This window comes from Carassius gibelio, chromosome B22 (assembly GCF_023724105.1).
Source record: "Carassius gibelio isolate Cgi1373 ecotype wild population from Czech Republic chromosome B22, carGib1.2-hapl.c, whole genome shotgun sequence".
In the NCBI taxonomy this organism is placed as follows: domain Eukaryota; kingdom Metazoa; phylum Chordata; class Actinopteri; order Cypriniformes; family Cyprinidae; genus Carassius; species Carassius gibelio.
Window position 1 is genome coordinate 31,026,530 of NC_068417.1, and position 72,089 is coordinate 31,098,618.

Here is a 72,089-nt window from a genome sequence, read left to right on the forward strand (position 1 = left end):
CATCAGGGCGCCAGGAGCCACCCCTGGAGGAAGGGGTAATGTCAGGAACTCACAGTCACAGCCACCCCGATCATCACCCACACCTGATCCAAATCATGCCCGATCCCAATCGCCCGAGCTCTGATCACCTGCACCTGCAATCACTCACCTGGATAAAGCCACCATCACACCAGTAATCCGGCATCCGGTCTACTGTTCACTACCCTGAACTGGTGTCCGACCAATCTATTCTAACCTATTCTGCCCTTAGATCCCCATGGACAATCTCCCCTGATTCCCCATTGATGTCTCCCTCTAACTCTCCAGAGCTCTGGGATTTATCCATTAATCATATCATTGTCACTCTACTTATTGTAAATAAACTATAAGCTTTTATTATACCCTCTGCCTGCATCATGGTGTGTGACACATAGCGTATGTCATATATTAGATTTCTGTATGGTGAGTTCATTCTGACTTCCTGTGGGTGGTGTGGTTTTGATGTGTGAAGGACAGGACATGAGAATTTCGCAAGTTCATTTCTGTGCAAAATTGTGTTGGACATTTCAGAGGGTTTGCTTGTTTGCGTTCACATAATGTTAATTATTTCCTAAAAGATAATCAACATCAAATCTGTGCATGAAAACCTCCCTTTGCAGAAGTGTTTGCAGTGTGGTTTAGCTGAAGTAAAATGTTAAGTTAAGGTCAGTAGGCTACTTAAACCATTCAGTTAAGTGTAATGAGTTCCTATCTGCTTTAGACCTATCACCATCACATGATTTTCTTAACCTCAATAGGAAAAAGTTTGGCAGTGCAGTCATATATATATCTACAAAACAAAAAGCTTAATACTGTTAGAGGTTAAACTACCTGGCTTTGCAGTTCACTGGTGATCAGGTGACCATGTGTGGAAAACTTTACTGAGCTTATCTGCCAAAGGCCAACCACAATACCTACGTTTGATCTGCAAAGAAGCATTTGGCTTACCATCAAGTAGGTGGATGATTCCATTGTTTATTTAAAAAAATAGAGAAAAGTTCATTTTTGCTGTCTATTTCTGTAATATTTTATTAATTGAGCAAGTAAATATATGTTTTGGAACTTCACATTTAAAACAAAAGTAAAAGCAACCTGCTGATATAAGGTCAAGAACATGCTTTCCTGTTTATGATTTGGGCTGCAGGAGAAAAGCACCGCTTTTGTTCAAACTCTTCACGCATCAAGGAAAAGACCACCTCAGTATACTGAAAGAGCAACAGGGCAATCATCAATATTAATATCTAAACATTTGCATTTGTGTATTTTATGCATCTGTATCTGGTTTGTGATACAAACAGCGATAAAAAGTCAAAGTAATCTTAATTCATAATTAAATAAATAGAAGAAAAAAGAGATGGTTGCATAATTTACCACTGTCTTTGGCTCTTGTTCCAGACGTATAAACTGAGTCTGCTCTATATCTGTTTCTCTAGGTTTTAATTTTTCTCTAGAGTAGCAACATACACCTATAAAAGAAGAGAATAATGGTCATATTTTACAGATGAATTTAAATTTATAATTGAAATATTAAAGAACAGAATTTACCAATGGCTACAAAGACAAGAATACCATGCATCAGCCCAGATAAGATGATAATAATCATCCACAGTTGCTGAATTTGGTCAGTATAATTCACCACTGTATGATTCTGGCACTCGGGTGATTTAACTGGTTCTGTAAAAAACATAAAAAAATAAAATAAAATAAAAAAAATATATATATATGTCCTGATTACTGAATGCTCACTCACCAGTGATGTGAAGTCTGATGCCGTCGCTGAATTTTGGAGGTACTTCTGTAGTCATGCAGTAATAAATGCCTAACTCATCAGCAGTGACATTTTTTATGAATAGACGATTGCTAGGTTGCACTGAATATTTGGGTCTGAATCTTACATCGTAGTAAAAAGGAGTTGGTGAAGTTGAAAATAACCGCAATATCATAACTGGACGATTTGGTAGTTTCAGTAGCATCCAATAAATCTCTTTTTCATCAAGATCACAGTTTATGGACACATTTTGTCCCAGATTTGTTAGTTCTGTTAACGTTTCTACAGCCTGACACCATACTAGTAGATCTGCAAAATAAAAAAAAATTAAAGAAAAAAATTTAAACGTATGAAAACATAGTATACTTGTTTGAGAGTAAATTAATCAAGGTATTCAAAATACTTACAGATAAGATGCTGGATGATCTTTGTGATATTTCCACACCTGAAATACATTGAGATGAAATCTGGTTGCATTCAAAAAGGCTTTAAGGTGGATTTTTAATTAAGAGTTTTGAAATCAACAGAGGTCTATTTTCTACAAGCCACTGAAAGGAAGTGACTCTCACGCCACAACTCTCAGATCTAAAGGAAGAGTTCACCCAGAAATGAAAAAGATGAAGAGGAGTGTAACATCGAGGCTGAGGCGGCATTAGAATCCATTTGCAGAAGTTTATTTAGAGAAGATATCAATGACAGTATCGTTAAGTCAGGCATAGAGTCAGTGCTGTGATAGCAGTCCAATCTTTCAACATACACAATGATAATCCACAGGCAGAGATGAGTAGGCAAGCAAAAGGTCCAAGCACAATCGTCAGTTCAGATCAGGCTATCAATCCAACGGTGCAATCAGTGGTGGAGCTAGAGTTTTATACATGGGGTGGCCAGGGGGTGGCTAAGGCTAATTCAGGAGGTCCATGACAAAAAATCAGTGTATAACTCCAACCTGGTATAAAAAATGGGAATTATATAATTTAATAGTTTTATTTAACAAAGATGTTTTAGATTGATCAAAAGTGATGATACAGACATTTATAATGTTACGAAAGATTTATATTTCAGATAAATGCTGCTCTTCTGAACTTTCTGAACTTTTTTTTTGAAACCTGAAATAATTATACCCAGCTGTTTTCAACATGATAATAATAATTACTTTTTTGAGCAGCAAATCGGAATATTAGCACGATTTCTCAATGATCATGTGATTGGAGTAATGATGCTAAAAATTAAGTTTTAAAAATCGCAGGAATAAATTACATTTAAAAAAATCAAACAGAACAGTTACTTTAAATAGTAAAATATTTCACAATATTACTGTTTTTGCTTTATTTTGGATCGGTGAGCAGAGTTTATATAAGACCATTCTTATAATAACGTTAAATCTATACATTTTTATTAATTATAATAAAAAAGCAATTATGAGTTAATTTATAAATGTAATTTTCGCATTACATTTTTCTCTCTAGTTTGTGGACACTAGTGAGTTGATTTCTGCTGTTAATATCTTCTAGCTGCTGTCTTTCCGCGGTTGAAACACTCGATGAGTGATTACATGATACACTATATATACACATTCAGTAAGTTGTAGTGTAACTTTCAACATGGATCTGATGTTCATTCAGTGTTTACTTCATGCTAATAAGAATGAGAGCGTGCACGAGAGGCTGGAAATAGACGCGATGAAACGTTTCACTAGACCAGACTCGTCGCATCCTTGATTTCACGGCTAAAATAAATGCTTCTTTTAATACGATTAAACAAAAAAAATGAAATAGTAGCATAGTAATTATTGGGGTGGAAGATTAGATGTCAGGGGTGTCCAGTGCCACCCTCGACAACCCTCTGGCTTCGGTGGGGGCAATCCAACAATCACAAACAAGAACTCAGGCAGAATCATACACACAGAAAAGATAAGCAGAATAACAATGGATAACGCTTGATAAGGCAGGTAAACTGGCAATACTTCGCAATGAGCAAACTCACATACTCTTGTTAAATAGCTACTGTTCAAACAGGAAATTAATGTAGAAGCGGTATACAGACAGTACACAGTACCACAGTACTCCGGCGAGTACACATATGGAGAAATGTAGCATTACATCACTAGCTTACAGATGGTCCTCTGAAGTGAATGGGTGCCATTAGAATAAGAGCCAAGTTAAAAATAACTTGATGTCAAACATGCAGCTTTTCACTTCGCTGTTAACTGATGGACTGGAGTGGTGTAGATTACTTGTGGATTATTGTGATGTTTTTATCAGCTGTTTGGAGTCTCATTCTGACGGCACCCATTTGCTGCAGAGGACTGGTGAGCAAGTGATGTAATGCTACATTTCTCCAAATCTGATCAGATGAACCAGCAAACTTATCTACATCTTGGATGGCCTATGGAACAATTATTTTAACAGTACAATTTTTACTTTATTTTTATCAGTGTGTGATGATGGTGTTATTGCTTTAGTGATTGTCTTTTAACTATTCTAAGTTACAATACAAAAGCTTCATGCCAAATATTGCCTGAATCTTAAAGTAAATTGGTCTGCCAACATTAAGCCTGTAGATTTGAACAAAAGCCCAAAGACTGATGTGGAAAAAGCGATAGACATTAAACTATGCTTAATTCATCATGTACTGTTTTCATTTTTCATTACAGCAGGAATTAAGAGTGGCACACTTCTCTCTTTCTGTCTCTCTTCATTAAAATCTTACCTGTATGAAACCTGCCCTTCAACAAAGTAAAAGTCCAGATTTGGGAACATTAAAGTATGTATTTTTTATTAAACCTGTCATTATGTCCTGCCAGTAGAATATGAGACAGATAATCTGTGAAAAAATCAAGCTCCTCTGGCTCCTCCCAGTGTCCTATTGCCATTTGCAGTTACGGACCGCTCCTGGTAAAAAACAACCAATCAGAGCTGCGGTCCGTAACTTTTTTTTGTGTTCAAAGTACAAAATGAACATAATAAGCGAGTACACCATGAATCCATTTTCCAAACCGTGTCTTTAGCTTGTCCTGAATCACTAGAGTGCACCTATAATAAGTGTTTATATTCGGACTATTTTAGATTGCTTCGGGGATACCGTGGCGGAGTAACCCAGTACCTTTGTGATTCTTCATAGACATAAACAGAGAGAAGTAGTTCCGGCTACGATGTTCTTCCGCAAGACGCAAGCAGTTCTGTTTATTAACCGCTAGAGCTTCAAAAGTTACCAACTGCAGCTTTAACATTTTCCACTAGGGGCCGAGGAGTTTTGTCTTGTAAATGACTGACTGACTAAACACAGAAGCAATTTGAAAATCATATCTGGCTCATACTGCATGGTTTCTCTGAATAACAGCACATTTACAGCCAGCTTAAGCTCTGTAAACTGGGTCTGATCAAAAGGTGTTTTATTGCGTATGAACTGAATTTGAGGAATGCATATTTAGCACTGGTCAAAGAGACGCATCATGTGGAGTTGTGTGGAATCAGGACTGTAGCGGGGGTTTACGGGGCCAGCTGTATGTGAACCCTCCTTTGAAATTGTGTAAATAGCACAAATAAATAAATATAACCCTGATACAAATTAAACAATGTTTAAGTTTTTTCAAGTTTGTTGGTGTCCAGGTCCAGAAATCGAAAAATCAAATGTAAAATAGCATTACATAGTCTTCACGGTATAAATTAAATATAGATTAATTCTTGTTAAAACTACAAAGTAATTCAGCCAAGAGCAGTGAGCGATTGTCTCTCATTTATTTTCTTGGTTTAACATTAAAGATTTAGTTCATCCAAAAATGAAAATTAGGCTGCGTTTTACTCCCCCTGAGGCATCCTAGGTGTACATGATTTTCATCTGTCAGTAGAATCTAGTTCTCTTCAATAATAACTTTAATGTAGCTTGCACTCACAGTTGTAAACTAAGCAGTCCTGGGGGAATGACGTATGAGGTCCGTGTTACACATGCGCCGATGAGTATTGTGAAAAATTGACTAAATCAACTTAAAACAGACCAAAACGACTCACTCAGTGTAATTAGTCCATCCATTTCATCCTGTTTGACCCATTCATTTCATCACAATTTTCAGACAAATAAGTGCTAATTAATGGTGATTTATTGCCACCCTACACAAGACTTTACACAAGTATTTTTTATTATTGTTTGCCTCCTGTATTCATTTATTTGTATAACTATGAAACTCATCTTTCAATTGAAAACTTGTGTGACCACTGTTACCAAAAGACTATAGTCAAAAGTCTATATATTTCATTCGCATTAATCATGGCCCAATTTAGCATTAAACAGTGTTTGTAACTGGATGTCAGTATCATGTTTCCTGTTTACAGTCTCATATCAACCATGTTAATAAATGGCTAAATATACATCAAATACATTTTATTGGTGTTGCATTTAATTAGGAACATACTGTGATTAATTTGATTATGGAAATATGTGAATATAGGACCACAAAGTAGGAGTTCATTCTGACTTCCTGTGGGTGGTGTGGTTTTGATGTGTGAAGGACAGGACATGAGAATTTCGCAAGTTCATTTCTGTGCAAAATTGTGTTGGACATTTCAGAGGGTTTGCTTGTTTGCGTTCACATAATGTTAATTATTTTCTAAAAGATAATCAACATCAAATCTGTGCATGCAAACCTCCCTTTGCAGAAGTGTTTGCAGTGTGGTTTAGCTGAAATAAAATGTTAAGTTAAGGTCAGTAGGCTACTTAAACCATTCAGTTAAGTGTAATGAGTTCCTATCTGCTTTAGACCAATCACCATCACATGATTTTCTTAACCTCAATAGGAAAAAGTTTGGCAGTGCAGTCATATATATATCTAGAAAACAAAAAGCTTAATACTGTTAGAGGTTAAACTACCTGGCTTTGCAGTTCACTGGTGATCAGGTGACCATGTGTGGAAAACTTTACTGAGCTTATCTGCCAAAGGCCAACCACAATACCTACGTTTGATCTGCAAAGAAGCATTTGGCTTACCATCAAGTAGGTGGATGATTCCATTGTTTATTTAAAAAAGAGAGAAAGATCATTTTTGCTGTCTATTTCTGTTATTTTTTATTAATTGAGCAAGTAAATATATGTTTTGGAACTTCACATTTAAAACAAAAGTAAAAGCAACCTGCTGATATAAGGTCAAGAACATGCTTTCCTGTTTATGATTTGGGCTGCAGGAGAAAAGCACCGCTTTTGTTCAAACTCTTCACGCATCAAGGAAAAGACCACCCCAGTATACTGAAAGAGCAACAGGGCAATCATCAATATTAATATTTAAACATTCGCAAGTGTATTTTATGCATCTGTATCTGGTTTGTGGATACAAACAGCGATAAAAAGTCAAAGTAATCTTAATTCATAATTAAATAAATAGAAGAAAAAATAGATGGTTTTGCCTAATTATTTACCACTGTCTTTGGCTCTTGTTCCAGACGTATAAACTGAGTCTGCTCTATATCTGTTTCTCTAGGTTTTAATTTTTCTCTAGAGTAGCAACATACACCTATAAGAGAAGAGAATAATGGTCATATTTTACAGATGAATTTAAATTTATAATTGAAATATTAAAGAACAGAATTTACCAATGGCTACAAAGACAAGAATACCATGCATCAGCCCAGATAAGATGATAATAATCATCCACAGTTGCTGAATTTGGTCAGTATAATTCACCACTGTATGATTCTGGCACTCGGGTGATTTAACTGGTTCTGTAAAAAACATAAAAAAAAAATATATATATATATATATATATATATATATATATATATATATATATATATATATATATATATATATATATATATATATATAATAACTTTACATTGAAAGCACTATATACTAATATGTCCTGATTACTGAATGCTCACTCACCAGTGATGTGAAGTCTGATGCCGTCGCTGAATTTTGGAGGTACTTCTGTAGTCATGCAGTAATAAATGCCTAACTCATCAGCAGTGACATTTTTTATGAATAGACGATTGCTAGGTTGCACTGAATATTTGGGTCTGAATCTTACATCAGAGTAAAAAGGAGTTGGTGAAGTTGAAAATAACCTCAATATCATAACTGGACGATTTGGTAGTTTCAGTAGCATCCAATAAATCTCTTTTTCATCAAGATCACAGTTTATGGACACATTTTGTCCCAAATTTGTTAGTTCTGTTAACGTTTCTACAGCCTGACACCATACTAGTAGATCTGCAAAATAAAAAAAAATTAAAGAAAAAAATTTAAACGTATGAAAACATAGTATACTTGTTTGAGAGTAAATTAATCAAGGTATTCAAAATACTTACAGATAAGATGCTGGATGATCTTTGTGATATTTCCACACCTGAAATACATTGAGATGAAATCTGGTTGCATTCAAAAAGGCTTTAAGGTGGATTTTTAATTAAGAGTTTTGAAATCAACAGAGGTCTATTTTCTACAAGCCACTGAAAGGAAGTGACTCTCACGCCACAACTCTCAGATCTAAAGGAAGAGTTCACCCAGAAATGAAAAAGATGAAGAGGAGTGTAACATCGAGGCTGAGGCGGCATTAGAATCCATTTGCAGAAGTTTATTTAGAGAAGATATCAATGACAGTATCGTTAAGTCAGGCATAGAGTCAGTGCCGTGATAACAGTCCAATCTTTCAACATACACAATGAGTAGGCAAGCAAAAGGTCCAAGCACAATCGTTAGTTCAAATCAGGCTATCAATCCAACGGTGCAATCAGTGGCGGAGCTAGAGTTTTATACATGGGGTGGCCAGGGGGTGGCTAAGGCTAATTCAGGAGGTCCATGACAGAATATCAGTTTGTACTGTAACTCCAACCTGGTATAAAAAAATGGGAATTAAAATAATTAATAATTTTATTTAACAAAGATGTTTTGAATTGATCAAAAGTGATGATACAGACATTTATAATGTTACAAAAGATTTATATTTCAGATAAATGCTGCTCTTCTGAACTTTCTATTCATCAATGAAAACCTGAAATAATTATACTCAGCTGGTTTCAACATGATAATAATAATTACTTTTTTGAGCAGCAAATCTGAATATTAGCATGATTTCTCAAGGATCATGTGATTGGAGTAATGATGCTAAAAATTCAGTTTTAAAAATCGTAGGAATAAATTACATTTTAAAATATATTCAAACAGAACAGTTATTTTAAATAGTAAAATATTTCACAATATTACTGCTTTTGCTTTATTTTGGATCGGTGAGCAGAAGAGAATTCTAAATATATATATATATATATATATATATATATGTGTGTGTGTGTGTGTGTGTGTGTGTGTGTATATATATATATATATATATATATATATAATTGTGAAATATTTTTTATAGTTTATATAAGACCATTTGTATAATAACGTTATATCTATACATTTTTCTTAATTATAATAAAAAAGCAATTCTGAGTTAATATATAAATGTAATTTTTGCATTACATTTTTCTCTCTAGTTTATGGACACTCCTTATTCAAAATTATCCTGCACGCCACTAATCCCCAAAAATATTTATAGTTTGAAATTCTTAACAAACTTGAATGAAAATGTTGAATGCTGAGACTTAGTTTCCTTCTGAAATAGACGCGATGAAGCGCGATGCGGAACGCTAGATCAGACGCGTCGCATCCATGATTTCGCGGCTAAAATAAATGCTTCTTTCAGTACGATTAAACAAAGAAAATGAAATAGTAGCATAGCAATTATTGGGGTGGCAGATCAGATGTCAGGGTGTCCGTGTCACCCTCGACACCCCTCTGGCTCCGCCAATGGGGGCAATCCAACAATCATAAACAAGAACTCAGGCAGAATCATACACACAGAAAAGACAGGCAGAATAACAATGGATAACGCTTGTTAAGGCAGGTAAACTGGCAATACTTCGCAATGAGCAAACTCACATACTCTTGTTAAATACTGTTCAAACAGGAAATGAATGTAGAAACAGAGGGAGCGGTACACAGACAGTACTCAGGCGAGTACACATATGGAGAAATGTAGCATCACATCACTAAAGATGGTCGTCTGAAGGGAATGGGTGCCATTAGAATAAGAGTGCAAACAGCTAAGGTAAAAATGACTTGATGTCAAACATGCAGCTTTTCACTTCGCTGTTTACTGATGAACTGCAGTGGTGTACATTACTTGTGGATTATTGTGATGTTTGGAGTCTCATTCTGACGGCACCCATTTGCTGCAGAGGACTGGTGAGCAAGTGATGTAATGCAACATTTCTACAAATCTGATCAGATGAACCAGCAAACTTATCTACATCTTGGATGGCCTATGGAACAATTATTTTAACAGTACAATTTTTACTTTATTTTTTATCACTGTGTGATGATGGTTTTATTGCTTTAGTGATTGTGTTTTAACTATTCTAAGTTACAATACAAAAGCTGCATGCCAAATATTGCCTGAAGCTTAAAGTATATTGGTCTGCCAACATTAAGCCTGTAGATTTAAACAAAAGCCCAAAGACTGATGTGGAAAAAGCGATAGACATTAAGCTATGCTTAATTCATCATGTACTGTTTTCATTTTTTATTACAAACAGGAATTAAGAGTGGCACACTTCTCTCTTTCTGTCTCTCTTCATTAAAATCTTTCCTATATGAAACCTGCCCTTCAACAATGTAGAAGTCCAGATTTGGGAACATTAGCATTTTCCACTAGGGGCCGAGGAGTTTTGTCTAGTAAATGACTGACTGACTAAACACAGAAGCAATTTGAAAATCATTCACTATCATTGATATCTGGCTCATACTGCATGGTTTCTCTGAATATCAGCACATGTACAGCCAGCTTAAGCTCTGTAAACTGGGTCTGTATAAAAGGTGTTTTATTGCGTATGAACTGAATTTGAGGAATGCATATTTAGCACTGGTCAAAGAGACGCATCATGTGGAGTTGTGTGGAATCAGGACTGTAGCAGGGGTTTACGGGGCCAGCTGTATGTGAACCCTCCTTTGAAATTGTGTAAATAGCACAAATAAATAAATATAACCCTGATACAAATGAAACAATGTTGAAGTTTTTTCAAGTTTGTTGGTGTCCAGGTCCAGAAATCGAAAAATCAAATGTAAAATAGCATTACATAGTCTTCACGGTATAAATTAAATATAGATTAATTCTTGTTAAAACTACAAAGTAATTCAGCCAAGAGCAGTGAGCGATTGTCTCTCATTTATTTTCTTGGTTTAACGTTAAAGGGTTAGTTCATCCAAAAATGAAAATTAGGCTGCGTTTTACTCCCCCTGAGGCATCCTAGGTGTACATGATTTTCATCTGTCAGTAGAATCTAGTTCTCTTCAATAATAACTTTAATGTAGCTTGCACTCACAGTTGTAAACTAAGCAGTCCTGGGGGAATGACGTATGAGGTCCGTGTTACACATGCGCCGATGAGTATTGTGAAAAATTGACTAAATCAACTTAAAACAGACCAAAACGACTCACTCAGTGTAATTAGTCCATCCATTGCATCCTGTTTGACCCATTCATTTCATCACAATTTTCAGACAAATAAGTGCTAATTAATGGTGATTTATTGCCACCCTACACAAGACTTTACACAAGTATTTTTTATTATTGTTTGCCTCCTGTATTCATTTATTTGTATAACTATGAAACTCATCTTTCAATTGAAAACTTGTGTGACCACTGTTACCAAAAGACTATAGTCAAAAGTCTATATATTTCATTCGCATTAATCATGGCCCAATTTAGCATTAAACAGTGTTTGTAACTGGATGTCAGTATCATGTTTCCAGTTTACAGTCTCATATCAACCATGTTAATAAATGGCTAAATATACATCAAATACATTTTATTGGTGTTGCATTTAATTAGGAACATACTGTGATTAATTTGATTATGGAAATATGTGAATATAGGACCACAAAGAGCACTACTTTATTAACGGCAGACTCTTCCAGAATTAAAGTTCAGACACAGAAATAAAATTGAATTCTTATATTGTTTTGAAAATCTTTCCATCAGGAGTAGCGTTTTCTCTCTCTTTCTCTCTCTCTCTCTCTGCCTAACTCTTGGATGTCAGTGTCATATTATGAAGTACCCAATGAACTGCTATTTAAAACCCAAGTATACTGTATCATGTACTGTATGTAGAATGGTGACTCAGAATGTCCCGGCTGGATTCTGCTCCACCCGTCAACAAGATCAATTCAGTTTGTTTCCCCAACAGCTGCACAGTCTGTCTAAACTCTGACAGGAACACATGAGAGAAAGAAGCAGGACACTAAAACAGTGAATTAGCTCAAGGTAAGCTATAAATCTCACGTTTCTTATCAGAGTTGTTATTTTGTTTAGTAGGAAGAGAGCAGCAAGTTATTTATCATGTTCTTTTTTGTATTTCTTTTTTTCTGTTGCTGTCATTCATGTTAGCATATTCTTTTTTTTGTATTTCTGTTGCTGTGTTTATGCCGCTAAGAAACATTTTGAAGGCAAATCTAAACTATAAAATAAATAAACAAATAGTATCCAAAGTTCTGTGTAAGTCTTTATTTTATTTCATTTTTCTCTTCAATGTTTTCAGATCACTATGAGGAACTTAAAGAACAAGGCTGAACACTACTATGATGGAATCTTAAAAATGGAATTCATAAGATGCTTTCTTCTTCAAAAAAAAAAACAAAAAAAAAGTGGTAATGCCAGGCAAGGTTTTTCCTGAGGTAAAGGACTACATGAACCGGATTACAATTACACTTGAATGAAGCACAAAACAAACATCATTTCCAGTTCAAAATCAACTGAAGGATCAAGAAGGATGTGTTTCATCTTCACCAGTCGAGCACAGTTCTTCATCAGAGGTGTGTAAACATTAGTTGAACTGTATTTTATTCGTTCAGTCTGTGAGCAGTGATATTAATACTTATTCTGCCCTGTTTGTAACATTTGATTAGACAATGACAATATTGTATAGTAATTAAATAAAATGTCATAAAAAAAGTTGTATAAAAAAAAACACCAACAACAAATGCCTCAAATGCCTTTTGGAAAGCATTGTGCCGATCAAAAAGTACATAATATATATTATTAACAGTAAACCAGATTAAATGATTAACTTCCGTCTCTAAACAGATTAAACTTCCGTCTCTAACTTCCTGTAAAAGATCACATCCATACGCATGCGCTTAAGCATCTAGGCTTCATTCAATACTTCATTCATTCAAATTTTGACAACCATTTTTGGTAACTTAGTCACTGTAAATTGATATATATATATATATATATATAAAAAAAAAATCATTGTTGAAATTATTCAAGTGCCACGTTTAGAAGAATTTGAGTTCTTCGATTGAAAGAAAAAAAATCAACTAAATACCATGGGACAAAGGTATGTTTGAGACAAAAGATTGAGATCATCATCGCCATGCGCTATCGTTAGTGTAGCATGAAGCTAACAGCTACTGTACATTGTTTGTCAAATATTATTTATTGTCTATTAAGAAGCATGCAGTTAAATATATTAATATCCCCATTGTGATAAACTGGTAGATGAGTTTTTAGAAAACTTGATTGGTTAGAAGGCTTGAATGTATTTTGGACGAGCTTTACAGTGCAAGTGGGTGAAAGAAAGAATGGATGAATTAGGTGTGTGGAGTGAATTTGTGCTGTTTTTCCTAGTGCATACTGTTATTAATAATAATTATTCAATAAAATAATAAGTCGTTGTTTATTATTTCTGGACCTTTTAAGTAAAAAGCTCATTTTGGGTCCCATGTTTTATTCAAACTAATTATAGACGAGTGGTAGACTTTCTTTAATGACAAGAAAAACATGATTCACAGTGTCCACTAGACTAGAGAGTAGATTCAGCTCCTTTGGAGAAAGTGTGAATACTAATGAGATATGATGGCTAAATGTAGGTTAGCAAACTATTGATGTCTTTTTATCTTCTCTTTCTACAGTTGGTGCTTCATCATCATCATCATCTCTGTGTTTCTGCTGTATATCTCAGGTGAGAATTCAAACATTTTAAATGAAACTTAACGTCACATGCAGAAAGATGAAAAGTGTGTTTGCTGTTTTTAGGTGCTTTCTCTGATCCTGTGAGGGTAAAAGTTGAGGGTTTTGTTGGAGACTCAGCTATCTTGTCTTGTTCCATCCCTGAAAGTGAGATTCAAGACAAAATAGAAAAATTACACGTAATCTGGAGAGACGATAAAGGCAAGAAAGTGTGTGACATCATTGGAGGCAGCATAGCTGAAGACCAAGAGCCAGAGTACAAGGTCAGAGTCGAAACGTTCCCAGAGGAGTATAAGAAGGGCAACTTCTCCATCAAACTCAGCAGTCTTCAAAAAAATGATGCAAGGAAGTTCCACTGTTACATCACAAGGGACACATTTCAGAAAGAGGTCATCACAGAGCTTCATGTCAGAGGTATGTATAAACTTCAAATTCTGAATAGTCTGCAGTTGTTAGTGACTGATCGAACTAATGTTAAAACTCAAGCAACAGTGTTTGGGCCCTCTGTAGGGAAAGAAAAAAAAAACATCGTTGATGTTGGAATCTGCACTCTTATATCAAACCAACTGTAAAAAGTCTGGGAATAATTCTGAACTCTTCCTTTAAGTTTGATCATCACATCAATAAAGTCAAGCTTTTTTTAATCTGAAACTTTTGTCTAGAATAAAGCCGTTTCTGTCACCCAAAGAATTTGAAAGAGTAACACATGCTTTCACTTTATCTCAATTGAACTGTTGTAATTCTTTATGCTGGAATCTCACAGTCCTCTTTTGCAAGGCTTCAAATGGTGCAAAATGCTGCAGACAGATTTCTAATGGGAGACTCTTTATTGGTAGCCGGTTCTTCATAGACTTGATTTAAAATATTGATGTTTGTTTTTAAATCTCTTAATGGTCTAGCACCATCGTACCTGTCTTAACTTTGAAATCTGAACACATCAGTCAGGTGCCTGTGGTCCGCAAACAAATGTGTGTTTGCCGTTGTTGGACCTAGGCTCTGGAACAGTCTTCCTTTTTATCTGAGATTCCTGTCCTCTGTCCATGAGTTTAAATATAAGTTAAAGTCTTATCTTATTTTATTTTATTTTATTCTATTTTATTCTTTTCTTTCTTATTTGTATCTTAGTTTTATATTCTGTAAAGCACTGTGGTCAACTTCTGTTGTGTTTATTTGTGCTATATAAATAAATGAAATGACAAACTTTGCCATTGTCGTTTTGTCTTACAGATAAACCAGAAGGAAGAGGAAACCATGGAGAACTATCGTTGATTGTGTTGTTGATCAGTTTTCTTTTCACTCACATTTTGCCGTTTATCTGAACAATATTTTATTCAGTTCTGTAAGTGTTGCACGGTTGAGTACAGATCTGATCAATCAGCCAAAGTACAGTATGGTCATTGTGTGTAAATTTCACTCTACATTTCAGAAAATAACATGTTGATCCTTGGTTTTTAAGTCATTACATTACATTACATTACCTACATTATTCCTTTCCATTCATTTTGTTCATCTTAGTCATTGCACAACTTGGCAAACCTTGTATGCATCAGTATTTATACTAAGGATGTTACAGTTTCAGTCATTGTCATTTCTGTCAGTCGTGTGTGCAATTAAAACTATATAACATCAACCCTGTTAATAAACTGAAAAATAAAATATTTTACATATCTGACTAAGCCTCACTTTACTTGTGTTGCATGTAAGTCATGAAACATTTGGATTACAAAAAATAAATTAATAAACGTTAACTGAAATAAAATATAATAATTACAGCTAGTTGCCAGAGCAACATTTCTCATTTGAATTTGTACATACATGAAAGATTAAAAAACCATTAACAATAACAAACACATAGTAATAAAACTTTTAAATTAAATCTAATACAGAAAACATATTTATTAGTATTAAAAATTTTAACTAAATTTATTATTAATAATATACCAGTAAATCTTAAATGACACTGAATGTTTGTCAAAAAATTGCCACATAGCACTTCATCAAATATCAAATACTGATAAATGTTGACTCATATAGAGAAGGTGCACTTAGAAAAGAGTAGTTTTGACAAATATTTTTAAATGTAAAATAATGCATGCTTATTATAAGATGTAAGTGGCTTAGAAAAACTGCTTTACTACAACATGTTGCAAAATGGAGGCTGTCTTGTTGAGATCGTTTGACCAGATGAACTTATTTTTATCTCAGTAACCCCCCAATGACTCTACAGTTTCAGTTGTGGGAGGTAGAATGATAAAATGGAGCAAGGACTACTCTTAACACAAGACATGAATTGTTTTGCTTCTGGTTATTTTGCTTTATAATCTGCTATTTTGTTTGTCCAACTGGTTATTAATAGTATTATTTTATAATCTGGTTGGTTGTCAGACTTTTTCATTATTATTAGTTGTTTAATGTTAGAATTTGTTATTTTGTTTGTCTCTGGGAATCTGCTAATTGGATGTAATAAAGAAGAGCAAGCAAAAAAAAAAAAAAAAAAAAACTCTCAAAATTAAGGAGATAGTAGGGATAGAAAACCATGAATATGGCAAGTGTAAGGAAGGTGTGCAACCAAAATGTTGCAACTGTGGAGAGGCACATAGTGCAGCATTCAGGGGGTGTGAAGTATTGAAAATGGAAATTGATATTCAGAAAAGAAGGGTGGAGAAGAAGCTAACATATGCAGAGGCAGCAAAACAGGTTAAAGGACAAACTAAAGAGCAAAGAGGTGAGTCAGGGGTTGCAATTGAAGTAAACAAAGTTCCAGGAGAATTTATGATGATTGAAAAGAAAAAAATAGTGACATTTATTGTAGGAGTTATAAATAGTACAGCTGGGATTGAATCAAAAACACAGAAGACTCAGTTAATTGTAATAGCAGCAATATGGCATCTTGGAATGACAGGCTTGACCTGGGAAGAAGTCAGAGATGAATTGGAGATAAGATCAAGTCAAGAAACATATGTGTAATGCATATAGATGATTTCAATAATTCAGTGGAATGCAAGATCTCTGATAGCAAATGGACAGGAGTTCAAGCATTTTATTGAAGATTTAATTATAAAACCGTATGTAATATGTGTTCAAGAAACTTGGATGATTGTTTAGATTTTGTTATACAAGGGTATGTAGTATAGTACGGCAAGATAGGGAAGAAAGGATTGGTGGTGGGTGTGCAACATTTATTTAAAAAAGAATTTCATATAGAATACTTGGAAAGGGAAGGGATCAAGAATATAATGTTTTGGGAATATGGGGTAGAGGACAGGAGATAGTTATTATAAATTATTATAACCCATGTAAAAAAATTGGAATAAGATAAATTAAAGGAAGTTCATGGTCAAGATAGATTTAGAGTAGTATGGTGTCAGGATTTAAATGCACATAATACACTATGGGGAGGAAGTTACATAAATGCTAATGGTAAAGTAGTAGAGGAATTAATAGAGGAGAGGGAGCTGGTACGCTTAAATAATGGGAGGGGAACAAGGGTATACGTTCATACAGGAATGGAGTCTGTTTTGGATCTGACACTAGTTTTGAATAATTAAGTGTAATTGGGATGCTTTGGGGGAATCTAGTATTGGGAGTGATCATTACACAAAAGTAATAACATTAGATATAGAGGCAGATAGAACTATAACTCAAAGAGGAGGAAAATTGGTATTTGAAAAAGAAAATTGGGCTAAATTTGAGGAATTGTGCAAGGACAAAATGGCTGCAATTGATTCAAATCAAGATATTGACATCCTTAATGAAAAAGTATGTGCAGTAATACTAGAAGCAGCATCAGTATCGATTCCAAAAAGTAGGGGAAAAATGACACGGAAAGCGGTTCCTTGGTGGACAGATAAGTGTAGTAAAGCTGCGAGAGAATAAAAAAAGATTTTTAAACTTCTTCAGAGAATGCATGATTATAATCATCTATATTTATTCAAGAAAGCTCAAGCAGTTGTGAGAAGAACTAAATATATATATAAACAACACAACATATTTTTCTAAACACAAATTATTTGCATTACAGGTAGCATAGCACTGTTACACAACAGACATAAAACATATTGACAAGGGCTTGAACTAGTTTAATCAATTCAACATATACATATTAAACTAAATTAAATAACTTGAATATTAAATTAAATACAAATATAATTATTTTATATTAAATAAACAAATAAATAAAGCTACTGCATACACTGCATTGAAACAGATCAGCCTGAAGCAGGTGAGGTCTTTATAACTAAATACAATCCAATACAAGTCACGTTTTATCAAACCTTCAGGATTCCTGAAAAACAAAAACAAAACAAAAAACAAACGTTGTCAGGTTAGACGCCATTTTTTATTTAATTTGTTTCATGTGAATAGGAAAGAGTTTGTGTCTTAATCAATGTCATTTATTGGTTTTATCCACTGGAAAGTTTCTGGAAAGACATATTTGCCATGTCTGAATCTTATTTAATAGAGTCCAATGAACAGACTGTGCTTATGGCATCTACTAGGGGTGCACAATAAATATCTGCCGACAATTAATGCACATCTCTTCAGTAAAGCCTGTTATCTAATCAGCGGTAAATTCCATCAGGTGCGTGATTTCACATACAGCAGCTGTTAATACACAGAGCCATTGTTAATTGACAAGTTGCGCAAATCCACATTCATTATCAGTGTGGATTTGCACAGCTTGTCAGTTAACAACGGCTCTGTGTAGTAACTGCTGCTCTATGTGAAATCACGCACCTGATGTAATTATCGGCCGATATTTATCGTGCACCTCTAGCAGTGGTGTAATGTAACGAAGTAAAAAATACTTCATTAAAATACTTGGTACTACATGTACTTTACTCCACCACATTTCCTAATTAAAATGTATACTTTAACTCCGATACATTTCGGAGATATATTCATAGATATATTTAGAAGAGTATATTCGTTACTTACTATAAAATAGTTGGAAGAACATAGACTAGTTTGACGAATCAGTGGTCTGGCGTTTTCAAGTTAGACTCCTAAAAATAGCTTTGCTCATGCACAAACAAGTGCGTGTCGCACAACCGGGGAAGATTTGAGTTGAGGCTGAGGTGTGCATTATATAGCTTCATCTGCAATGATATGGAAAATGTTGTTGTAATGATGTGCAATCTGACGTTATCAAGTAGGCCATATCAGCAAATCACACAAAGAGTGCACGCACTTTAATTTATTAGTCTTTTAAAACTCAAAATGTTTCCAGGCATTTTAAATTGTTTAAATGGCCAAAATGCTTCCGAATGTTTTTTTTCTTCTTTTCTTTCATCTATAAAAAATAGGCCTAGTTAACTTAATCTATATCACACAAAGAGTACGGTTTTTCTGCAGATGCATGAACACATTAAATAATCATTGTATACAAGTTCAGTAAAACAATAAATGACTTTTTAGACATAATATTGCTTGTTTTTGCTTAATTTTGCTAACTGCAATAGTTCTAAACAAAGATCACAGCACTGTTTTGCATCTCTGAGCAATCGACTGTGTTCACTTATTGAACGAATCAGCTTTTTGAATGAATCAGTTGAATAAATGATTCGGTGATTCACTCATTAACACAAGCTGTGTCCAAATTCAGGGTCTGCATCCTCCTTAGGATCCTTCCTACCCGGTTGAAGGAGGATGGGTCCTCCGACGACCGCAAAAACCGGAAGTCGGTGTTTGTGAATTTGGACAGCCTACCCTTCTTTCAGTTCCCTCCCTTAACCGTTGCTCATATCCTGTCGCCTAGCAACCGTGACAGCGCCAAGCAAGACGCCGGTGAAGAGCTCATCGTTCTCTCCCCGGAGCTTTATAAACACTTCTGTCTGCTCTTTCGTTCTTAGAAGCGTTAAAACAGCTTCAATCACTAACAAATAAGCTGTGTGTAAGGGGATATTCACACAGGCAGTAAGGAAGAAGCTAATTTACAAAAGAAAACGTTTTTGTTTTTTTTTACATATACACGTACACATGTAAAAAAAAATGCTTAACGCTAAAACAAAATGCCTAACTAGAAAACCACTGAAAATATATCTTTTTGAAAAGCCAGTTTTTAAAAAACATCGAAAATAATACTCCTCCCCCACTCCGCTACCGCTCGCTTCGTCCTGCCGAAAAGAATTATGGGATAGGTAGGACGCGAAAGGATCCATCACACCCATCCTTCGAATTCGGGGAAAAGGAGGACGCATTTGTGGGCTGCATTTGAAGGATCCTACGAATTTGGACAGCCTTCGTCGCGACGCTGTGACGTAACATCCTTCAAATGCGTCCTCCGAAGGATGTAGACCCTGAATTTGGACACAGCAACAGTCAAATGCTTGGTTTCTGAATAAATCAGCCGTTTAAATGAATCGGTTGAATCTCAATGACTCACGCATTAACATTCACTTTGCTGTCACCTTACTGGCGGTTTTAATTTCTCATTTCGACTATTTATTTTTCCTTCCTGTTTTAAATGATTTCCAATATCAATATTTAGTGTTGTGTGTTAAAAACCAAACATTAGGCTTATTTATACATCTGTATCTGCAGTTTAAATGCATCCATATCCCCTCTGAGATACATGAACTTGCTACTCAAGCCGTGTAAGAACAACCACTGACCCCTATTTTCTACCCTGATTATAACTGGTCTGATATGTGATATTTAATATGTGTTTGGGTGCATTTCTAAATGTTTTCCACAATTATATCTAGATGCTAGAAACAGTGCTGTGGAGAACTAGATGCAATGTAATTCTGTGGTTACTACTCTGGTTCACTAAGTATAGAACAGAAAATAGTAATAATGCAAAGTCAAGCCTCGCTTTAATTGAAGCACACTCTAAGCGGTCACACTCACACTCAGAGCTGAAGAGTAACAGAGAAGAGGGGAATTAACAGAGATACAATCCTCCCTGCTGTGGTTTCAACTCCACCATTAGAGCCTGGCTTTTGGATTCCTATTGGTTTCTCTACAACATAAAAATAATGAAAGATGAATGAAAAAAGTAGCATGTGGGTTAGTACACACTCACTGCACTTCACAGTTGCACATCATCAGGAAATGCACTCAAACACTACAGGTGAAGTGTGTCATTTCTGTGCCACTAATTATATCAAATGGAAGTGCAAGAATAGTTGTTTCCAAATAGGTTTCCCAAACCCTCAAACCGCTCAACTGCTTCTGTCTTCCACCTCCTAGGCAATTGTATTTTCAGTTGTTACTTACTGAATTCACATTTGGATTTCAGATTTAGTTTTGAATGGTTACTGTTATGGGAATTATTTTGTTTTTAAAACATGTTACTTCTTTACCAGATTTATGTTTCATCATACAGCTAATGATGCTTTTGGGAAACACAGCTCTGGTTATTTTGTATTAATATTTATGTTGTTTATTATAATTAGATATTTTGCTCAAATACTTGTGTTACTTTGTTTGTCAGGCTGTTTTTTTTTTTTTTTTTTTTTACAGTTTTGCCAGATTTGCTATTTGGTTTCATAATCTGTGTGTTTGGCAAACTTTTTTTTTTTCATCATTATTATTAGTTTATTTATTTTTGGTTTTGTTTCAGAATTTATTATTTTATTTGTCAAATTATTATAGACGTTTGTTGTGTTTTTTTTTTTTTTTTTTGGTCTCTTTCAGAACCTGCTGTTCTGAATTTCTCCATCACAGTACACTTCTTCAATAAACGGCGTATTACGGGTATCCCTGCCTGATAGTGTCACCGAGCACCAGTAGGGGTGTGCGATATTGACAAAAAATTATCCCCCAGTATTTTCTGGGATTTTATTGATAGCAATAATTGGTTGATATTTTGCTGGTATCTTAAACTTCAAATGCAAAATTAAAACTACAAGTAGGTGGCAACAAGTCACTGTTAACAAGTGAGTCATTTCTATTGAACGAATCATTTAAATGATTCATTCAGGAACGAAACGCTGTCATGTTGCTCAGAGACGCAAAACAGCATTGTGACTGTGTTCGGAATTATTTTTGTTGTAGAAATAGCCAAAAACTGAAAATATGGTTTCTAAAATGTAAGTCTCTTTATCTTACTGGTTTTTTTTAACTGTTGTAAAAAAAATCTATATTACATTTGTAAGCGTGGTAATTTTTGTTTTTTGTGTGACATTGATTAACTATATGCAGTTATATAAATATTTACGTGTTCTGTCCCCATGTCTTGAATTTGTGATCATTCTAATTGTATCAAGAACACGCTCTAAAGAACACACTCTAAATGCATTTCAAGTAATACATGTGTGCACTCTGTAGGGGTGTTTTGAAAGGTCTTTGCAAAATGCTCGATTATGTCAAATCGCACATCCTTAAAACAACAATTATGATATTATCGCAGACGATATATATCGCACACCCCTAAGCACCAGTGTTTAAATTTATAAGGTCATCCTATGAAAAGCTCACTGTGCAGTTGCCTTTAAACATTAAACTGAGCTGATTTTTTTTTTTTTGGTGGTGGGGGGGGGGGTATACACACTTCACCTTACCTCACTACACTTAAATACTATTCATAGATTTTTAATAGCAAATTATAGCATCCATTTCATCACACCTTTGACTTGAAGATTTACGCATTCGTTGAGACCAAGCTCGGGGATGAAGCAGCAGTACGACCCTTCATCACTTTTCTGAAGACTCCCGAGCTTGAGGGAGAAGTTTCCCTTCGAATACTCTGCAGGGAACGTAACAGTTCTGCCCTTGTACTCTGGGTCCTGCTCCTTAGTCATCGCCATGCCATTTAGTATGTCATAAACATTCTTCCTGTCATCATATCTCCAGTGTGCATTGATGCGTGCAAGACTTCTGTTCCCAGGATGGCACGGCAAAACTGCAGAACCTCCGATAAAACCCTGAACTACTACTTCCTGGACAGACGCTGAAACAACAGCAGAGAGAGACCAGGAACACATGAAAGAGAGTTGATATTGACTTTAAATTTTATTTTAAAAAAAATCTGCAATGGTATGTGTTTACCTTCATTCAAAAGTAGAATAAAGAAACAGATGAGCAGCACACTGCGAAAAACAAACATCACACAGATATATATATATGTGTGTGTGTGTGTGTGTGTGTGTGTGTGTGTGTGTGTGTGTATTTGATGGATTCAACTATAATTAACTGCTGCAAGTTTGACATCAGATAATAATATAAACACATAAATATAAATAAGTATATAAGCATTAATATCCGCACTAACACTTTATTCACTTTAATTTGTTTTCATGAATTCTAGTTTTGTTTATGTTCAACAAGCGTTAACTTAGTTCTTCGAATTAACGGCGCAAGCAAACGCATAATTTTAAACAGTGCACTAGAAATTACATTTCTCTGTTCCTGGTAATATTCAGGACACGCTATCGTTGTAATAGTATCGACATTTAATTGACACTGTATATATAACGTTAGAGACTGACGCTTAACTAACACTAAGCCTCGAGCTAATCTTAACTTTCGACGAGTCTTTCTCCTAAAGGTCAGTGAATAAAGATGACTACTGCTGGACGACGACGATTTCAGCACAACGTACCTTTTGAGCATGATGCACGAATTTAAATAAATGTAAACAGATAGTTATTTGAAAAAAGATGATGACATTTTAGCTGTAATATAAAAAGTAAAGCCTGTTCGTTATACTGTATTACTTGCAGCCAGCAATGAGCAATCCTCAACTGCGCATGCGCAGATTAAGTTGTTTACTCAACGGTCTTTACTGAATAATAATAATTAATAATAAATAATAAAATAAACTGATACAAACGCGTCTATGGTTATATACAAAAGAAAAATGATACTTTATTAATTATATAGATATATATTTTTTACACCACAATGAACACGTATTTATTCCTTCGTCTAATGAATCCAAAATAAAGAGCTACTCTGCAAAAACGAAAACATAATTGTATCAATAAAACCACTACGCATATACCTATTTCCACTATGAAAGATATGAGCCAAGGTGCTAATTTAGTTAATATATATATATATATATATATATATATATATATATATATATATATATATATACATATATATATATATATATATATATATATATATATATATATATATATATATATATATATGTATATATACATATATATATATATATATATATATATATATATATATGTATATATACATATATATATATATATATATATATTATATTATATTATATTATTAATATGGACATATGAATCAGCCAATGCTGCTTTTTGTCCTTCTGTTATTTTAGTATCACCGAAATACTAGTTTTTATTGGGCTATCATTTTAAATCGGTTTCTATTTTTATATTTTCATCTTTCATTTTCAAGTTTTGGTTTCTCTCTCTCTCTCTCTCTCTCTCTCTCTCTCTCTCTCTCTCTCTCTCTCTCTCCTGATATGTTTGAATGTCGTCGCACATATGAAGCTTGAATGTTTCTCAGAATGTACACCAGATGGCGCTATAACTTTTCAGATTATTTACCCGCCAACCGCCAAAACTGCAGAAGAAGAAGAAGAATTGGGAAGAACGTCGCACATAAACAGAAGAAGGGATGCCCACTTCTTAGTTCACTTATTGCTATTCTGCTGTCCAGAATACTTTAGCAGTGCCTTCACCCGTTCATAGCCCATGCCTGATATTTCTAGAGCGAGTCTCAGACAGCTGTGTGCTGTAAGTATGGCGTTTATGAAGCTAATATCAGCTCTAGCTGTCTAATATTAATGGCCCTGGAGCCTAGCAGCCAATGCTAACTTAACTTACATGTTTAAACTGAGTGACAATAATCACATTCACGAGCTCCAAGAGCTTCGAGACACTTTTATTGTGATTATTATTTCTGATATATACTACGATTTTATGATGTACTGTGCGATTTTGACTGTAAGATGGTCATATAACTTTTTTAAACAGTCTACTGTTTATATATATATATATATATATATATATATATATATATATATATATATATGATTTAAATATGATTTAGCAATATATTTATTCCTAAATCATGAAAGATATATTTACTTGAGAATAGAGATAAGCAGTCTTGTTTTCTGAGACATTTAACAAAATTATTTGAGTTTTTGCCAAAACAAGAGCAAATATCTGTCATTGGTGTAATTATTATTATAATTTTTTTAAACAACATTTATATTTTTGAACTCATTGACAGATATTGTTGTTTTAAGCATCAACTCACTTTATTTTTGATCAGTTCCTCAGCAAACAAGCATCTTCACATATTTATTTTTGTAAGCACGTGTATGTTTCGCAGGCGACATTAAAAGTAATTTTAAGTAAAAATGGCATTTTATTCATTTATGTAAAATTAATTAAGAAGAAATGTCATAAATACAATTAATTGACTTCCTAGACATTTTTTAAGAACATATAGATGTATTAATGCTTTTTTTTCCTTAAATCATTCCAATTATTCCTTTACTGCTCTTTACTTGGTCTTATAAAAAGTGTGTATATAATGTTTGTACAAATTCCTAAAAATACACACTGTTTGCTGTAGTGCCTTACGCTGATTTATCACGGTGTAAAAGTGAAATGCTTAAAAGGTCTGTTATAGTTTGAATGCCCCAACAGTTGTTGTATTTGTTGTAGATGGCAGTCCCGTTCAAGATCCCCAAAAAGAAGCAGCCGTCAGATCTGTGTCTCGACATGCAGTCTCCACTGTCTCGACTGCAGGACAGCAGCTCACACGCGGTAATAAAGCCCTCATCTGCACTGATGTCCATAGAATCGGCCTGGAAATATGTGTCTCCTCTCAGCCTTTTTTCATGTAAAGCAGCTCTTTTAGTTTAAATACGTCTCGTCTCACAGAAGCAGTGGGGTTCGGTCGCTCTGAATGGAAGAACGCTTCAGAAATGCAGTTCTAATGGAAATGTGCTGCGGAGAGATTCTCAGAGGAGTGAATCTTTGAGGTAAGACCTCGGTAAACCGGGAACGTTTGGAAAGTGTCACTAGATGGAGCTGTTTATTCACTTTGAAAGATGTGTGTGTGTGTGTGTTCAGACTAGATTCACTGTTACACTAGGAATTATCATTTTTATAATCCTGTGTCTATATTCTCCAAGGCTGCATTTATTTGATTAAAAATGCAGTGAAATGGTTATATTGTGAAATATTATTACTATTTAAATTAACTGTTTTCTATTGTGATAAATTTTAAAATCCAATTTATTCCTGTGATTCAAAGCAGAATTTCCTCAGTGTCACATGATCAATTGGGAATTATTTTAATATACTGGCTCAGTTATTATTGGTGCTAAATTATTATTAAGGACTCTTATTATTAATGTTGAAAGCAGTTTTTTTCCAGCTTAATATTTTCATGAAAACTATAATACAGTTTTTTTTTTTTCAGAATTCTTTGATGAATAGAACATTCAAAAGAACCACATTTTTTCAAAATAAAAGTCTTTTGAAACATCATATATATCTTTACTTTCAACTTTTGAGTGGACTTCAACTTTGAAACACAGAAAAGAATAACATTTGAAAATAAATTCTGTTAGAAAACAGTTATTTTAAAATGTAATAATATTTCCCTGATTTTTATTTTATTTTTTAAAAATAAATGCAGCCTTGGAGGGCAAAATACATGGCAAAAGACAAATCACAAACATCAAGAAAATCTTATTCGTTCCAAACTTTTGAGCTGCGAGGTACTATTTTTCATCTGTAAAGTTCAGAACCAAAACAATTCCCAACTCCAAGTATTAAAGTGTGTATATTTTAAGCAGTCAGACTTAACGGTTCGTTTTAGCAAGATGATAATGCGGGCAAAATTATCTATATAATTATATTGTAACAAGGATCTCACCTGCATTTAAGGTTTTTGCACACTGAAATTTTTGCAAGTTAAAAAAATAAATACAACCTCACGCTGTGTCATTTATTTCTATGTATTTCATTTATACACTGCATTTTCAGCATTTTCAACATTTTGCTATGAAAAGATGACAAATAACAAAAAACAAAAAAGTGCATACAACATTTCAGACTTTTAGAGAGCAAAACATAATTAACAGTTGCATAATGACACATTTTATTTGTATCTGTGTCCATTTCTCTCTTGCAGACCCATCAGGCCGTCTCTCAGCGGTGAGCGGCGGGATCTTTCACCGGGCTCACGGACACGCACCTGCTCGGATAACATTCCCAGAGGAGCCACACGTGGACTGATCAGTTTTAAAATGAACAAACAACCGATCAAAATCAGCCCCATGCAGGGGAACAGGACACCCAATAAGGTGTCCGAGACGCCCGGTTTCAGAGCCCAATGTCAAACTCCCACCGCAGGGAGAGACTTCACAGGAAACAGCAGGTGAGAATCTGAGCCATGGCGTGCTGGTCTGTGTCCCTGATCTAGAGCTGGAGATTTCAGTTTGATCGAGTGGGTTTTATAACGTCTGTGTTTATTTGTTTCAGATGGAGACCCAAAAGAGCATCGGATACTCTTCTCTGCCATGATGAGAACCATACGGGCGCGTCTGAAAGCTCTTCGTTCAAGATCCATAGAGGTACATCCCTGTCTTATTTACGTATCGTTAATATTATATATATAAAAAAATTTTTAGTTATTATTATGATTTAGTTGGCTTTTTTTATATTTTCCAGTTCCATCTTAATTTTAGTATTTTAATTTTTTTGTTTTTGTTTTATTAGTTATACAGGTTTTTATTATTTTTCTTTAAATTTGTATTATTATAATAATTATTATTATTATTATTATTATTGTTATTATTTAGTTTTACAAATTTTTGTACTAAAATTTTGAAGTATAGCTTCAGAAATGTTAAACAGAAACAGTTCATTTAACAGTCTCTAAATATTTATTTATTTTATTTTTCAGTCTTGGGGTGTGTGTGTGTGTGTGTGTATGTTTATATATTATATAATTTAGTATATTATTTTTATGTTTATTAGGAGATAACTCCACTTTTAACAATAAAAAAAATCATGATTTTTCATTGTGCATTCCAATTCTCAATCAAACTGCAGATAGGTTGTATTTATTAGGTAAAATAAAAAGCTAACTAACACAATAAAACACAATAAAAACATGATAACATAATAAAAAACATAATTTTTGAAAATATTTGAATTATCTGTTTTTGCAAGAAAACTTTATATTATACATATACATTTTCCTAAGAAAACGTAAACCTAACCATAAATTTCAAATGAAATTGACTTCATACTAATTCTTGCCAAAAGCACAAAGACAATATAGCATGACTATCCGCATAATTCAGAAAGCGACTTGGGTTTTCCCTAATGAGTTGGATCGTTAAACAAAAGAAGCAGTTAAAGTAAACCGTAAACTTTGGCTGAGATATCTGCTGTAGATTATCAAGAAGCTAATGAGGGAAAATGCCCTTATTTTGGGGCTTTTCGAAGTCCCTGCATCTCTTAGTACCTTTAATGATCAGCTTTGTCTCTCTCCATTGTGCTTGGGGCAGTATGTTTAACATCTCGCAGCTGTCTCCTATCCTTTGACCCTCCTTCACTCCCTGCTCTACATAATATTGGACGGCGTCAGAGTTTTCCTGGCTTCAGATCGCTGATAAATAAACAAATGCTTAACTTTATGGATCTGTTAAAATGGTCCTGCTTCTCGCTGGCTTTCTCTCTTATACTCTGTCTAGTTCCACGTCTCTGGGGAATTGGGCGATTTAGCCCCGTTTCATGGCTGATGTGACCTCCACCAAGGTGGAGGAATGATATTCGGTCAATAAGGCCGTTTTATATGTACTGGGGACTGCATAAAGAGAGAAAAAAAAAAACAGTTGTTTGGAGAAGGTCGTGCTGCTTGTAAAATCCTAGAGTTTCCTTTTTTATTATTTCACCATTTCATCTTAGGCCTGGATCCAGGGGAACTGGAGGAAGAGGAAACCGAAGGGACACAAGGCCACTCTCCGGTGAAAGAGGCACAGAGGTCGTCCACTTCAGAGGACACGGCGCACGTTTTACTGGAAGAGCGCAAATTAAAGTCAACTGGTTCTGTCGGTGACGTCTCTAAGGTGAGATGGTCTCTCTCCAACCTTAAATACCACGACTGAGGTGCCCTTGAGCAAGGCACTGAACGCCTAACTGCTCCCTGGGCACTGCGGTAAAAATGGCTGCCCACTACTCCGTGTGTGTGTGTGTGTGTGTGTGTGTGTGTGTGTGTGTGTGTGTGTGTGTGTGTGTGTGCACTATGGATGGGATAAATCCAGAGCACTTAATTCTGATTTTGGGTCACCATACTTGGCCACATGTCACGTCACTTTCACTTTCATAGTAGGCTCATAAATATTCATCTGATCATATTTTTTACAAATGCTGCTATGGCAAAGTTTTGGCTGATAAATATTAATTGGATCTGGCATTGGTTTATAACAGTCCTAGAGTGAATCAAAGAATGTCTCTGCTTGTTAGCTAATTAATATTCATGAGGCAAACCTTCCTTGTAGTAGGGATTGTAAATATTCATTAGGCCATAATAACATCATTGGTGATATTATACAAATCTTACTATAGCAAAGTGTTGGACCATAAATGCTAATTATTTTTACTTGTCTAATTAATATTCTCAAAAAGAAGTTTCACCAGGATTCATTTTCATTCATTTGGCCATACTGACGTCGGTAAAGAGTTAGTGAAGTTCAATTCCTACATGGCAAATTTGGAGGTCATAATTATTACGTATTTCTGACTATCATGTATTTGTGGTTATGTTGGATCATACCACCTGGAATGATGTCTTGGCTCATAAATACAAATGAGGTCATACTGACCAACCAGTCATGCTACCTAATTAATATTCATGAAGCAAAGTTTCACCATAGAACAATCTAGTCTTGGCTCATAAATATGAAATAGGTTATACTGACATTGCCTCAAAGCCTTCTAAGAGCTGTCATTCATGTTACTTAATATTCATGAATTGAGCCTTCACCATAGTAGGGCTCATAAATATTAATTAGATCATACAATTATTGGTACATCAGTGGTGATATTACAAATCCTACTATGGCATAGTGTTGCTACTATGCCTAGAGCATCCAAAGTCACCATAATATGAGTAGTACCTATTAGTTTATTCATACTGGTTTTGGTACTTAGAAAATGTAAGATTCTGACTATGTCTTACATTTAGGTCATGAATATTAATTACTTTATGCTAAGATTGCTTTGTGACATTTCTGAATATTAAAGAGCTGAACCTGTGCCAGTTTTGGACAGGGTGTTGTCTCACTCAGCTAGAGTTTAACTGTAACCTCTTTGTTCTTGTCCCTTCTGACTCTAGAACGCTGCAAGCAAAAACAAGAATGGGACTGTGTTGAATGAACAGTCTGTTTCGAAACTGTCCAATCATGAACCCAGCCTCCGCTCAGGCCGCTCTCTTCAGGAAGCTCCAGCTAGGCATCCGAGGACCTCTGGAGAAAGAGTTGCCACCTCTGTGCCTGTTAGAAAAGACATACTCACTTCACCTCCAGAGGCCAAGAGCAAAGACCCCTTTGGGTCGTTTTACAGCAACAGACTGAGGAGGAAGCCCCCAGTTTTCTACAAGACCTACAAGAGATCCAAGCCTAGCTCCACAGAGCCAAGTACGTGTGACTGTCTTTTTTTCTTTCTTTCATATTATTCTTTTCATCAATTTTCAGACATTGGTTTGAGTGCAAACTTGCCTTATTTAAACTTTCTTACCCTTCAGGGAGGCGGGTAGTGCGTTTAACAGCTTTTGCATGCCGTGTATGCCAGCTTACCCCATAAATGCTTGGAAAAAAAGTTTACATGCTGCCTTTGTCTTTAATGGAAGACGTATTTCTTAAAAGCACTGATTGGCAGAGGCACCAGATCTTGTTTTTCAAAATGGTCAGAAGGTCAAGATAACCCAACCTATAAGAGGTTTGTTTAAAAAAACAAATGCACCAATATTACAATACAATAAGTTGATTATTTTTGTGTTTTGGCTGATAAAAAGAAACAGATTTTAAATTCTATAATGCATCACAGCATTATAACAAACATAAATGTACATGATGAAAAATGGATTTAGAAATTTAGAAAATCTCAATCTAGGTATCAAGATTGAGAAATATAGATCAAATGTGAACATAAAAAGATTTTAAAACTGAATTAACCATGCAGGTTTAAACAAAGGAAACCCTTACTTCCACCAATGGAAAAAGTGGAATCTAGATTTAAAAATGCAAACGGAGTCTGAACATAAAACGAGAGTAAAACCGAATTAGCAGGTAAAATAAAAGAAGCTTTTTCCAGTAACTTTTATTTACTGTGCATGCCTAAATAAAATAAACTTCCAACAACAGACGAAGTGGAATCTGGATTTAAAATGGAAACTGAATGTGAATGCAAGAAGAGAGTGAAAACTAATTAACCTAACAGGTAAAAAAATAACCTTTTCCAATAACTCTTATGGTACAGATCTACAACCTATGCATCCCTAAATAAAATAGTAAACTTTCACCAGTGGACAAAGTCGAATCTGGATTGAAAATCGCAAACTGAGTGTGAACAGAAAAAGAGAATGAAACCAAATCAACCCCATCTGACAAAAAACTGCCTTTTCTGTGACTACATGACAGTTCTATTGTTATGAATGCAGCTTTTTTTCTGAGCTGTCATTGGTTAAAGGATGTCCTCATAAAGATTAATGCCTTGCTAAGTGTGTGGTGTGCAGAATAGCAGCATTCACTCTCACAATCTAGATTACTGCAATCCTGACCTCAAGGTCTGGGTAAAGCCCATTACACCTCTGTCTGCTCTGCTCTGTCGCAGATGAACCATCCTCCTCTTCATGATCAGCTGGGATTAGTTCATCCTAAAAATCTTTCTCCTATTATGGTTGCCCTTAAAGGAAATAGTCACTGGTCACCCAGAAATTGATTACACACATTCACGTTGTCTTCAGAAGATATGTGATAGTGTGCAAAACAGACAAAAACTTTGTTCATCACTGATTATCTTCTGTCTCAGTCTGGATCATTAGGTCAGTGAGTTCATTCAGGCTGGTTTTGTGAACCAGATCAATTGATTCATCGACCGGCTCAAAATAATGGTTCATTTTGTTTCAATCTTATGGCTACGTTCATGTTGTTTTTCATTAAAAAAAAAAGTAGTCTTTAAAAGCTTCAGTTCCCTTTTTTTATGATTTTTTTTCCCATTAGTGGCCATCTGAAAAAGAAGATTTGAACAGATTGATTCGAACAAACATCTGTTTAGTTTGCAAGTCTCTCCGATTCAAACCATTTTTAATGTTGCAAAAACAGATGGGCGGCATTGAGGCTGTTATGGTTTTCTGATGGATTGGTGGACAGGAAGAGGAAGGGAAGGAGGTGAAGGATGAAAAAAAAGAGAGAGAGGATTATCCATGTCCCTGTTTCTCTCTCAAAGCCCATTATAGGACCCAGCCAAAGAGAAGCTTCTGCTGCAGAGAGGAAGGAGAAAAAGATAAACACGTGGTCAGAAATTAACACTCATCATTCGCCAAATGCAAGAAAAATGGTCTGATAGCTTTACTAGAAACATAATATCGCGCTGTAAGAACACAATGTCGCAATGACCATCTGACCCTCGATGGTGTTAATCATGCGAACTTTTCAAATACACACACAAGCTGTTTACTGAAGCAAACATCTGTCAAGACTCGCGTTTACCTCATTGGAAAATGTAGCATCAGAAGTTTATCTAGGAGGCCTGAAGTTTGTTTTTCCTCCAGAACGTTTAGACATGTGCGCTGTGCTCCAGAAGTCTGAGACCACTGGTGAAAAGGCTTCTATTTTTCATTTGTTCCTAATTTAATAGAACACATTTCAACGCAAAATATATTATAATGCACAACCTGATGATGTTTGCTCCAAAGAACCTACTGTGTGCTTCTATGGAAGCAAGAACATCTGTTCATTTCTGATTGGTGAATACACATCTGTCTCTCTCTCCTTCAGTCGTGCTGTCCAGCGATGATGAAGGAGCCGATGAGATGAATGACGTGTCTGGGGGTTTGCAAGAGCAGCGGATTTCTGAGGGGATCATGGACGCTCAGGTAATGGATAACGAATGGGTGTAGATTTCGAGTAGATGCCCCTACTGACTGCATGTCATAAATATTAGCATTTATTCATTTAGCACTTGCTTTTACCCAACGCAAATTACGAATGATAAATGTTTAATGCGGTTTGTGGTTATACACTCACAGAAGTCATTGAATAATTTACTCAAACTCTGATAATAAAGAAATAAATGCTTTGTTTTCAATAATTTGACACATTTTATTTAATAAAAAAAGAACTGAATACATAAACATTAAGAATGTAAAAATTATAACATAAACCATGATTATTAAAATATGTCAATCATTTGGCAGCCCAAGATATTTATGAACATTTCTGTAAACGAACCAAAATTAGCCAAAGGCTATTTTTCATCCATAGTCCCTGGATAAAATAAGTATTGTATGTTTCTGTGTCTTTATTTATTTTATTATTCAAATAAAAGCATGGCGTTTACATGCAGATGAGTTTATATTTTAATGCCTTAACGCATTCAAATTGCATAATAAAAAATAAGCATTTTTACACTGTATAAAATAAACGAGCTATATACAGATTTGATTTTCTTAGTTTAGTTTTTTCTTTAGATATTTTTATAATGTGTCCCAAAGGTGGACAAAAACAGAGACCCGTAAAAATAGTAATGTGAAATATTAGAAAAATTTAACAACTGCGGCTTCGTTTTTTTTATAGAAAGTTCAAAAGAACCGCATTTATTTGAAACAGAAATTGTTTGTAACATTATAAATAAATGTCTTTACTGTCACTGTTTATTAATTTAATGCATCCTTGTTGAATAAAATAATTAAATACTTAGTGACCCCAAGTTTTTGAAAGGTAGTGTAGAAATGCTTTTTCTCTTAATCAATGTGGAATGGAAAACTCTTACATCTTTGACTGATCTTCAAATGTCCCTATCATTATTAAAATCTAACCCACACCATTTGGATGAAGCGTTTGTGTCCTCGAGAATCTGTCTCTTTGGAGAAGCTTTGAAACTTTGCCGAAGAGCTATGCTAAACAAATGTTAACTCATTTCAACTTATCTTCATGCACATCTGTCTTTTGAAGTCTAGATTTGTTCAGTATGGCTGAGGAGCTTTGGGTTCGCCCTTGTTTACAGCTATTCGTCAAACCCTTTCAACGAATTTCCTTTGTCAGAATCGTTAGTTTTGTTTGTCCAAGCTGGACACATCTTCAATTTGCGTCGTTTTTTGTGACATTAGAACAAATTCAATATGGCACCCCGGTATGAGAAGCTTCTAGCTTTGGTATGCAGCGTTTTGGATTTGCGCTCAATTCTGAAGTAGAAACTCCTTTGAGAGAAGCATTCGGCTTGGGATGTTTGAGGACTCGTTGCGCTAAATAAAAAAAAAAAAAAAAAAAATTTGCGATTTAAAACTTTTTTTTTTTTTTTTTCTATTGACCACAATGAAATAAATAAATAAATAATGTGTTTTTTTTTTGTTTCATTCTCTTTCATCACGCTTCAGTCAGGGAACCAAAAGAGCCCAAAGACAAACGCAGGAGGTGAAACATCAGCGACCAAAGTAGAAGTGCCTTCCAACATCGAACTGGACTTCAGCAGACTCCATTACGACACATTCGAGGCGCAGGCCAACGGGACCATTGTGGTGAGGGAAACTAATGCTGAAAATATGATTTATAGTTGTATTAAATTATGAAAGTGGTTCAGCAGCGGCCTCAAACCCACTAGATTGGACATCAGTCTGAAGATCTTAATTCTCTTATCTGGTCAGATTGAATTAGGCCTCTCGGTTCCATCTTCCAGATCTGGACGGATGGGTTTCCAACACATGGTTCCAGCTCTTCCATTCAGCCAATCACACAGTTCGATTTGTGTTGTTGTTTGTGTAATGAAGGACATCTGTTATCCCAGTGTTTTAATTGGCCGTTCCTGCTACAAACCACAGAGCAACAGCTAGCCGACATTGGGCTGCAGATGTGATTAAGAGAACAACGAAAGTTTGTTTGCCACTAAATTTCGAAGGTTACACTGCGGAGCGGCTGAGAGCCGTGTTTATTAGAACAACAACAACGGCTGGAACCTAAACTGGCCCTGACACCGAGTACAGCTTATCATTGTTTGTCCAGCAATGCTTCAAAAGCACATAACAGGGGCTTTTCTGCTCTCTGTTTACAAGCCGTTAAGCAATAGTTGCGCTCTCCTGGAGGGGGCCGCTTGTTTAGGATGTGTTTAATGAGAGTAGCTGGAGGGGGCGCGTGTGTGTACCATGTGGATTTGATCAACAGGTCAGTATCTCTGTTCCAAAACCCAGGGAGCTGCCTCTTTTAACCTAGTAAAGGCTTGAAAAATGGTTTTGAAATTGTGAAATCAAAATTTGTATATATATATATATATATATATATATATATATATATATATATATATATATATATATAATGGACATTATTGTGAAAAACTATCTTTTCAGCTTTTTCTTTTCAGGAACTAGGAAAAAATACACTACTGTGAATAATTATATAAATAAAAAATCATGAGGAAAAAATTACGGTGTACAAAAATTGATTTTTGTTTTTTAATTATTTAAAAAATATTGATATATAAATGTAAAATATAATTAGTTTAATGCTTAAAATATCATTAAAATAGTTTTAAATGATATTATTTTGCTTGATGGCAGGTCAATTGATTCATTATTCAATGCTTTTTAATTATTTATTTTTTTGCTAATTTAAAATGATTCATTGCAATACACAATTGTTTTTTGTCATCAGTTTGCAGATTGATTTTCATCTAAACTATATAATTTGAATTTTGTACAATAATAAATCACAATTATTTAGCTTTTTTTTTTTTGCTTCATTAATGCCCGACACAAACTTTCAAGATTTAAGTCATATTTCCAGATATGATTAAGATTTTAATAACAATAACAATAATATTTATATTGCATAGATATGTATCACGCTTACTGTGGTATGTTTTGTTATTTCCTGTCTATGTAGACTGTTCCAAATCAGTCTCTTTTGAGGTTGGTTTCAGTTAGAATGCTGCCTTTGAGAAAACTGCCAATGTAGGCAGCATGAACGCGGATATTTGGAACAAAGGAAGTGTCAAGCGTTTGTTGTCTTTATCGGAATGAATGCCAGCAGGAGCGTCCTCTGTTCTGGTTTGGGTTCATTGACCACAGTTTTATGTGACTGTGTTCTTTTCTGCTTTTCCATCTGTGGCAGAATGGCTCTTTTATATCGTCAATCTGTTAAATATCTGCTGGTGGACAGACTTTGTTGTCAGCAGTTTTAAGAGACCGCCAACCCTTTGTTATCCCCTTCCATGTTTGGCTTTTGTCTTAATGCAATGTTTTCCTTCTCTTTCTTTTATAGATCACAGATGAAGGCATCTATGTACCACTGAAAGGTATTTACAACTAATATTCTTTTTCTTTTTTAGTTTAGATACATATTGAGGATTAAGAAATAAGGTAAGCAAAAAAAAAAAAAAAAAAATACTTGAAAGACCATTAAAGTGTACCATAAATCTGTTTTTATTTTTCCATCCAAGTTTTTCTGTTATATCAGAGCTCAAAAATAAGAACTAGCTTTATATTTAATAATAATAAAAAAACATATTTAGATCTATTTCTATACATTTTTTATTTAAAAAAAACTTTTATATTTATGAATGTTAAGTAATGAATGAAAAAAATGAAAGAATCTAAAATAGTCTAAATTATATAAATGTAAATATAAAATTGTGTGAGTGTGATATTGTAATAACAATGTTAATAGTATTTAATGATATATTTAAAAAGTAACTAATACATTTTTCTAATCATGTAAATAAAAAATATTGAAAATAAATATAAAAAGTACATCTAATAAATTAGTATAATTAGAAAAAAATTAAAATTATAAATATAAAACATCTAATTATACAGAATTAAAACTAATATTGTTCAAATAAATTTAAAATAAAAAACAGCATTTAAAATGACAAATGTAGAAAAAATATATAATTAACTTATTTTATAATAGATTTAATAATTTTATATATATATATATATATATATATATATATATATATAATATTACGAGTGTAAATGTAAAATAATTTCATAGAAATATTTTAGTAATATATTTAATAGTACATTGACATCTTATCTTAGTTTTTAAAGCCAAAATAATATTTAATGCAAGCATTAATAAAAAAAATAAAAAATAAAATGTGGTCAATTTGGTTTACTTCTCTTTATGAAGTCTGTCAATGCTATGACAGACAAAAGTGTGTGTGTGTGTGTGAGAGAGGATTAATTTATTCAGTCTTGTGCTCATGCTGGGAAGAGCAGTGAAAAACGAGACAGGTGATTTTGCTTAAACAGGTGTTTCGCGTTATATTGTAGGACACATGCGTGTTAAGGAGTAGAACTATTTATTGTGATACTAGTATAACATTCGGACACCCAGTGAACAAATCTGATCTAATACAAAGCGTATGTATACAAATACCATTGTTTTCTGTGGTGCTGCCCCGTGTGGCAAATAAGTGTAATTACATCGATCGATCGGCTCACTGGATGGGTGTCCAGCAAACTGCGGAGTTCATTAACCCTTCACCCTGTTTTGTCCCAGGTCACAGCTCTCCTCAACTGTCTGTGACCCTCTGTCTTTCCCTCCTCGCTCTTAGTTTCACTGCTAAGACGGCTCAGATTAAGACTCTATTTATGTGTGTGAGACAGAGGAAGAGCAGAGAACTTGTTTGCATGACTTCAGTCATCCCCGTATTACTGTATGTGTTCAATAGAGCACCTGTGTGTGTGTGTGTGTGTGTGTGTGTGTGTGTGTGTGTGTGTGTATAAGATGCTTATGAGGGTTTCAGACAACGCTTCTCTGTTCTTAGCTTTCTAGGGTCTTTGTGCGTAAGCCACCCACTCGAGAGACATAAAAACAAATCATTTTGAGCAAGGTCATCCTGTTTCGGGAGCCAAAGAGAGCTTTTTATCAAGCCTTTGTGATAAATTTATGGCTGTTAGCTACTAGTGTTGACGTATATGCTAGTGTGTGCCTAAAAGCTTATCAGTGATAGTTTACTTGCGTAATGTGACATATTTTTGAGGGAAAGGGATATTTTTCAGGAAAAATAAAATGTGGTGGGACATTGTGTTATGGGATTGTGACAAATTGGGGCTAAATATCAGAATGTACCAATGCTGGTTCACATTGGTATTCATTCAAATGAGGCTATCCTGTTTCAAGAGCCAAAGAAAGCATTTTATCAAGTTTGTGGCTGTTCGTTATTAGCATTGACAGACGTATGCTAGTGTGCACCTAAAAGTTAGTCAAGCTAATGTCAGTTGCTGTTTGAAACCATTTAATGTTAATAACGTGTCTTTTTTCTGAGGAAAAAAGGACATTTGACAAAATAAAATAGGGTTGGACTTTTCTAGAGGCTGTTAGCTATTAGCATTGACACACGTACACTGGTGTGCACCTAAATGTTAGTCAAGTCAATGTCAGTTGCTTTTTTAAACCCATTTTATATGAATAATGTGAACTTGTTTTCTGAGGGAAAGAGTATATTTGGCAAGTAAAAATGTGGTTGGACTTTTCTGGTGTCTGTTAGCTATTAGCATTGGTGTGCATATGCTAGTGTGCGCCTTAAAGTCAAGTCAACGTCAGTTGTTTGAAATCTATTTAACTTGTGGAATATGACGCATTTCTGAGGGAAAGAGGATATTTGACAAGAAAAATAACTTAGTGGGACATTACATCATGACACATGGGCACTAAATATTATAATGTATAAATGTTAGTTGGTTATTATTTGAATGAGACCATTCTGTTTCAAGAGCCAAAGATAGCATTTTATCAAGCTTTTGAGTTCAGATCATGCCATGTCTAGTTAAGGCTAAAAAAAAAAAGTAGCTACTTGGCTATTGGTTAGCATTAACCATTAGCAATTAGCATGCACATTCTAAAGACCTAGGACAATAACTACAGTATAATTATAGTTCTAAAAATTGGTCTAATTAAAAAGCAATAAGGAAGTCCACACTACAACCTTAACAATAACGACACCGATACGACATCATTGGAAACGCTTTCAGATTTTTTTTTTTTTTTTTTTTCAGCAAATAAATGATAAAAAACATTGACAGCCAATCAGAATCCCCCTGACTTTAAAGAATTGGAGAATTTGAAGCAGCGCACAACGAAACTTCTAATTGCAGTTCGTCCATTGGCTAAAATTAACGGTAATCTAGCTATTGTAAAAATTTAACTTATCCCTGCATATGAAAATGTCTGCTTATACAATAGGTGAAAAACGATGTGAAAAGAGTAGAATATCCAAATTTTCTAGTGTTCATAATATCGTAGAGGAAAAGTTCTCGAATTACCTACTGCTTCTGATGAAATTTCGAAGTGCGCAACTGATGGACACTTTACTATGAATTCTTAGGAGAGGAGTTGTGAATGTGCAAGTCACATGGTGATGACAACATTAAGTAAATAGGCCAGTTTTGATTTTATGCCAACTTTTAGCTATATATTTCAAATCAATAAGAAAACAGACCACAAATACTGATGAGTTTACAGATTTTTCCAATTTAATGCTGTCTAAAATGAGAACGTCTTTCTCTATTTGTCACTCAATAGACTAATAATGGTGGTGGTTTTGATTCATCTCAGAAATTCAAATCTTATTTGAGTCTGTTCACCAAAATGATTCGTTCACTGACTCTTTGGCTATGCCAGTAGTTTTTGGTATTGTTTGCATGTTTTGAGCAGATCATTGAATCATGTACTCCAAAGTTTGTTTTTACTAGGGATATCAGTTTGTTTGAATGACTCTTTGAAAAGAAACCCATTAAGATTATACTTCGCCAAATATTTGTCATGCTATATTTAAAATATATTTGAATAATCCTGCTTGTTTATTGTATTTGTAGGTGTTGATGGAGAGGGTGAAGTAGCCGTTAGCGTGTCATGCTCTCAGCTGCTCTTGTACGGCGTGTGGGACGGCGGACTGGCCCGAGACGGTAGTTTGTTATCGAGCACAGAGGAGCCCGCACCTTCTCTCCTCTTCCTCATGGTGTCAGATGCTCAAGCCAGGCTACTCCAGACAGAGCTGTCCGTGCTGCACACCGTACACACTTCAGGTGAGCCCTGCACAGGAGCATTCTGGGTAGGGATCCATTTGAGCTGAAAGTTATGCTTTTCTGGATAGAAATTTTATGGATAGAAAGTTATTTTATTATAAAAGAAACTCATTTCACAAATGACAATTAATACAGATTATAATATAGGCTATCAAAAATTGTATTGCGCTTTTGTAGAGCACAATGTACTGAAATTAAAATGAAGAACCTGCTCTAAATTCTGACTGGATAAAGCATATCTGTACACTAAATACAGATAAAATAATTGACATTTTTATACATTTAAATTCAAGTGTATTTGTATAACGCCTTTTTAAAAAATTATAATTTTAAACACACACACACCTATTTAAACAGTTGAATATTTAAAAATATATTTTTAAAGTGCCAAGTTGCAATGTTAATTGGAAACTTTAAACTAGAACTGCATAATATTTTATTACTTTTTTCTTAAATACTTTTTTCCATTAAATGAATAATTATAATAATAGTAGTATTTTTATATCATTTTATTATAAAAATATAAACGTGTATTATTAATAACTGTAAATAAAACAAGAAACAAATAATTGTTTAAAATTAAATATTTATTTTTGTAATTTAATTGGATTTGTTGTTGTTATTATTACTACTACTAATACTACTACTACTATTATTATTAATAATCAATATTATTTTATTATTCAAAAGATTTTACATTTCAATCACAATATTTATCAGAAAAATTGCAAGTCCAACACGCACACTCACACACCCCCTTGATTTCTGTAATGAGAATGCTGCTGGCACTGTGAAGCAGTCTTAATGGCACCATGCGGTTATCGCAGCAGTCGGAGCTCATGTGACCAGCCGTCAACCATTGAGTATTAAGGCATTCCCTTCAGTGTGTGTGAATCACAAACAGGTGTGTGTGTGATTGAAGCAGCCGCCATTAAAAGATTAATTAATTCAGTCTGGTTCTCATGTGCTTGGCATTCTAGCAAGGAAGAAAGCATTTATTTATTTATTTATTTTATTCATTTTGGCCAACCAGTGAGCATTTCTGGATGGATCTTTAAGCATCTGAGCCAAGTCAAATGCTGAAGATAAACAAATAAAACAAACTAAATTAATAGAAAGAAATGAAGAATGTGGTTTCTATTTTTCTGTTCTGTTTCCAGGACAGGCCTGTCCGTTCATCCTGCTGGTGTTGACTGGCCAGCTGGAGGATCTTCAGGTGGCTCTGTTGGCATCTCTCATGGACGTGATTGGCCTGCGACACGGTCAGAGCGATTTGAGTAACTCTCTGTCCTGGTCCGACGGACTGAATCAGCTTCATTGCTACCCACGGGGTGAACATCTCCTGTCCCTGCTGGGACAGAACGTGAGGGACGCTGGACAGGACATGTCAAAGGTCAGTTCATATATCCATCCATCCATCTATTGATTCATGCATTCCTTTGTCAGTCTTCCATCTAATCTTTTCCATTCACCCATTGATTTCATTGTTCGCCCATCTATCTATTCTTTTGTTCATCCCTCCATGTTTCCATCCTTTTGTCTCTTCATCCATCCATACTTATGTCTATTTACCTGTCCTTCCATCTATTTATTTTACTGTCCATCCTTCAGGTTCTTTCATTCTTTCATCTATTCTTATGGTGTCTTCACACCAAACAACTGTAATTATTTGCGCGAGTAGATCATGTTTAACGTCAATACGAAGACCTGAATAGTGGAAAATTCATGGCAGGCAACGTGAACGAAGCAAAATGTGTCTCATTTGCTGCAAACACGCTGTATTTGCCTCAGTCATTTTGAGCAGAAGATTAGCATGATCTAGCTGGAGGAAGCGGTCACACAAGCGCAGTTCCTGGAGAATGACGCTGAAAATAATTGAGTTGTTTGCGCCCCTGGATGGTGCTGTGAGCTCAGACATGTCAGCATTTGGCTTTCCGGCGTATTTGGAACTTCCAAAACAGGTACAAATCTGCAATTATAGTTATCTCCGCCATGGTAGATCACGCAAAGTTTTTATTTGCGCGAATAACATCCCACGAGTAATCTAGAGTGATTGATGCGATTTGCATCTATTTCCATCAATTTCTCTTACTCCTTCTGTCTATCCATCCATTTATTATTTTGTCCATACATCCCATAATCTGTCTGTTCATTCAGTCCTGTCCTTCAGTATATCCTTCATTCCTTTCATCCATTCATTCATTTGTCAGTTTCATCCTGTCATTTTCATGAATTCTTCCATCTAATATCTGTCTTTTTTGTTTATTCATTAGTCCACCCATCTACACCTTTTTCTGTCCATCCTTCAGCTTCTTTAATCCTTTCATCTATTTTGTTTTAGTTTTTTTAATCTTTAGTCCATTCTTTTGTCCTTTGTTTCATTCAGTCATTCATCCATACATCAATCATTCCTTTGTCCATCCATTTTTTCCCATCCATTCTTTGTTCGTTCATTGATTTCATTGTGTATCTACCAATTCATTTGTCCGTCATTCAATCTGTCCATCTCTTGGTCTGTCCACCATTCATTCTTTTGTCCATCCATCCACCTTTTCTTTTGTCCATCTGTCAGTCCTTCCATCCACTCCTTTGTCTCTCTCTACTCATCTGTCCTTCAGTACAACCTTAATCGTTTTCATCCTTTTTATTAATTCTTCAGTCTCTTATCATTCATTCATCCATCCAATTTCTTTGTCTTTTTTTATCCATCATTCCATCCATCTTTTCATTCCTTCAGGTTTGTTATCATTCTTTCATCTATTTTTTTGTTTATTTAATCTTTAATCCATTTTTTGTCCATTTATTGAGTCTTTCATCCATATATGATTCATTAATTTGTCCATCTGTCCATCATTCATTCATCCTTAATTCCTTTGTCCATCCATTATTCAATTAATTCATCCAATTTATGTGTCTATCCATTTTTGTTTATCCTTGATTCCACCCATCTGTTTCTTTTTTCTGTCCAGCCTTCACTTTCCTTCAACCTTTCATATATATATTTTGTCTTAAATCTTTAATTTTGTCCATTTAATCATTCATTCAGTCATATATCCATACATTGTTCATTTCTTTTGTCCATCCATCCCTAATTTATTTGTCTTTCCATTAATTTGTCCATCCATCCATCTTTCATTCATTCTTTTGTCTATCTGGACATTAATTTGTCCTTCTATACATCCAGCCATTCATTTGCCCCTCTCCGCTGCTTCCTCTTACAGTGTTCAATGGGTTGGCCAGATATTGGCAGATATTTGAGTGCAGGCGTGATAGAGGCACCGGTGGAATTATACGGCCCAATATAAGAGCAGGAGTGAGGTTAGCCATGGTCCATGGAGGCTGTGCTGGTGTGTAGATATGGAACAGAGCAGGAAACTTGGCTGTCTTTATGGATAGTAGCTGAGCGGTCCCCTCTCTCTCGGTTCTGTGGAAGTGGCCATTGTGTCACTCTCTCCAGAGACTTTATGACGTGGATGAGGGGCTCATAGCGGCTGCACTTTGGGGGTCCTACAACTTTAGTACATTTGTGGGCCTTTTTTGGGGCAACATCTGCGTGTGGGCGTCAGGACTCTTGGGGCGTGACACGTTTCTTTATTTTCGGTTTCAATGTTGCCAGCTGGCAGCAATGGAAGTAGGCCACCTCAGACGCGTTCTCCTTTCTTTCTTTTCTTGCGTTTTACGAGCTGGCTCAGCCGCTCAACAGAGATGGAGCCCAGTTAGCCGCCCTAAACAGGCAGCACATGGCGTCGCTATTCTCACTCTTCATTTTCCTTCTTCTGAACTCATATCGCCCTCAAGTCTACTGGCACTTCGATCACATCATGTTTGCTCTCTTTACATTTTCCCAACCTATATATACAATCCTCTTTTGAACAAAATCAAATGTAATTTGCGCGGTCGAATGAAAACCGAGTATCCAAACCTGTTGACTTTCTCGTAGCCAATAGCCATGAAAAGGTCAGTGGGTTTGGATACTCCAACCCCAGGCAGTTGGAGTATCTCCAGCTGTTTTGATTCAGATCTGACCTGGTTCACTTTTCCCCAGCTGGAGAACACAAGTGGGACCAGCAGCTTGCTAAGAGAGCCAACAGTCAGAAGACCCCTCCGGAGCCACAGCCGGCAACAGAGCTCACCACGCAGGTACTGGATTTGATCTTTCATGCCAAGAGGCCTCAAATATGATGACACTAAAAAATATGAAGGGAGCTATATATTTTTATGCATACAGGTTCATTGGAAATGTAAAAAAATATATATATATTAAATATGAGAGAGCGCTGCAGTGATGACTTATTTTTGTAATCCAACCCAGCATATAGTATTGGGGAAAACCAGCTAAAGACAAAAGTTGGTTGCACTTTTTTTACAGTACGTGTACTAACATGTACTTATAGTGTACTTACAGTGTATTTATCTAAGAAAGTTCTGGTAACACAAGGTAACTACATGGGGTAGGGTTGGGTTTAGGGGTAGGTTCAGGGTTAGTACCTAGTTATTACATAGTTATTGTAATTACTATAATAAGTACATTGTATGTACATGAGGAACAGGACTGTAAAATAAAGTGCTACCCAAAAGTTTTCACAAAATTCTGATTTCACATGGACTATTTTAATGATGTCCTTACTATATTTCTGGGCCTTGAATGTGCTTGTTGCATTGCTGTCTATAGAGGGTCAGAAAGTTCAAGTATCAAAGATATCTTAATGTGTGTTCTGAAGATGAACAAAGGTCATACAGGTTTGAAACAACATGAGGGTGAGTAATTCATGACGACAAAATTGTAAAAAAAATTTGATAGAAACTGGCCATTTCAAGACAAGTAAAAGCTTTTTAAAAATCGCAAGGTGGTATTACTGATGCAATTTATGTTGTAGAAAAGAATGTGAATATATAGTCTGCTTGTGTTAACCACAGAACTTCAGACATTCAACAAAAGACACATTCAGAAAGGCATTAATTTCAGGATGATCAAGAAGTGCTAAAATGTCATCCCACAATCAATCATTTTTCTCAGAAAAAAAGAAATAGCTGCAAAATTGTTTTCTTATGTAGTCGGTGCACTAAAGTCAAAATAAATATTAGAGATATAACAAATAAAACAACAAAACAAGTCTTTAGGAGGTGTAAAGCAACTATAATTATTTAAATTATATACATATTAACTTTTTTTCCTGACATTTTTGTGGAACCCTTAATGCATTTTATATAATAAATGTATATATATATATGCTTTATCTTTTGCACCATTGAAGACAGGAAACCTGTTTTTATACTTGCCATTATTTTTGCAATTCAGTTAGGTGCCACTAGAGGTGCAGAAGCGACACACTTCACCTTTAATTTCTTCTTTGAAGGCAATGATTAAGCCGTAAGCTCAGTAGTTGGAACCCAAACGCTGACGTTCCCTGGCCCTTCAGAGAGCTTTCCATACCACTAACTTTCCATCAAGTTGTTGAAGTTTCCATACAGGCAGTGAAATTTAGATTTAATTTGTAAGTCAATATTGATATGTCGTGATTAGCGCCGAGGATTGTATTTTTGGAAGCTGAAGTTACATTTTGTGTGAGGAGCTTGTTTGAACTGTTTTCCACCAGGCTGATCCAGTACCCGCCTCCCCCCTCCAAGGGCGGCATTACCGTGACCGCCGAGGACCTGGAGTGCCTCAAGGACGGCGAGTTTCTCAACGACGTCATCATCGACTTCTACCTCAAGTCAGTCTGATGAATACTTATGAGGGTTTCAGCTTGTAAAATTAGATCTGATATTTTCCCCGATATTAAATACTCCCTTCAGGTACCTTCTGTTAGAAAGAGCCGACAAAGATGTGGCCGAAAGATCTCACATCTTCAGCAGCTTCTTTTACAAGCAACTCACTCGGAAAAACACTAGCCGCCCTGAAGAGACTGGCAGCACGTAAGAAATCACCTTTTATAGTGTGTTTATAAAGGTTTTAAAGAGACAGTACACCCAAAAATGCAAGTTAAAGGGATAGTTCACCCAAAAATGATTTCTCACCCTCAAGCTATCCTAAATATATATGACTTTCTTCTTTCAGATGAATATAATCAGAGTTATTTAAAAAATATCAGTAACACTTTATTTTACAGTTACATCTATTAGTAGCTTATTACTAATAACTAAGACTTTTCTCTCAGTAAATTCTTAATTTTCTGATAAATGAATTGTAAGTAATTGTTAAGTTTAGGTATTGGTTTGGATTAGGAATGTAGAATAAGGCATTAATATGTGCTTAATTGGCACTAATACATGGCTAATATTCTAGTAATATACATGCTAATAAGAAATTAATAGATGTAACCATAAAATAAAGTAATACCAAAATATCTTGGCTCTTTATAATGGCAGTAAATGGGGGTCGAGACTTTTAAGCCCAAAAAAGTGCATCCATCCATTATAAAAAGTGCCTCACACGGTTCTGGGGGGTTAATAAAGGCCTCCTGACATGAATCGATGCATTTGTGCAAGAAAAAAAGCCATATTTACAACTTTTTAAACCGTAATCTCTAGCTTCTGTTAACTGTCGTACACTTGTTCAAGAGAGAGTGGCATTCCAGCGAAGACGTAGGACGTAAACATATCATAAATCAGGAGTAATTTGAATTTTTTGGATAAACTATCCCTTTAATGTAACTTTAAGGATTTTTTTGTTTGTTTGTTTGTTGACTAAATTGTATGCTTCTTGCTAATGTGAATGACTGTGTGGTGTTCTTTTCCACAGAGGCCCGTACAGTCGACATCAGAGAGTGAGAACATGGACCCGTCATGTGGACATCTTTAGCAAAGACTACCTTTTTATACCCGTAAATCAGGAGTAAGTGAGGAATTTACATTTAAAACACACACATGCATAGTTCAAATGGACACTAAATATTGGATAAAATAACTTTGAATTATTAATTATTTAATTATATTAATTAATTGATTTATTATTATTATTTAATTATTTTTGTTAGGGTTTTTTTTATAATATGGAATCAAGTATTTTTTTTTAATGTCTCACCAAGGCTGATTAAAAATACAGTCAAAACAGTCGTATTGTGATGTAACCGTACAATACAATACAATATTTTAAAATGTAATTTATTTCTCCGATGCAAAGCTTAATTTTCAACATCATTAGTCCATTAGAAATCATTCTAACATGTTGATTTGCTGCTCAAGAAACATTTCTCAGTATTACCAATATTGAAAACAGTTGTTCTGCAATATTATCTGAATATTCTTTAAAAACATTTAGATATTTAGGATTCCATTATAAATTCATAGCATTAAACAGCATTTTTTTTTTTTTTACATTGATACATTTAATACATCCTTGCTTTTAAGTATTAAATCTGCTAGTTTGTTTATTCATAATCAGTATTTCAGGAGCATCACCATTCATTCTTTGGAACAGAACAAGCTGTCACCAATGAAAGTGAGAAAACATGTGCACTTTCAATGGCAGAGCGTTTCACGAAGCCTCGCAAATAGTTACGACATCTCAAACACACGTTACAGAATGTTCTCTTGTTAAATATCCAGGATGCATGTTGAAGGCCTGTGTAGATGTTGGATATCTGACGACAACAGAGCATGTTAGATTGAGCTTAAGCAACGAGTCTGTATTGCCAAACTGCGAGAGAACAGGCAATTCCTGTGTGGTACTGCATGTTCCCATAAAAGCAAATTGCCACGCAGGACACACACTGTACGTGAACGTGCACACACTCGCACAGCACGACACGGCACAGATGATTCACAAACCGTCCCAGTTCAAGGATTAGCAGATCTTGTACCAGGACTTGGTGATAAAGTGTTTTTATGATTACGTTGCTGGGGATTATGATTTTAGGCAGCATTTGTGTTAATAGACTTTTGTTCTGCAGTCTTTATCTAAGTTGGTAAGTTTCCATGAATCAGTTATGTTGATCCATTTGAATGAATCTATTCTTGGTTATTTTGCATCATTACTCAGTAAATGTTTGGGGAAGTGTCTGCATTCACATTTATAGGTAAATCTAATTTCTTGTTTATTTAGTAAGGAACAGGGGGAAAAATGTATTTTTTAAATCTTTGTAATAAATTAGATTTAGATTTAAATAAAAATCATGGTTTAGCCTTTTCAGATCAAATACATAAATATTATGTTCAGAAAGTTATTGTTATTTAGCAGTAAAATCCTGTGCTACTGCTGCAGGGTGTTTTCTGCAATGGAAACAGGGCTTTATCACTGATCACTGACTTCCACTTCCTCTCCTGCTCTGTTTGCTCTCGGTCCAGGGCTCACTGGTACCTCGTGGTGATCTGTTTTCCTGGTCTGGAAGGGCTTGAGTGGGTACCGTGGAGAAACAAAGGCCTTGTGTCGCAGGATAAGAGTCAGACAGCTAAAGCCAGCTCTGCAGGGGATTGTCAAAGAGGTAGCATACACACATCAACAGAATTAATTTAAAAACACACATTTTAATTTTATTCATAAAGTGCCTTTATTTTTTATAACAGTAACTTTTAGTAAGTGTATGTATGTGTGTGTGTGTGTGTGTGTGTGTGTGTGTGTGTGTGTGTGTGTGTGTGTGTGTGTATATATATATATATATATATATATATATATATATATATATATATATATATATATATATATATATATATATATATATGTATACACATACATACATACATACATAAAATTTGAAAATGTTAAAAAATAGTTATTACATTTTTAGAATTTCTTTTATTTTTGTTCAGATGTTCTTAGGTCAAATTTTTCCATGTAAAATATTCAGAATCTGTTCATGTTTACAAACATTTAGTGCATTGAATTCTTAAAAAATTATACAATATTAGATTGTGCCACTTTTATGATTAACTATTATTAGAAATCATATTTTTTTTTGTTTTTTTTTAAGCCAAGTTTATTTTGTTAGATAATATTTTTTATACATATCTAATAGTTGTCTTTCCAAAGAACAGTTGTTCTGTGCATTTATTGTAAAGGGATGGCATTTTTTTTTTTTTAAGTAATGCAGAAAGAAAAAAAATATATATAAAAAAATAGTTATTTTAGACTCTCTTTTCTGTTTTTCCAGACAGGTCACAGCAACCAAAAGGAAACAAATTAAAACCCAGTGAGCCGAGACCCCACAACCTACCGGTAAATACTAATACTATCAGTGGATATTAGCAGATGTCTTATCAGGCATCGTTAGTATTCATTTTAAACATTCATGCACATTTTGAGTTTTTATGTACAGCAATATGTCAAGAAGGAGTCTGATGGCTCTTGTGTGTTTTTAGGATTGCACAGTACACAGCTGCACAAGAGAGACCATCTGCAGGAGGTACCAGTATTCAATATTTCATCTTCATCTTATACACAACAACAGCAGTTATTACAAATGTGCCCCCACCATAGAGAATAACGGCTCTTTCTCTAGTATGTGAGATTGGTTTCTGATCCAGTTATCGGTCTCTTTCCCTGGTTTACCCTCAGGCCCTGTATTCTGGTCATGGACTCTCTGAAGCTGTCGTACCACCAGCGAATCTACACGCTGTTACGCGAGTGAGTCGTTCATGCAATCCGAATGTTTTACTGCATTGGATCATGTCAGAGAACTAAATACTGAACTCTAAGAGAAATGTCACCTGTCCCGCAGGTATCTGCAGGTGGAATGGGAGGTTCGGAAAGGAAGCACTCGAGCTTTTACCAGTGAAAGCATAAGCGGGAGTCTGTGCAGGGTCCCGCTGCAGGACAACAGCAGCGACTGTGGCCTGTACCTGCTGCAGTATGTGGAGAGCTTCCTGCAGGTACTTCAGACTGGCTTAAGAGCAGAATTCGGTCTTTGTCCCGATACCTCGTGTTCTGTGGTGCGTTTAGTTCAAGGTCTGAGCTTTTTGGTTTCCTCAGTGGTAAATGTCAGAAACGTAACCTGACATTTGCTGTTGAGTGGGATTTTCAGTAAAGTCAGTAATAGATTGGGATCTCAGAAACTCAAGTTACACCTGTTTGTTTTGCAGCCTTTGAGTTGAATCCTGGTTTGTGTTAAAGCACATACTAGAAATGGCCAACTACATACTTTTAAGGATATGAAGGTTTTGGGACAAACAAACAAAAAAAAATATTTAATTAATATTTATATTAATATTTAATAATTGTATTTATTTTATATTCAATTTATTTGTTTTGTTTTTTAAAGAATGAAATTTTATATGTAAAACACATTATATTTAAATAGTATAAGTGTATATTATATATTAAGTATATTATACTATATATAAACTTTTTAAATATTTACCATATTTTTCGGACTATACGTCGCACCTAAGTATAAGTCCCATCAGTCCAAAAATACAAAAATGACGAGGAAAAAACATATATAAGTCGCACTGGACTATAAGTCGCATTTATTTAGAACCAAGAGAAAACTTTACCGTCTACAGCCGCGAGAGGGCGCTCTGTGATATCAAGTGTAGGCTACAGGAGCACAGAGCAGCATAGAGCGCCCTCTCGCGGCTGTAGATGGTAATGTTTTCTCTTGGTTCATTTCTCTCGGTTCAGGTCAAATTAATTTTGATAAATAAGTCGCAGGACCAGCCAAACTATGAAATAGTGTATATATATATATATATATATATATATATATATATATATATATATATATATATATATATATATATATATATTATAAAATACACACCTGAAATCAGTAAGCTTAACATGACAACAGTCAAAAAAGTCTTACAGGCTGTGCTAAAATGTGCAATGTTAAGTGTAATGTTTATATTAGTGTTGGTTTTTGCCGTCTTAACACGAAACAACAGTTTTTAAAGTTTTACAGATTTGTCCTTGATTCGTTAAACTTTCCGCTCAACGCTTTTTTGTTTTTGTTTTTCCGCTCAGAATCCAGTGGTGCACTTTGATCTCCCGCTGCGATTGGACCATTGGTTTCCGAGGAATCAGGTGCGCAGGAAGAGGGAGGAGCTACGGGAGCTGGTTCTGCAGATTTACCGAAGACAGGGGGGCGGGGCTGAGCAGAGCACTAAATAATAACAGCCGGAACATGTCCTGTCACTAAACTGATCATTAGGGCCATTTTTTTTGTTTAAGTGCTTGTCCTGTTTCATTTTATTTGTTTTTTCTACTGATTAACAGATAAAGGATATATTTATAATTTAACTTTGTATTTATTTGTATTAAAATGGCTTTTAAATGTGACTTAAATTTCATCTGTTTTATTCATTTCCAAACAAACATGTAGGTTATTTAAATAAAAAAAGGAGCTGAATATTTTAAATTGATTTGGTATTTTGAATTTTTTTACTAACAATTTAGACACTTCATAGAATTGGGAATATATACTATATATATATTACATCTAACAAATTTGACTGTTTTTCTCACGATTGCAAGTTTTTATCTCATAATTCAGGCTCTTTATTTCACAATTGCGAGATTTTATCCAACAGTTCAGACTTAAGTTGTATTTTCAAGTTTTTATCTCATAATTCAGACATTTTTTTTCTCAGAATTGGGAATTTATATATCTTGAAATACTGAGTTTATATCTTACAAATCTGACTTTTTCTCACAATTTATCGCACAGTTTTTATCTCGCAATTGAACATTTTTTTTTGCGAGTTTTTATCTCATAATTCTGACATTTCTTGAATTCATGAATTCGAGAGTTTATATCTCACAAATCTGCCCTTTTCGCACAATTTTAGAAATTTTTCACACAATTGTAAAAGTAATTTTCTTTTCAGATTGGAAATGTAATGTGTTATTTAACAATTTGGTGTGGGGTATAAATTGTGAGATACAAAGTCGAAATTACCTTTTTTTTTTTTTTATCCTGTTGTGGAAACAAATTTATGGGTAGTAAATTATTAGATGTAGATCTAGATTATATAATCAGATTCCAAAAAAAGAAATTAAAAAAGTAATTGAAGTAAATTCCAAAAGTAGTGCTCGTAATCAGATTACAGTTACTTTACAGTTACTTTTTTATAGATTACATGATTAAATTTTGTTCACTCAATATTAGTAAATTGCTTAAAAATGTGATGGTTTTATATATAAAACAAAATGTATGTATTGATCACACTTTTAACAGCACATTTTTTTAATGATCTTATTGGGAGGAAGTGAGTGACTGAATATTATTCATGTAATTATATCACTGACAGCCACAGCTGGAAGCAATAGTGCCATCTCCACAAACAAGCATTGTGTTCCTGAGAGTGAAGCAGGACTGGAAACCCCATAATGCACTTATATGCTCCATTAAAGAAAAAAAAAACAGAACATAAAAACAGCCCTTTTTCCAGAGGCACACAAAAACACGAATGTTTATGATGAAACTGAAACAAAGCATCGGCCCGCTTTCACTTGTGTTTGTATGAATTGGCCAGAGCTCAGCTGGACCCCTCACTGCCTACTAAAATAATAATAAACATCATAAACTGTATTTAACCAGTACCTGCCATATATTTAAAATGCTTTTCATTAATGGAAAACTTTAAAAATGGAGAGGGATGAAAAGAAATGAAAGGCTTTTTAAAGAAAAGTCCGCTTTGACTGTACAGGCATTATCAGCCCCCGCTGGGCTACTTTAAGCATTTTGTTGGAAAAAGCTTTGATGGCCAGTGCTGATTGGTTTTTCGTGTGCATTTTTCTTCTTCCAAGGAAAATAATTATACATGTGTATTAATTGGATGCATGACAGTGAAGAATTAAGTATTTAGTGGTAAATGGACTTTTTTTTAACTGTGCAATTTGTGGGTCTATCAGAGGACTAAATCCACTCTGAAAATTACAACATTTCATATATATATATATATATATATATATATATATGTGTGTGTGTGTGTGTGTGTATGTATATATATATATATATATATATATATATATCATTGCTATATATGAAGCTGGTCCTATATTGAGGAGTAGTGTTGTTCATGAACGGACTGGGATTTGGAGGAGAGCAGGCGTGTGTTGGCCCGGAGCAGATGGGAATGGGATTTAAAGCAGCCGCTGCTGGTTGTCCTGAATGTCCTCTCTTTCTCTCACTAATTCAAGTGTTTTTCACTGGAAGATTATTCCTAGGGATAGTGAAGGATTCCTCAAGGAAAATTAAGAGATTATTGCTGTACCTGTACAAGAACGGCCACCTGTTTTTGTTTTGACTTGTCCAAAATGCCCCTTAAAATTCACCAGACACTTTTTAACTGTTTATTTTTTTATTTTTTTATTTTATGTATTTTTAATCATTGGAGTGAAGTTTTTTTTTTTTTTCATTCAAATTCGTTTGCTGGTTATGTAATTTCTCAATTATTATTATTATTTTTTTATTAAATTAGAAACGTAAGATAGCAGACTTTGGGACACCCGCCTGTGATCGGTATATGATTTGGGTTTATTAATAGAAGTACTGATCCTCCCACATGAGAGTTGGCCTTAAACTCCAAGCCTGACTGGGGTGCTGCGTGTGGGATTTAGGATCATTGTTGGGTTTTTCTCTAATCACGTCTGACAATGGAAGTAGCCTGATTGAGCCCATGTCAAGCCCAGCGCTCCAACTTTAAACTATACGGCCCTAGATTAGTTAATCTGGACTAGAATCTGAGATTAGAGCTGAATTAGGCTCTGAAAAGAGGAGATCTCACACGCACGCCCCCCTCAACCTTGATTTATACCCCATAATCTACTCTCACAGCAAGGCTACTGCTTTCTGGTTCTGTACTAGCTGACTACAGGACTATATATATATAACTATCAAAATTATTTTAGCTTCAACAATTAGATGGCTTTCTGCTAAGTCATATCAACCTAGTACAGTAAGTTTGAATGGAAGTGATTGAAGATGAAATGCTTATCTGACTGTCTGGATAGTCACCCAGACTCTTCTGGGTGAGCGTCCAACGACTTACCATTTTATCCAATAACTAAAGTCTAATCATTAAACCTTCTTGAAATGTCACCATCACTGTCTGGAGCTAGCTGTGTCCTTTGTACTCCAAATAGTTTTGCAGACAAAGAAAGCGCAAGGTTTGTTTTATAAATAGGTCTGTCTGAATTCAAGGTGTTGGAGCGCTGCCGTGTCGACCTGCTCCAACCCTTCCTTTGTCTCTCTCTAAGCTATTTTAATTCAGGACACCGACTGATGCACAGGTGAAGCCAAAGTTACCGAAACGCTAACACAACCTCCTGCTGTAGTGAGAAGTTATGATAAGTCGACCCGTGACTATTGTCATAATGTCATAATTACCAGAATGACTGTTCAGCTTAATCATCATTGCCATTTGAAAATCTTTTTAAAAATGGTCACATGGAACCATTTCAGAAAATATTGTTTTCAGTGTAATCATAACAAAAGGGTTTTCAGTTTAACTGAACTACCTAAAAAGTACTAAAATAAAACAAAATTTATAAAAAATTCTAAAATAAATAAATGTGTGGAAAAGTCTTCATATTGGTGAAGAATTTAGGAATGCATTTTGGTGCACTTTTGAACATTGTTAGTAGGACGAGTGAAAGAATGAAAGGAAGAATAAGTGAAAAGAGAGAACACAAAGCTACAGATATGGCAGATGTCACACAGGATTTGATCTGTCACAGCCACCGCCTGCTTCCCGTCAAACACCCTTTACCATCAAACTCAACGGATTTAAACCAGAGTCCATCAGCTCAGTGTCGGAACCATCTGGCGCTCTTAACATTCACACTTCCAAAGAGAAATCTTGTCTGTCTCTCAGAACCTCTTGGCTGAACATACAACACTTTACCAACTATGGCGTACATCATTGTTTTCTATGTGCTAAACTGCAAACTTGCAAAATAGTGTCTTCATAACATTTCAGACAAACCAGCATTCAGAAATTATCTTTACAATAGTTTTGGGCGATATGCTCCATATGTCATCAGCCTGTGAGATCACTGATATTATTTGTTAATTTATTGAATTATTTACTTCGTTTTATAGCAGGAAAGTGACCCTGATAATAATTCAATAAAAAAAAAAAACATTGTTAGTTACTAATTATAATGCTTACAGTCCATCGGTTATTCACGCAGCAGCTAACTAACATGAATATTATCAACGAACATCCCTGACTTCAGTCTAGTTAGAGTTTGTGAACTTTCAAACACTCCCGTTATAATCGGTGAAGCTTATACTTACATCGCACGTACATCTGCACTTTGTTGTTTATAAGGAAAAATGTGCAAATTTCAGTGAGCACACTTACTCATCAATAAAACGCCGGTGTTTCAGCGATGACTCATCTGAACGCCTCTGATTGGCCATTGAATTCATAAAGTCAGCAGAATTGTGTGTGATTGGTTATACTGTGCAACACTGTAAAAACGTGTACAAATAAATAGGATGGAACAAATAAGACCTAATATTATTTAAAATGATACTGTTTTATCGTATATTGGCAGAAACCCTACTTTAAAAACAGCAATTTAGAGTTAATTCAACTCTAAATATATGTTGAATGAATAGCTGTGGTTTTAATATCCTCCACCGAACCACTGATACCTTACGAAACCTGGAATTGTTTGGCCCACTCTTGTGCCATCTGTTCATACTGTTCATACACACCCAAAACACAATAAAGATGAAGTTCTTGTAAGCTGTATGGTCACGGCACGTGGCAAACTCGTAGACAAAGGGCTAACCCTACAGGAACTAAAATCTAGTCAAACACTTAGCAAGAGATCTTGCATGTTAGATTGCGCAATTAATTAATTATGTCATTGCATCTTGAAATTCCATTTCAGATATTGGCAGCAAAGAAGCCACTCATAATTGAACTACTCAATGGATCAGACCGCAAATTACAAATTATGGAAATCTCGGCAATCCAGATGGATCCCACAGGTGGGCAATAAAGGAGTATCACTGACTTCTCGACAAGCTTCCTCAGAAGAATTAACTAATAGGATTAGAGGGCAAGAAAAATCTTCCAAAGAGCCATCTGCTAAGCCGCATGTGGAGACGTCAGCTAAAAGCTACGTGATCGCATCCCTCTGTGACAACGAAAGGATCTAGTGACAATGCAGACTAATTAATTCAACTATGTACAAGTTTTTGGAACTGTGAAGAGGGATGCCTGAATTGCATCCGTCAGTAAATTAAAAATTGACAACTTTTTCTTTAAAGTGTCCCGGAGTAAGGAATCATTATGCCTGATTTATCTTTTAAATGCATTTGGTGGGTTTTGATATTGTTGTTGTCCGGGCATTTTTCCATAGATGCAGGTATGTATCTACTCTACACGAATACCTTGAGGCGTTTTGTGATGCCTGATGTGTTGTGACCATGTGTTCTTTGTTCCTTATCAGATTCTGAGGATTATTTACCAAATGGATTTACAACTTTTGTGGACACCAATGAAGTTTTGAATCACTCGTTGGTGCCATTAAAAGATAAAACCTGGTCCAGTGAGGGGAAAACAGCCCTTTCTAGACGGAAAAGAGACCTTCTGTTTCCCAGTGGAGTTAAACTTTGCTCACATGAGACAGCGCAACAGGCAATACGGAATCATCTCAACTTCTTTCACCTGCGAGGTAAGAAACAGACATTTTGGTTGCTTTTGAGAGATTCTGGGAAAGTCACCAAAAATGGTAATTGTAAGGTACAGTATGTTGCAGATGACTTCATTAATGTAAATGGATGCTCTTTGAGATCATTATGTGAGAAAAATGAGCTCATGCTTCTGTACTTTTCATCAATAATAATAAACTAAGCCAACCTGACCAATTCCATTAATGTCCAAGTAACCACATATTTCAACCACGGTTTCAAAACGTCAGAAACACACTGTCTCTTTGTCTCTGTCTTACTTATAAGCTTGCTCAAATATTCAGACGCACTCAACATACTTTTCCACATTATGCTCTTTCTAAAGTTCACATATTAGCCTGTGAAGTTAGATGCAATCAAAGTATTAAACTCTATTGGAGACCACCGCTGAGAATAATCTTTCTCGCTGTTGCATTGATAGGACCCAGATGACCCTAGTGAATCTAATTATGAAGACTTGAGAACCAAGTGTTGCTGTTTTACATAAAGGTTATGCTCGCAGTGTGTCAGTGGAAAGATGATTACGTTTAGCCACGGAACCCTATTATAGTGTACTGTGGTGCTTTATTACATGTGCAGCAGGGTCCAAAAGTCAGAAACGATTATTTTGCATTTTTATAATTGAAAACAAATACAATTTGTGTGAAACACGTATTTAATTATTTGGTGTTTCCCCACTTTATATGCCAAATAAATGAATTCATACAAAAATGTAAACAAAATAATACCGTACACTTTTTTTTTCTTCTCGCATTGATGCCATAGGAGAACTATTTTGGTTCCTCAAAAAGCCTTTAGTGAACATTTTAAAAATCTAAATAACTTTTAGTACAATAGAAAAGTTAAATGGATTGTTAAAAGTTCCTAATGGAACCATAGAACCATAGAAACAATAGCCTAGACATTCAACTCAATGACTTCTCTTGAGTTTCATGGAAAATTAGAAATCATTTGGGATCCAAACAACATGAGGTTGAGTAAATAATGACATACATTTTATTTGGGGTAAACTGTCCCTTTAAGACTGATAATAAAGGCGTGGCTTGAGATGTCTGACAATGCTTTTGAAATCAAATACTGTCAACATGTATTGTTCCAGTAGGGAAGGCCAGAATTCCCTGTTTCTCCCTCATTGCTCCTCATGCACTCCTAACTGCTACTGAATCACTGTAGATGGTGATCAGATCCTTCGCTCTGCCAGGAAAACTTGTGACCTTTGCCCTCCTACACGCTTGAGTTCTGGTAGTCGTCACACATAGTCGGTATGGCAGGCAGATGTAGATGGAACTTTCGACTGGAGCCGCAAAATGTTTAGCAAGAGTTAACATCCCCCATCTGTGCATTTAATTTTCAGCTTGCAGGATACTTTAAGAAAGTATTCGACACGTACCAAAATAGTAATTTTGGTTCACAAATTGAGAAATAAAAGAAACTACGTTTGCCTGGAACAATTGACGTGTGTGGATAAGGATAAGAGATGTTTCCATTATGTTAGTTATTGCTTTTTCTTCATGCAATTTGGAAATAACGAAATAATTCTGTTATTTCTGTCTTCTAAATCAGAGGAGTATCCATTCAAATTGATGTCAATTTCAACTACAGCAGAGTTCATAGCTGGAGATTTTGTCTTCTACACTGTTTATAGTTCACTAGCTCTTTTCCTAAACCTAGCGAGCTGCATTACTGTCTGCTGTCTTTACTGGCAGCATAAATTAAATTGAACCTCTTAAGTGACTTATCTGGAGTGCCCTCATAGACAGCAACTCTACAAAGTGTATAGTTCAAATGACAAAGTGCTCTGAAGATGCAAGTAACAGTTGATTCCAATTTGGGGTTAGCATGTTGCTAAAGCTAATGCAGTGATGCACTAATAAACAAAAACTGTTTTACACACTATTTTATTTATACTTTGTCAGAATATATTCAGAAAGAAATAGGTAACTTTTCCTACATTTTTTTTTTTTGGATGTTTTATGTTCCTGTGTTTTCTTGTAGAGTTTGTGTGTGTTTACTTTGTATGGATTGACATGCATATGGGTATCTGTAGATCTGTCTGCATTTGTTTGTGTGCCTCAGTGTGCCAGGAAACAGTTTGGGAGGCTTTCAAAATCTTCTGGGATCGCTTACCCGAGAAAGAAGAGTACCAGATCTGGATGAGGAAATGTCAAAATAGTAGCGTTAGTGTGTTTGACATTGGCCGGAGCTTTAGCCAGTCAGCTGAGCACCTTGCTCTGATCTCAAGTGTAAGTATCCTTGCTTATGTCATGATATGGAACAAATAACTCTCACATCAGCGCTTTAATGAATATACTGAAAATTCTTAAAAATTAAAAGAAGCAAACTATTTGTTATGATATTTTGCAGATGGTAGGAGCTGCCTCAATGACATCAACAAGGTGAGAACTGCTTATAAGCATCTACCATTGTAATACTATGCGTTAATATCATGGTACATGAAGAGGGAAAATACTTTTAAACTTCCAAGCTTTACACTGTGTTGCATCTCACACAAGTTGCCACCAAACTTGGTCAACCCAGCACATTTATCCATATTTCAATGGAAAAATAATAATGTGCTATATAGACAAAAACAAGAACCCACGTCACATTCCGCTGTTTCTAAAATAACAGTGTTATCAAATAATTCCTATATTTGTCTTATGATAGTGTACCCACCAGTCCATGGCAACCTGAATGCAGGTAGGACTCATGGGCATAAAAGACCATATTGTGCAAATCAGTAGTGCTCTGCTTTGAAGCGTAAATATCAATAAATCTGCAAATGGCCAGTGTGGAGCTCAGATTATAACATATGTAACATAACACTAACACTAAATGAATAATCTGAAACACCAGTTCCTTACACACACTGACGCTTTGCAGACAAAACCACCCGTTAACAGTAAAAGCTGGCCCCTGGCTTCAGACTGCAGAAATTTCAGTCATACCTTTAGTCCCTGCTAAAGCTAGTTCACTTTCCACCAGCTTTAGAGAAATAGCTCTGCTTATGGTTTAATTCATTTCTTGGGGGGTGGGGGGGGGTATAACTTGGTTGCCAGTAAGAAGTTTAGATTTTGTAGATTTTGGGTATGTTCCTGGCCTTCAAAAGCATTTATAATTGTCTTCTCTTTCGCAGACATCAGACAACGACTACTGCGCCAACACAAGCAAGCGTGGCCACAACCCAAGAAGGTCAGTCTAGATACTACATTGTTTTAAAAAAAATATACCACTTGAACAATGGATCTGCGTTCCTATTCCCTTTCTTTATAAATACTTTACAATAAGTCTGGAAAGCCTTATTTCTATTTACTGGATTTTGCAGTCAGTTGATTTAAGTTACGTTCTGATTGATCTTTATTGTTAATGTCGGTATGAGACCCTGCAGTCATATCAGTAGAGACCTAGTGCTCTCTGGCTCAGGATATGCACTGCTTTCAGAATAGACTTTAATCCTTTTTAGGTACTGATTAGCTTGTAATGCAGTAGAGGTGTCAGGATCCTTAGACTTCATTCTTCCATTTAGTCAAATGTAAGTAATTATTTCTGCATGGACTTAGCCTCAACGATAGGCTACATGTTTGTCCCTCATGTCCTGTAAACAAATAAGAGCATGCAATTAATTGATGTAACTATTTCTTTTATTACTGACACTTCCTCACTTTCTCTCTTGTTTTCTTCTCACTTAGTCAGTGTTTTGGTTCTTGAGGCAGCAATGGATTCACAGGACATCACACCACAGACCACTGCAGCAAAAATCACCACGATGGCTGCAGAGCTTCAGATGACACTTGGAATCAATCCAGAGCCTGACACAGCCTTTGAGGCCTCAACGGAGATAAGCACTAGTTCACCCATAGAACACACAAGTGTGGCCACTAGGAAACCTATTTCAGAAACTGAACTAAAAGTTGAACTGGATGCTACCGAGGGTTCTGTCAAAACATTAAATATTACCATTCAACATGAAGAGGTTGAAAGGGTCTCAGAGTCTGATAGAACTCCAGAGGAGTTTACTTTAAGAGCATATGATTATGATATACCCACTACCTTTGAGGACTTGCTAGGAATAAGCAATTCTCCTACAGTAGTCATCAGAGATTTTACTGAAGAGCTTTATTTAGGAACAGAGTTGGGAAAGGATGTTACTGAGGGTCCAGTGGTTTCCATTCAACATGGAGCTGACGTTGTCTCAAAGTCTACATTATTGACCACTGATACAACTCCAGAAGATTATACTTCCAAAAAACACGAGCATGATATTCCCACAACCATGGAGGACTCACCAGGGATAAGCAACAATACTCCTATGGTAATCATCAGTCAAATCACCGAAGAGATTAATTCAGAATCGGAACCGGAGATGGGAGAGGATGCTACTCAAGGTCTGGTTAAGACAGAAGGTGTTACCATTCAACATGAAGAGGTGGACATTGTCTCCGTGTCTACATTAATGACCACTGATAGAACTCCAGAAGATTCAACTTCAGGAAAACATGAGTATGTTTTTCCCACATCCTTTGATGACTCAATAGAGATAATCACTAGTTCATCTACTGAACTCACAAATGAGGCCACTGTGAAACAGGATGTTACAGAGCGTCCTGTTAAGACAGCAGATGTTACCATTCCTAATAAAAAGGCTGACATCGTCTCTGAGTCTACATTAATGACTACTGATAGTACTCCAGAAGATTCTACTTCAGGAAAATATGAGTATTTTATCCCCACATCCTTTGGGGACTCACTAGAGATAATCACTAGTTCACCTACTGAACTCACAAATGAGGCCACTGTAAAGGCTATTGTGAAAAAGAATGCTACTGAAGGTCCTGTTAATACAGAAGATGTTACCATTCCACATGAAGAGTTTGGCATTGTCTCAGAGTCTACATTAATGACCAGTGACAGAAATCCAGAAGATTCTACTTTAGGAAAATATGAGCACCTTCTTCCCACATCCTTTGAAGACTCACTGGCGATAATCACTATTTCACCTAGTGAACTCATAAATGAGTCCTCTGTGAAGGCTACTGTGAAACAGGATGTTACTGAGGGTCTTGTTAAGACAGCAGATGTTACCATTCCCCATGAAGAGTTTGACATTGTTTCAGAGTCTACATCGATGACAAATGCTAGAAGTCCAGAAGATTCTGCTACAGGAAATGATGATTATGGCATTCCCACAAGTTTCGAGGACTCAGTAGCGATAAGTACCAATACTCCTAAAGAAATCACCAGTGAATCTACTGAAGAAATTATTTCTGTAACTAAACCGTACATGGGAGAGGGTGTAACCGAAGGTCCTCTTAAATCAGCTGATGCTACAATTCAATATGTAGAGGCTGATGTTGTGTCAGAGGCTACACTGATGCCCACAGGTAGAACTCCAGTAGGTTCCACCACAAGAAAATATGAGACAGATCTTCCCACAACCCTTGGGGACTTGCCAGGAATAAGTACTAATACTCCTGGTGTAGTCACTAGAGAATCTACTGAAAATGTTATTTACGAAACTGAAGTTGAAGATGGATTGGGTGTTACTAAAACTCCTGTTAAATCAGCACTTGTTACCATTCAGCATATAGATGTTTCAGAAGCTACAATGATGTCAACTGATAGACCTGCAGTTGACTCTTTTACAGAAATACCTCCCGTTCAGAGTGTCTTACCAGAGAAACCAGCAAAGACAACTCCTACAGAACTGAAAGAGGTTTCACCTAATCCCCCCACAGAAGGGTTGCCAAAAACTCTGACAGATAAGGATGTTGTTGAAATCACACATGTAACCACAAATCCAGAAAATCTATCACCCACTACACCTGTAAATACATCACTTGAGGTAGAATCAACAAGTGGTGGACCTGAAGACATTGCAATTGTTACATTACTTGACGAACATGAAAAGGAAGATGTACCCTACACTAAACCTACACCAGAAGATGAAGAACTACCTGGTACCATGACAGAGAGTGCACATGAATTGTCAAAGGAAACACATGAGCTTGTAGTTGACTCATCTGATGCTGAAAATGATAATTTAGGTAAGGAAGAGGACATTATAACTGGGACACCAGAAGTTGTTGAGGTGACAGCTGGAGAGACACCTAGATTGACACAGGAAACTACAGAAGCTATTGAAGCTACTGTGTTTACTGAGAAAGACAAACATGTTGATAAGGACATAGCTGAAACTGTAAATCCTGGAGAGATGACAACAGAGCCAACAGAAGTTGCTGAGGTTGAATTTGATATTCCCACAGACGATGTAACGGTTCTTGAAAACATGGTTGAAAATTTTGTTGGAGGAACAAGTGAAGCTACTGCAGAACTGGGTGATGTAACGGAAGTTGTCGTCTTAGAAGAATCATCTGAGAAAAGTAATGATGGAACTTTTACTAAGATAACAGAAACTTCTACTAAGACCATAAGTCAGACCACAACTGGAATCACATCCAAGAACACACCTGATACTTCTTTTGAAATTGGTACCCCTGAAACTGACATTGTAGAGTTTGTAACTAAAGGTATGGAAGATAAGGTAGAAGACACAACTAAAAAAGGCGAAGGTGGTGAGGAAACACTTTTCAAAGTTTTCGAAGGCACAATGCCAGATTTTACTGTTACTAAGTTGGAAAACGATATACTGACAACTACCCTAAATGAGGATATACATGAAGTTACAGATCCATCAAAAATTCCACAGGACACACCTAAAGTTGCAGTGGAAATCAGACATGAAGGCACAGATATGCGTGGGACCAAAGGAGACTTCTTATCTGAGACACATGACGTTGCAACAGAGACACCTAAGGTCATTACAGAAGCTTATGCCATGACAGAGACAACTCATGTCATATCTCAAGCACCTGAATTGGAGACACGTGTATCTATCTCAAATGTCATATCTAAGGCACCTTTGTCAATATCTGAACTTTCAGAGGTGCCTGAGACAGTACCTAGAACCCCTGAAATGCATGTGGTCCAACCGGTACCTGCAGAAGATGATATCCCAACTCCTATCTTGAAAGTCGAGGATATGACGGTTGTTCTAAATGACTTGACAACTACCATTCAAAAGACTTTCTCTACCACATTACAAAACTTACCACAGGACATTTCTAATGATATTTTAAATGAAAACAGCATGGTAAGCACATTGGATTTATAATACACTAATTATTTATGACATTTTAGTTAACTATACCGTATATTTTTAACACCGTAGTTGTGAGTTCCTCTAAACATTTCATAAAGTTTTTTTTTTTGTTTGTTTGTTTATATATAGATTGGAAATGAAATTGATGACATTATGGTCCGACCAGTACGTCCTGGCAACCATATTGTGGAGCTGAGTATTAAGATAAGAGGTGAAAGTTATGATGATGCTCTGAGAGATCCATCAAGTTACTACTATCAACATTTATCCGAACTGTTCATCGATAAGGTAAGCAGCATCTATACATTTATATATTTATGTATTTGGTTACACGTGACAACAGTGTGTGGGGAATGGAACAAATTATTAGAACTCAAATGGAATTGGTATGGTACTGGTATTGGTATGGTAATTGAGCATTGATAGCATCTCCTTACTTTTTTCTTTTCTTTTTTATCCTTTTTGAAGATTGAAGAAGTTTTTAAAAGACTCCCAGGTTTCAAGAAAATATTCGTCCTTGAGTTTAGGTATGATTTTATGGTAATATAAAGGATTATGCATACAGATAAAAATAATAGCAAAATAATATACAGAATGTTGATTTCTGAATAACATTCTTTTTTTCTTCTTAATAAAATATCCCAGGCCACAAAAGGACATTGAAGGGTAAGTATTCTAACACTTTTATAAATCACAGTTAATCACATCTCAAAATGAAGAAAATGTGTAACGTGTGATTTGGGCTATCACTATTAAATTCACCCAGGCCTGATAAATCCGTCTCCCACCCTGCCATATCACACAGCTGCATGACCCATATCTCCTCCAAAACATCTAATGAGAAATTCATGTGCCTGAATTTTCCACCCACCATATGTAGTGTTTTATAGAGCGTTACTCTGAAATCGCTTTCACACTGTTTTCTTGGTAAGGTCATGTGGTTGTTGCCTCATTAGCCTTGCAAAATCAATTGACTGAAAGGATGGTCTTTTAGGTGTGACCTCTTATGTGTGTGTATCAGAGGGCTACTTCGTCTGGCCAATCGCCACCTGAAATGTGATAAGTCCCAGTGCTAAATGCATGCCCAGTTGCCAAGCATGATGGGACTGAATGCTAAATGTTCCCTTCTCTCAAGGCAATGTATATATCATGGCAATGTTTCCCGTGGTTTATCAGCGAGGCCTCAGATAACCCAGATAACTGCTTATTTTGTGAGCTTTATGAGGCCCCTTAAACCACCTAAGAACAGAGATGTTCTCACTTATAGTCATTTAAAACTAATCAGCATTTCTGGTGTGCCAAATAAATTGAATCTTCGTGGAGGTTTTCTATCATAGGAGAGAAAATTGATCAGGTCGTAAACAACACAGGTTTTCTAACCCTCATAGAAAAATATGTAGCAAAAAAAAAAAAAAAAAATCTAGGTCAGCTTTCTTCACTCCCAATTCTTTTTTCTTTTCCCCCAAGTAACCAACAGCTGGCTGCTGTATATTCTGTGACATTTTTGGTTGCTAGCTACTAAAAATAATAAAAAACTGAAAACAGCTTAAGCCAATGACTCTTAGCGTGTCTATGGTGGTTAGCCATTACTTTTCAGCTGGTTTGACTGGGACACCAGTCGGCTGATTGGTTAAACCAGCTTAACCAGACTAGAAGACCAACCAGACCAGCTTCGTGGTTCTAGTAAAACAATTAGACCTTAATCCATCTAAACCATCAAGCCACCTTAGACCTTTAACTGTAAGCTGTTCTTTGAATTAATTTTTAGTTTTATGTAAACAAAGTTGTAGAATATGGTCAAATATGACAAACTAACAAAAACAGATATCCTACTATACTGTAGATGAGTAATTTCATACATTATTATTTTTGTTATTTTTTTTTTTTTACCTCAAACAGTCAATGTTTACTTTGCATTCCCCAGAGGCCTGGCTGTGGTGGTACACTATGCCGTGGTCCTTGAGGGCGATGGTGCAGGAATAAGTAATGAGACCATGGATTACATAAACCTAAATTCCAACATGGTTGAGAACTTCTCCACCGATCCTGATGAGCTACCTACTGTGGTCTACACCATCACTGACTTCCGAAACTACATCACCGAAGCCCTCCACAAGGAGAATTTCATAAGAAACACCACTCTGGAAGTGGACCCTGATTCTTTGCAGCTGGAAAATGGTAAGACATTCTCTAAGAAGTAGAGACATATTGTGGATCCATTATAGGCAACCCAAGACATCAGGGTGTTGAGTTGAGTGTGTCTTACTGATGTTTCTTATAAACATTCAGGTTCAAGTTCTGTCATAGTGGTAAATTGCAAACTGTAGCTGAATGAACCCGAAATGCAGTATGTTGACAATGGTGGCATATCCTCTTACACTGCTTGGCTGTACGCGGTTTTAACAGAAGCAAGAGCCTTTATGGTTCTTATCTCTGGTTTTGGCAGACTAATCTCGCAGCCCTCAGAGCTAATCTCTTGAAGAGACGCCAGTATGGGTATGAACTGTGCTTGAGCAGTTTTAAATATAATTTGATATGATTTGTCTCTGTTTTGGCTTCACAGTGGAGACACTGGAGTCTTCCAAACCAACCAGCAGACCGCTTGACTCCAGTGACATGATGGTGAGTCAATGGTCATTGGCAGGACCACCCAGTAAATGGGTAACCATGACAGTCCAGTCCAGAATCCCTGTCCCGAGCTGCAGTTTAGGATTCAGGGTTTTTTCACCTCATTGCAGTGCAATTACTCTCAAGTGTGAATGTGAATCCTTCCAAAGCTGTTAAATGAAAAATGAGTCACACTAATGGCAATCACATGTAGTTTTTTTGTTGTTACATGATAAGAAAGATTACCTTGCACATAAAATGGGTTTTCATGGCATGTCATTAAAACAGATTATAGCACAGCTATGGGATAAAACAGCAGGTCTGTAAAACCATTCAAGTCAATTTTCCAGCTCAAGTATTCTCTAGACACAAGTAAGCATGCTATTTTATTAAAATTGTTTAGCTCAGGCACTATGAAATATTGAAAAGAATCTGTTTTTAATCTCAGTATGACATATATTTATTGCATAGGCTGAGCAGCTTTCTTCACAGTCTGTAGTTTAATTAGAAAGACACATTGGATACCAAACATGGCAATAATCTTAGAATTTACTCTCGGGTTTTCCTCTTACTTTTGACAAAACTGGCATTTCTAACAATATCCTTATTAAATAGATTTACTGTCTTGTTTTGGCTGGTGCGCTATGTCTGTATCTGGAAACATGTTCTCTATCTCTAATAATAGTATGCATGCCTCCAAAGACACAAATGTTAGTTACTTAAAGTTAATTAGAAGTTGACGTTTTATCTGATCTGAACTAGTAGGGTGCATAAAAATAGTTCAGTCTAGCCATTTGTCCTGCATTAAATGGTCAGTGGACCTAATTCAAGAAATACAAGCATAACTAATTTCAGTGTAAATTATCCGTGAAACTTCTTATGTAAATAGTCGCACTGAATTAAAAGTGACAGTTTACGTAAGAATGGTTTTACGAATGATTTACACAGAAATTTGTGCTGCTCGTGTTTCATAAATGAGGCCAGTGTGTGCATCTGACGGTGATTTAGTTCCAGTAGCACCTCACTCATTACTTGCATAAAAATTAAATGGTGTGAATAATTCATGAATTTATATACAACCAGCTGTTATACAGTTTAAACAACATGACATATTCCAAATCTGCATGAAGGTTAAATGTTAATTTCTGGTAATATGGAACAGTTGAAAACTGTCTTCTGGTCAAATGTGCACAAGTCAATAAACCAACTAGGACGAGACCCTCAGGATGGTGTGAAGATCATGTGCATGTGTGCTTTTTTAAGTATGTCTATGCATTTTTTCCACTGGCATATTGCTGGGGAAAAAAATGTATTTCCAGTGTAATTCACCAGGAAGTTTGAGGAAAATTTCTTCCACTTACACCAAAGGTGTACCTTTTTTTTTTTTTATTCCGTGATGGTCAAATGATAGTCATAATTTTAACAGCTGAAACATTAGGACATTCAGGGGACATATGCATCAGTATGGAAAGTTATAGGGTATTTTGTCAGCAACCTTTTTTTGTAGACCTACCTTAAACATATTTCCTTTATTTCTCAAAAAAAATATTTAACAGTCAATAGTAACTAACCATGATTGTTCAATCATTAAATCCTAGGACAATATTCTTGCCTCTGAGAAGCCACCAGATGTTCCCAGGCAGGAATTATCCAACAATGACATCTTCATTACAAACAATGATTTCCTTGACCGCATTGACACAATAGATCCCTGGATGGATGATCGGAATAAGGACACAAATGATGTAATCATCTTTGAGGAAAGTCCCACTCTGTCTCCCACAGATGTGTCTTTGAAGAACGTTAACATCGAGTTTACCTCTAAATTTGAGACCTCAAGCAGTGCGCCGGCTCCTGCTACAGAGAGTGAGTCTTACCTCTCATGAATTATTTCCCACGTAAAGGCAGTAATATGATTCTAAAATGGTGTGTTTTTGTTTAGATGAGGGTATTATTGAAGAGGAGGGATTCCTACAGACTGCAACTACAGACAGTCCTACCACAGGCACGATGACTAAAGGTGCCTTACCTTCGGAATCACATCACAAGTTGGAAGAGAACTCAGTTTCTCCTGTGGAACCTCCTGATGTTGTGTTGACTACTGAGAGTGACTTGATAGACCTGGGTTCAGGCTCAGGTTTTTCTGGGGATCATCTAGGTCCTGACATTTTGCCTTGGGAGTCAGGAACACCAGAGGAAGTCTTGAAGGAAGATGAAGTACACCAATCTCAAGAAGGTCAGGAATCTATAGAGGAACAGCTTGAGCCTCCCCACCAAGATCTGACACCCAATGAGCCATTCTTGAGCAGGGTTCCTGTGACACAAGATATTCGTACTAATCCTCACTTCACAACAACTGACCAGGCTCCGGTTTTTTGGACAATGGAAACTTTGACTGTCGAGCTTTCTATGCAGACCCAAATAGCCCCTGAAGAATATGATGACTATTTTCCAGATGAATCTACCACTATGGTTACACATGTGACCAGTCGACCCTTGCTACACATCTACACTTCAGCAGAAACCCAAGAGGTGGATGCATCACATAGTCCTGATACAATCATTTCACCTGCTGATAAGGACTATTCAGAACGACTTGTTACACCCACTCTGATCCCACCAAGCACAGCAGTAGCTATGGATGAACATACTACTTTAACAGAAACCAAGCAGATTCAGGAAATGCTGTCCTCCACAACAAAGTTCAATGAAATTCCTTCAACCACGCAAATACCTGTAATTCTAGAAATTGATACGGTTTCTGTGGAGGGTCCTACTACCTATTCAGAAGCCGTTGAGCATCCTGTAACCAAAGGTGTCACAGAATTACCTGCATTGTTATGGCCAGAGGTAGAAGGTTCAGATGAAGAAGTCAAGATTCTAGATGAGGAGATGGAAGGCATCAAGCTTATGCCTACAGAAAGCCCAGCAACTAAGCTCTCAGAGGAGGATTTAGCTGGGGATGAAATCTTGGTCGCGACAACATCTCCAACAACAATGACTACTGAAGAGCCAAGTGTAGATCATTCAGTTTCCCTGTCTCCTGAGAAGGACTCTCCATTCACTCGGATATCACATTCATCAATAGATGAGGCTGAACCTTTTTCAGAATCAACCACGGAACCTCTACCTACCCAATCATCTACTCATTCAGTTCTTCAAGAGACGACTCCAGAGACTCAAACCAATGGAATGCACTCTTATAATACAACTGTTGCGAAAGAGCCTGATTTATCAGATGGAGACTCAACTAAAATATTTCAGTCCACAATGTCTGTGATTCCAGATGTTTCAGAACATTTGGAGACCCTCAGTTCCACCACTGTACCATCATTTAATCAGCCAACATTCAAACCTACCAAACAAATAACATCAGATGACTCAGTACAAGAGCACACAGTAGGATCAAGACCTGATATCACAGGCCTCATCCTACCAACCAAACCAGTGAACGCTGATGCTGCTACTATGAAAGTTCCTGCTCCAGTAAACCCCAACATAACACAGTTTGATGTTTCTTTTGACATATTCCCATTTGATGGGCCAAGCCATGATGAAGACGGCGGTAGTGGATTTGCTCGCGGAACTGACTTGGCAGGTATTGCCTTGCCAGCCAGTCCTGGAAGGGCGTTAATAGTGTTTTTCAGCCTCAGGGTTACCAACATGATGTTTTCTGAAGATCTGTTCAACAAGAGCTCTACTGAATACAAGGCTCTTGAGCAGCAATTCATAGAACTGGTAATATATATTCATTATGCACTTACATTCTTAGGTACTCACTTTGCTCTTCTTTATGGAAAGAAAAATATTAGTAAGAAGACCTTGAGTTATTAATCACAACTGGTTTTAACATGTTTTTAGTCAGTAATGAACCCAAAGGGATGTTAGAGAAAAAGTTTGGGACTGATCACTTTAATTGCACTTTAATCTTTTGTGTTCAGAGGAAGTCTTCAATGATGACAAAATTTTCATTTTGGGGTAAACGATTCCGTATTTCACAGTCTGAGGTTACACACAGGGCAACGTCAGTTTAGATTGGTTGATGTTTGTTGTTGTAGGAGAGTTTGTTACGGGCTTTGCATATTATCCGTTAACTCCATTAGCATAGCTGTCTCTATGAACACTAACTAATGAGATAATTGATGGAATTAGAATCTTCAGTCCACTTCTTGACTTCTATTAACGTAACTAGATATGCATGCTTCTGTATTGCTGCTCACTGGAGTATGCTTTAATTATTTCTTTCTTTTTTTCTAGCTTGTCCCATATCTACAGTCAAACCTCAGCAATTTTCAGAATTTAGAGATCTTGAACTTCAGGAATGGCAGCATTGTGGTAAACAGCAGGATGAAGTTTGGCAAGCCAGTTCCCCATGGTGTGACGACAGCAGTTTACCTTATCCTGGAGGACTTCTGCAATACTGCTTACCAAACTATGAATCTTGCAATAGACAAGTATTCATTGGATGTTGAATCAGGTAACTCAAAGAACTTGCATATACACAGAAAACAAATTGGGGTTAGCTGAAGAAACAAGCTAATTTTTGGTGCCGCCTATGGCCAACAATATCCACCAAACATTATTTGATATTCTTTAAAGGGCAGAATGCCTAGCATATTATGCATTTTCTGCCAATTCAATGTCATAAATCAAAATGTCAAAAAATATATTAACTGACTAACTTAGGGACAAGAATATTGGAAGGGTTGTGCATTTTGCTGGCACACCTCCAAAATGGTAGATCTCTGGCATTTTGAACAATATTGAGCAGGTTTCTCCTATGCTAGAGGACACAAGGCAAGGCTTATTCCAGTCTGGCTTTGGAAAACAATAGGCCTTGTTGGGATGAGTGATAAGAGATTGATTCTGTACTGCAGACAGATTAGAGGTGATTTATTCTAGTGAGACGTGCAGAGCTCAACGCATCAGGCAAGTGAGTCATATTTGTTTGTGTCTCTGTGTAAATTCTGTCTGAGCTCCTTTGTCAACACACGTCTCTAATGACCAATGGCTGATGAATCTGAAATCAGTAAAATTATTATAAAGTGGGTCCATTATCTTTATTTTGATGCCACATTTGCAATGAATTGTAATAATGCTTATTGCAGCAAATGCAAAAATAGTCACATTTATCAACTGACATCCAAACTTTTAACGTCATTGTATTCCATCTTAATTTTATATAAGAAAAATATATGAGACATGATGTTTTTGTCTGGATAATTGTTTGTATTATATTTCAAAAATATGTAAAAATTAGATTCACATAAACAATGCATTGAATACAGCATTGAATACAGAATACAATGATAGTTGTTCCTGGCATCATAATAAATCCTCATGATATTTTTATTTTTCATCCATAAAAATAAATAAATAAAATGATAAAAACATAATGATTTATTTGGTAAAAGTTTTTCTCACACTTTATTTTAGGGTCCAATTCTCACTATTAACTAACCAATAACTATGGCTTTTGCCTCAAATAACTCTTTATTTGCTGCTTATTAATAGTTTATAAGGTAGTTGTTAAGTTTAGGGTATTGGGTAGGATTATGGATGTCATGCATTATATGTACTTTATAAGCACTAATAAACAGCCAATATGTTAATAATAGAGATGCTAATAAGCAACTACTTATTAGTGTGAACTGGACCCTATACTAAAGTGTTACCAAAATTTTTGTTTTAAAATGTATATACTATGATACTTACTATTAATATTATT

The 72,089-nt window shown here is 35.6% G+C and overlaps 4 protein-coding genes and 1 long non-coding RNA gene across 16 annotated transcripts in view; 3 read left to right on the forward strand and 2 right to left on the reverse strand.

Moving 5' to 3' along the window:
* Positions 1-982: 982 nt before the first annotated feature.
* On the reverse strand, positions 983-8,238 carry LOC127988322 (uncharacterized). 9 transcript variants are annotated; one of them, XM_052590998.1, is made up of 5 exons: positions 8,083-8,238; positions 1,769-2,095; positions 1,564-1,692; positions 1,390-1,484; positions 983-1,223 (listed from the first exon to the last, which is right to left on the reverse strand). In XM_052590998.1, the coding sequence occupies exons 1-5, from the start codon at positions 8,150-8,152 to the stop codon at positions 1,125-1,127; spliced, it is 720 nt and encodes a 239-aa protein (XP_052446958.1). In that variant the 5' UTR covers positions 8,153-8,238; the 3' UTR covers positions 983-1,124. The 9 variants fall into 9 exon arrangements, with proteins under 9 accessions (XP_052446958.1, XP_052446964.1, XP_052446960.1 ...); XM_052591004.1 differs by lacking the exon at positions 1,769-2,095 and adding an exon at positions 7,658-7,984 and having other exon boundaries at positions 1,588-1,692; XM_052591000.1 differs by lacking the exon at positions 1,769-2,095 and adding an exon at positions 7,658-7,984.
* A 3,738-nt stretch (positions 8,239-11,976) lies between these two features.
* On the forward strand, positions 11,977-15,455 carry LOC127988431 (uncharacterized). Its single transcript, XR_008161646.1, has 5 exons — positions 11,977-12,076; positions 12,351-12,624; positions 13,726-13,775; positions 13,850-14,197; positions 15,011-15,455. It is a non-coding gene; the product is annotated as an uncharacterized LOC127988431 (long non-coding RNA).
* Positions 15,456-17,694: 2,239 nt separating this feature from the next.
* LOC127987055 (CD276 antigen-like) lies at positions 17,695-23,470 on the reverse strand. Of its 3 annotated transcripts, XR_008161037.1 has the most exons (6): positions 23,331-23,470; positions 22,778-22,818; positions 22,356-22,679; positions 20,636-20,747; positions 18,722-18,882; positions 17,695-18,068 (listed from the first exon to the last, which is right to left on the reverse strand). XR_008161037.1 is itself a non-coding variant. In XM_052589332.1 (5 exons), exons 1-4 carry the CDS (start codon positions 23,339-23,341, stop codon positions 20,638-20,640), a joined length of 486 nt encoding a protein of 161 aa, XP_052445292.1. In that variant the 5' UTR covers positions 23,342-23,470; the 3' UTR covers positions 17,695-18,068; positions 20,636-20,637. The 3 variants fall into 3 exon arrangements, 2 of the variants coding, with proteins under 2 accessions (XP_052445292.1, XP_052445293.1); XM_052589332.1 differs by lacking the exon at positions 18,722-18,882; XM_052589333.1 differs by lacking the exons at positions 18,722-18,882; positions 20,636-20,747.
* An 820-nt stretch (positions 23,471-24,290) lies between these two features.
* On the forward strand, positions 24,291-51,304 carry senp7b (SUMO specific peptidase 7b). 2 transcript variants are annotated; one of them, XM_052590655.1, is made up of 22 exons: positions 24,291-24,462; positions 25,405-25,506; positions 25,624-25,724; positions 26,885-27,130; positions 27,235-27,326; positions 28,669-28,829; positions 30,098-30,398; positions 32,760-32,857; positions 34,358-34,498; positions 36,234-36,267; positions 39,797-40,006; positions 41,167-41,399; positions 44,052-44,146; positions 45,604-45,720; positions 45,803-45,922; positions 46,749-46,841; positions 48,293-48,429; positions 49,096-49,160; positions 49,304-49,347; positions 49,500-49,568; positions 49,663-49,813; positions 50,907-51,304. In XM_052590655.1, the coding sequence occupies exons 1-22, from the start codon at positions 24,421-24,423 to the stop codon at positions 51,051-51,053; spliced, it is 2,799 nt and encodes a 932-aa protein (XP_052446615.1). In that variant the 5' UTR covers positions 24,291-24,420; the 3' UTR covers positions 51,054-51,304. The 2 variants fall into 2 exon arrangements, with proteins under 2 accessions (XP_052446615.1, XP_052446616.1); XM_052590656.1 differs by having other exon boundaries at positions 25,627-25,724.
* Positions 51,305-60,310: 9,006 nt separating this feature from the next.
* The window catches only part of LOC127988342 (uncharacterized), a 16,353-nt gene continuing 4,574 nt past the window's right edge, over positions 60,311-72,089 (forward strand). The window contains exons 1-9 of the mRNA XM_052591027.1: positions 60,311-63,745; positions 63,884-64,042; positions 64,223-64,281; positions 64,400-64,420; positions 65,679-65,932; positions 66,318-66,376; positions 67,960-68,227; positions 68,304-70,099; positions 70,619-70,838. Coding sequence (XP_052446987.1) covers positions 60,311-63,745; positions 63,884-64,042; positions 64,223-64,281; positions 64,400-64,420; positions 65,679-65,932; positions 66,318-66,376; positions 67,960-68,227; positions 68,304-70,099; positions 70,619-70,838 — 6,271 coding nt within the window. The remainder of the gene's footprint in view (positions 63,746-63,883; positions 64,043-64,222; positions 64,282-64,399; positions 64,421-65,678; positions 65,933-66,317; positions 66,377-67,959; positions 68,228-68,303; positions 70,100-70,618; positions 70,839-72,089) is intronic.

Bases quoted from the DNA above. Each gene is read 5' to 3' on its own strand.
- LOC127988322 (XM_052590998.1), bottom strand. From the start codon at position 8,152: ATGCAACCAGATTTCATCTCAATGTATTTCAGGTGTGGAAATATCACA. The intron at 1,485-1,563 runs GTAAATTCTGTT...CTTCTTTTATAG, and splicing joins TCTTGTCTTTGTAGCCATTG to GTGTATGTTGCTACTCTAGA. The intron at 1,224-1,389 runs GTAAATTATGCA...TTGCTCTTTCAG, and splicing joins AACAAGAGCCAAAGACAGTG to TATACTGAGGTGGTCTTTTC.
- LOC127987055 (XM_052589332.1), bottom strand. The intron at 22,680-22,777 runs GTAAACACATAC...CTGTTGTTTCAG, and splicing joins TATTCTACTTTTGAATGAAG to CGTCTGTCCAGGAAGTAGTA. The intron at 20,748-22,355 runs GTGTGATGAAAT...TTTATGTTGTAG, and splicing joins CGTAAATCTTCAAGTCAAAG to AGAAACCAATAGGAATCCAA.
- senp7b (XM_052590655.1), top strand. From the start codon at position 24,421: ATGCCTGATATTTCTAGAGCGAGTCTCAGACAGCTGTGTGCT. The intron at 25,507-25,623 runs GTAATAAAGCCC...CTCGTCTCACAG, and splicing joins AGGACAGCAGCTCACACGCG to AAGCAGTGGGGTTCGGTCGC. The intron at 41,400-44,051 runs GTCAGTTCATAT...ACTTTTCCCCAG, and splicing joins CTGGACAGGACATGTCAAAG to CTGGAGAACACAAGTGGGAC.